The 72,089-nt window shown below is 32.5% G+C and overlaps 2 protein-coding genes and 2 non-coding genes across 4 annotated transcripts; 1 reads left to right on the forward strand and 3 right to left on the reverse strand.

Moving 5' to 3' along the window:
• Positions 1-18,300: 18,300 nt before the first annotated feature.
• Positions 18,301-18,407, forward strand: LOC139845800 (small nucleolar RNA R71). Its single transcript, XR_011758556.1, has one exon. It is a non-coding gene; the product is annotated as a small nucleolar RNA R71 (small nucleolar RNA).
• A 6,129-nt stretch (positions 18,408-24,536) lies between these two features.
• On the reverse strand, positions 24,537-27,409 carry LOC139844202 (myosin-binding protein 7-like). Its single transcript, XM_071834422.1, has 4 exons — positions 27,215-27,409; positions 25,298-26,744; positions 25,076-25,122; positions 24,537-24,805 (listed from the first exon to the last, which is right to left on the reverse strand). Exons 2-4 carry the CDS (start codon positions 26,612-26,614, stop codon positions 24,703-24,705), a joined length of 1,467 nt encoding a protein of 488 aa, XP_071690523.1. The 5' UTR covers positions 26,615-26,744; positions 27,215-27,409; the 3' UTR covers positions 24,537-24,702.
• A 90-nt stretch (positions 27,410-27,499) lies between these two features.
• Positions 27,500-27,572, reverse strand: TRNAR-CCU (transfer RNA arginine (anticodon CCU)). The gene has a single exon. It is a non-coding gene; the product is annotated as a tRNA-Arg (tRNA).
• A 20,023-nt stretch (positions 27,573-47,595) lies between these two features.
• Positions 47,596-59,828, reverse strand: LOC139844203 (ubiquitin C-terminal hydrolase 12-like). The gene is made up of 32 exons (XM_071834423.1): positions 59,658-59,828; positions 59,158-59,257; positions 58,827-58,977; positions 58,560-58,717; positions 57,766-58,031; positions 57,481-57,699; positions 57,300-57,408; positions 57,099-57,214; positions 56,762-56,860; positions 56,411-56,520; positions 55,429-55,503; positions 54,878-54,956; positions 54,639-54,785; positions 54,456-54,536; positions 54,243-54,362; positions 53,955-54,077; positions 52,823-52,900; positions 52,628-52,716; positions 52,102-52,210; positions 51,951-52,019; positions 51,746-51,856; positions 51,567-51,622; positions 51,293-51,470; positions 50,769-50,870; positions 50,554-50,625; positions 49,664-49,729; positions 49,500-49,565; positions 49,314-49,400; positions 49,102-49,218; positions 48,570-48,644; positions 48,388-48,474; positions 47,596-47,959 (listed from the first exon to the last, which is right to left on the reverse strand). The coding sequence occupies exons 1-32, from the start codon at positions 59,685-59,687 to the stop codon at positions 47,918-47,920; spliced, it is 3,387 nt and encodes a 1,128-aa protein (XP_071690524.1). The 5' UTR covers positions 59,688-59,828; the 3' UTR covers positions 47,596-47,917.
• Positions 59,829-72,089: the final 12,261 nt, after the last annotated feature.

Here is a 72,089-nt window from a genome sequence, read left to right on the forward strand (position 1 = left end):
ATATAAATGTTTTATATATGTAAGTATTATATATATTTATTAAAATAGTACATTATTTCATCATAGATATATTATAAATTTCTACATATACATAATATAATAATTATGTATAAAATCATATATATATAGTTATATTTATGTATATATGTATACTACCATATATATAAAATCATGTTTTAAATGTTGAGTAGACGATTAATTATGTATATTAAACAATTAACTACAAAGTATAACATTGTACATTTAATATTTTGATAACGTTGGTAAAATATGTTTGAATCATTTATATACAATATACTATATATATTTAAAATGAAAATCTTTAGTTATTAAATGTTATCTTTTATAATAACAAAATTACTTAATAGTTCATTAATACTAATATAATTAGTTTTATATATAATTATTTATATTTACATTCTTAGTTACAATTAAAGGTTTGTGAATCGTCGGAAATAGTTAAAGGTCAAATGTTATCATGAAATAGTTCAAACATAATGAGACTCGGTTTAATAGACTTTGCTTATCGAGTCGAATCATATAAGATTATGTTTAAATTTGGTCGGAAATTCCCGGGTCATCACAGTACCTACCCGTTAAAGAAATTTCGTCCCGAAATTTGAGTGAGGTCGTCATAGCTAACAATAAATATGTTTTCCTGACGAATATGAGTTGATAACTTGAGTTTTATCATCATTGAGTAATATGGATAAAAATAATTCGATTATTCGAAGAGTGCGAATGAAGCTATTCACAAAAGGATGAAATGAGAAACAAAGATTTGTTTTTAACTTTTGACGTAGTCAGGTTTGAATTTAGAAAATAAGGCGCGTCTTAACTTTTGACATTGCCTTGGTTGAATTCCGGAATTTAAGGGATTTAAAGAAATTCTTGAAGATCTATAAAATCTGATTCTTCGGGATTTATGGAAATTAAGATCTCTTTAATTAAATACGGTGATCTGCCCCGATTACTACGTCTGATATTTCCAGTATAAATTAAGCTCTTCCTTTCCATTATTCTCACCATTCTTATACTTTCTTTCTTAGTTCATACATCCAAAAGATTCTGAAAATGATTAATCCAGTTCTGATCCTTGTCCTCATCCTTACTATCGCAACAATCATTCTCCTTTTCCAACTTCCACCAGAGGAATCTGCTTTCTTCTACTTCGCCCTCGGGATTATAATGTTTTTAATTCTCCCGTGTCTTTATGTTGCGATAAACATTGATATACACGGTTTGTAATTTATGTGTTGTTATCGGACTTTATATTCTCCCTTATATTTCAAAGCTCTATGCTTTTGTTTTCTCTTCCTGACTTCAAGTCAAGCGAATAATGGTCCAGAATTTATAGATATAGAGTTTCGAATGATTATAATGTTCTAAGCATGAAGGAACGTGATAGCACGATTTGATTTTCAAATTTATCAACATCACGGAAGATAGAACCATCAAGAATACATTTTCTTGATTTGTTACGGAGTTAAGTAGGATGAAAGAGTTATGTAACATGGCACATGATGACGTTATGATCTGTGAATCATCACGTTTCATTTAGAAACTCAGCATGACTTACTGTAATATAATCACGTTGATCAAGTGTCATTATATTATACTAATTCATGCATCAGTTCCCATCATTACTTCAATAACATTCATATTTTAAGCTTGAAAATTTACAGAATATAGAAACTAACAGTTTCTATATGATGTAATACTGATAGCACGAAAAGATTAATGATTTCAGATAAGAATAGTTATAAAAATATCTCCAGAAATATGGAGGATATTTATAATGAAATGTACGATAATATCTCAGAATATCTAAGATCAGAGGATGATAGAAACTATTGTCTGCAAGGGTTTAGAGTAAGGAGCAAGTTATTCACTATAGACTTTAGCAGACATTGAATTATTTGGATTCTTTGAAGTCAAACTTATTCTTTGTGATTTATCCACGGCTTTCTTCATAGTTTCGCATAATCTGCTTTTCGGTACTATATTTTCTATTGAATGTTTCCAATATATTGATACACAGGAAGCACGAAGAGGTATATAATTTCGGACGAGAATATTTATGAAAATATCCTCAGAAATATCAAAGATATTGATGATGATATTTTGGAATTTCTAAGTTCGACGGTTGATGGAGAAAGATTTTCCGCAAGATTTTAACATGACTTCGGAGCAAGATATTCTCTAAAGATTTCAACGGATCCAGAATTACCTGAATCCTTTGAATATAGGATTTGGTCCTTGTATTTGTCCTTGGTCTCCTTCATGGGTAACTCAATCTGTTTTTCAATACCCAATTTTCTATCGAGCGTTCCTAACACTCCTTTCTTTATCATCAAACTTTGGTCTGTTTAGACCATCTACCATTTTTCTGTTTCCTCTGCATTTAATGCTATGGTATCTGAATCGTCGGTTATTAATCCGAGGTGGTTTCAGGAGAATTGTGTTTTTAGATGATTAAACGCTGATGGTAATATGATGGAATATGAAAGGTTACCTGGTAACAATAAAAGAGCACGCGTATATATAAACGTTATAATAAGGTTGTTTCGTACGAAAAGTCGAAGTTGACTTGTTGGAGCTGTGACAAAATTGGCTAATTTTGAAAAGGGATTGCAAAGTTGTTTTTGTTAATAAATGCCAAAGGATCTGACGTGGCTACGTGTTGAACTTTTACTCAATTGCCGAGAGTTTCTCAGGTGCATAACTATATGCATAAATCTTTCCTTCCGTAGATGAAGTGCGGTTGATTCATCCTATCGATTGAGGTGTTTTCAAGAATCATGAAAGGTTTGAACGCAGAATGTAATCGTGAAGATACAAATGAGGTTTAAGACGAAATCAAGTGGCAAACTTGAAGAATTGTTTAGTTTCATATGTTATATTCAATATTTTAATTCATTTTAATTGTCCAATGTTATTAGTCCACAGTCGATAGTCCACAGTTTACAGTGCAATCATTCATATATAGTTTAATATATATAATTTGAATTAATTAATACGTATCGTGACCCGTGTACATGTCTCAGACTCGATCACAACTCAAAGTATATATATTATTATAGAATCAACCTCAACCCTGTATAGAGAACTCGATCATTACTGCATATAGAGTGTCTATGGTGATTCCAAATAATATATATAGATGTGTCGATATGATATGTCAAAACCTTGTATATGTGTCCCGATATTTAAAGTGCGTAAAATAAATAACATAAATTAAATGACGATAAATAAAGTGCGTAAAGTAAATAACAGAAATTAAATGACAATAAATAAAATTGCAAGAATATAAATTGCGATAAAATAAATTGCGATAAATAAAATGTAATACGGAATTAACAGTTAGCTAGGAACAGTTAGCTAGGATTTTGTTAGCGTGGTTTCTTGATAAAATTTAATATTGTTAATTAGTCTGTTTCTAATCAATTTTTATTGTGTCCATTATTTCTTCATTATGTCACTTGTTGGATTCTGATAGGTCAAAATCTAAATATGAAATTGAATTTGAATGAAAATATTATTCTTTGGTGAACGGATAAGTATCCCGGTGGTTGTAAATAGGATAGTGAATAACTGTTGAATCAGATTCGAAAAATATACAATGTAACTTATTAATGTGAAATTTAAATATTCCTCGGGTATTACCTACCCGTTAAAATATTTTTATTATTAACAGTTTGTACAAAAGAATTTTTAATTACAATCTTTATGAAAACATATATACATATATATTTTCTTCAGATGTAATCATGAATTTAATGAGTTAACATGATATTAAACTCATTTAGTTTTCAGTTGGAACTAGAATAAATAATCTCTAAAACATTAGAGATTACATAATCACCATGTCGAACGAAGATAACTGATGTAGAATGTCATGTAGAATGATGATTATACTCGAGGTATAGATTGAGATGTTGAGGCATGTGATATTGAAATTTGGGTTGTTGGTGGTACTGTTGGTGCCGGTGATTTGGATGAAGCTGGTACGTTTTGCACCATATTTTCCAAGACTACAACTTATGCGCAAAGTTCGTTAACTTCTTCTATTACACCGGGATGATTGTCGGTTCGGACGAGCGGATGAATGAGGTTTAGAATCTGAGATAGTATATGATCGTGATGAGATACTTTGGAAATGAGAGAGAAAATGGTGTCTCGAACAGGTTCGCCAGTAAACGTTTTAGGTTCATTGTCAAGAGGTGAATTTGGTTAGTGGAAATGATCGCCTTCTTCGCGTTTCCATTGATTAAGTCAACTACGAACCCATCTCCAATTCATTCAGAATAGATGATGGCTAATTGATCGATTCATTCTGGTTACTCTGCTTTCGGAGCTCGAGTGGAAATCCATATCGAAATAGCTGTCGGAATAACTATCGAAATAGCTATCGAAATCTGATGGACTCGAACTGGTTGAGGGATTCATCTCGTACGATCAGATGAAGGATTTTCGATAAGAAATAGATTATAGGATGTAGATTAGTACCCTGCAATACATAATTTACATATGCATATATAATACTAAAATCCCATAAGCTACGGAGGAATCTACGGAAGCTGTCAGGCAAAGGTAACAATAACAGATACGCTAAGATATGAATTTAACTATACACTGTCTATGCAATAAAGGCGGTAAGACGTGTCTTAGACTTTAAGGATGATAAGCAAATAATTTTTCGACACTAAATGATAAGCAAAACTTTTGACATGCAGACACGGTCGAAGTCCAGACTTATTAATGCATTCTAACGACTATCAGTTAGACTCACTAATGCAAGACCTGGTTCGCTAAGACCACCGCTCTGATACCAACTGTGAAGACCCGTCCTAATCCATCCGGACGAAGTCCATATCGATTATAAACGATTCACAATAGTTGATTACAACGCGAGGTACTTGACCTCTATATGATACATTTTACAAACATTGCATTCGTTTTTGAAAAGACAAACTTTCATTACATCGAAAGTTGACAGGCATGCATACCATTTCATAATATATCCAACTATAATTGACTTGATAATAATCTTGATGAACTCAACGACTCGAATGCAACGTCTTTTGAAATATGCCATGAATGACTCCAAGTAATATCTATAAAATGAGCAAATACACAGCGGAAGATTTCTTTCGTACCTGAGAATAAACATGCTTTAAAGTGTCAACCAAAAGGTTGGTGAGTTCATTAGTTTAACTTAAACAATCGTTTCCATCATTTTAATAGACCACAAGATTTCAGATTTCCATTTCTCATAAACATACGTCCCATGCATAGAGACAAAAATATCATTCATATGGATTGAACACCTGGTAACCGACATTAACAATATGCATATATAAGAATATCCCCATCATTCCGGGATCCTCCTTCGGACATGATATAAATTTCGAAGTACTAAAACATCCGGTACTTTGGATGGGGCTTGTTGGGCCCGATAGATCTATCTTTAGGATTCGCGTCAATTAGGGTGTCTGTTCCCTAATTCTTAGATTACCAGACTTAATAAAAAGGGGCATATTCGACTTCGATAATCCAACCATAGAATGTAGTTTCACGTACTTGTGTCAATTTCGTAAAACAGTTATAAAAGTTGCGCATGTATTCTCAGCCCAAAAATATAAAGGGTAAAAAGGCAAATGAAACTCACGATACTGTATTTTGTAGTAAAAATACATATGACGTCATTGAACAATGAAGGGTTGGCCTCGGATTTACGAACCTATATCAATTGTGTATATATTAATACGTATAATGTAAGTTACAAAATTTCATTTATTAATATGTATTATTTATATATTATAGTTTTGTAGAATTTATTCTAACCTTTATTTTAAAACGTATACTTATATTATATTTTAAGTTATATTTTATATATATATCGATTTTATGTATATATATCTATAATGATTTACGTTTATATAAATAGTGGCATTAATATATTTATATACATATATTTGTGGTTAGTATTGTATTTATGAAATTTTATTAGTTTGTTATGTGAATTATTAATACAATCCTAGTATATACCATAAGTATATATATAGTGTACAAAAGATTTATTTGTTAAAATAATAATTTAGATAATAATGATTTACTAATAATAATAATAATTTTATTAATAATGATAATACTAATAGCAAAAAAAAATGAAAATGATAACTGTTAATGATACTAATAATAATAACTCTAAAATAATATTAATACTAATACCATACTTATGTTAATAATAAGGGTTCTAATATTTATAAAATGATAAATGATAATCATAATAATACTAGTAAATATTAATGATGATACTGATAAATATGATATTATTAATTGTAAATGTACTGATGATACTATTATTTATAAACCGGTACAAATTCTAATATTGATGATAATAATATATTTTTATTTCCTTCATAATAATAATAATAATGATAATCATAATCATAATCCTAATGATGATAAAATACTAAAATGATAAGTTTATTACTAATAATAATATTATTAATACCTATCATAATAATAATAGTAATGTCTATAATACTTTCAAATATGATAACAAGTATGATACTAATAATAACAATAACAATAACAATCAAAACAATCACAATAATAATAATAATACTAATAATAATTAATATATAATAACAATAATAAAATTAGAAAAGAAAACTACCTCACATGAAAAGAGTTTCAAAAAAAAAAAAAAAAACTACCGTCCTCTGGACTCGATCTCGTGACCACATGCTCACACGCAAACACTCTCTACCATCCCACCAATTCTGATTCTCTGTACTAATATCGAATTTAAATTTTATATATAAACTGTTTTTCTTCTATTCCTCTTCTTCTCCACAAGTCTCATGGATTCAACAAAACATCAATAACCAAAAAAAAAAAACAAAATCGGGGTTCCCTTTAAAGCTTCAAAACATTACAGAAAAAAAAATAATTTGGGTTCTAAAATAAAAAAAAAAATATACTAAAGGCCTACTGCAGCGTCGGTTCTTGGAACAAAAAAAAAATTGATTTCGTAATAGATAACATTATAGATAATGTTTATAACACGAAATAGTTTTCTAAACATGTATAAAAACTACTGGAATCGTCAATTTGATCAGAAACATATACACGAACGCGAATTTGTCTCAAGAACAATTGTTGACTTTTTTTAAACTAAATTTGACTTCAAAATTCAAGATCGATATAAAGATTTGAGAGTTGAGATTTTGCAGATAGATTCAAAGAAAGATTTCTAACCTTTCTGCATTTTTAGATTTTGAAACTTTATTCGAAATTGAATTAAGAGAAAAAAAAAATTGGAGCATGCAGAGAAGAAGAAAAAAAAAATATCGATGTGCTTTTTAATCCCATTGGATTTCCTTTTTATTTGATTTGCAATTATACATAATCATGTTGTAATAATAGAGATCGGTTGATAAAAATGGAGAAAATGTCAACACAGGTTCACGAGTTGGGAGCAGGAAAGAAACAAAAAAAATAATAATAATAGAGATAAAGGATACAGAGGTCACGCGTATAATATAGATCCCTACTGTTTTTTTTTTAATTAATAATAATAATATATAATAACAATACTATTAATATCTAATAATATTAATAAAATTAATAATAATGATAAATATAATATTAATGATAATAATAATTGTAAAAATGATAATAATAATAATAATACCATACTAATTATGATAATATTAATATTTTATCGATAATAATAATATTAGTAATAATAATCTAATATATACATCCAATTTCATCTTTATATGATATAAAGTGATATTATGAATACAAATAGTGATATTTGACGATACAAATAACATTACTACAACAACTATATTTGTATTTAAATTTAATTTATTAATATCATCTATTATTATGTAATATTTAATAATTATGTAATATGTATTGTAACATATACTGAATATTATATATTTATGCATTTTAATATAAATATATTATAATATTTATTTACATACTAATTATATTATACTTATGTATGTAATTATGAAAAATATAAATGTTTTATATATGTAAGTATTATATATATTTATTAAAATAGTACATTATTTCATCATAGATATATTATAAATTTCTACATATACATAATATAATAATTATGTATAAAATCATATATATATAGTTATATTTATGTATATATGTATACTACCATATATATAAAATCATGTTTTAAATGTTGAGTAGACGATTAATTATGTATATTAAACAATTAACTACAAAGTATAACATTGTACATTTAATATTTTGATAACGTTGGTAAAATATGTTTGAATCATTTATATACAATATACTATATATATTCAAAATGAAAATCTTTAGTTATTAAATGTTATCTTTTATAATAACAAAATTACTTAATAGTTCATTAATACTAATATAATTAGTTTTATATATAATTATTTATATTTACATTCTTAGTTACAATTAAAGGTTCGTGAATCGTCGGAAATAGTTAAAGGTCAAATGTTATCATGAAATAGTTCAAACATAATGAGACTCGGTTTAATAGACTTTGCTTATCGAGTCGAATCATATAAGATTATGTTTAAATTTGGTCGGAAATTCCCGGGTCATCACAACTTAGGTCCCTCCCCACCATTACATAGTTTAGGTGGTCCCTCTCACTAACTAACCATCACATTACATACTTTGCAAGACTAGTCCTTTTTAACAAAATAACTAACTTGAAATTTTGGGGTGTTACAACTCTCCCCCCGTTGAAATGTTCGTGTCCTCACGAACTATCCTTTTTATTCCTTGGTGAATACAAAACCCTTAAAAACTATATTTGAACCTTCAACGGTCCTTGCACATAACTCAATGCTCGTTGAGATCAATTTCATTTAATCGAATAAAGTTTCTAATAATCATAAGTCATCCTGAATATATTAAGGCTTATCATCTAAGTTGTTACCATTTATACATATGTCCTCACAATTTCGAGCTTTGTTCACTAATCTCTTTCCAATTTGCTAACCAAAGTACTTAACTCTTACCTAATCTCCTCTTAATGTTGGTATTTTCTTGTAGACTTTTGTGTATGTTGTCCCATCAATCACACACTAGGTGTTCTTTAGGCATACATTCGTTATTTTCTGTCACCCTAACTCTTAAATTTCCTACATTAAGTACTCTTTCTTCACGTATCTTTCATTAGATATTTCAATTTATCCGCTTTTTATCTCCTTTCCTGTATTATCTGGCCTCTATATCACAATCTTTACCAATAAAAATCCTCATAACCGAAAACTAGTCCTTAATACCAAACAAATTATTATTTCTTTTCCAGAAAATTTCTCGTTATACCATATTCTCGCATCTTAATTCTCTTCTTTCAAGGTATTAAAACATGTTATCCCTCTAAATTCTTCACTAGCTTCTCTTAATTTTCGCTAATTTACATAGATTTTACTTCCTTACGTGCTTTTCGTGTCGACATCTCATGCCATCAACATTGATTATTCGCATCATCATCTCGAATCGTGTTTAGTATTAAACAAATAAAAAGACTTTATCCCTTTTTATGCTCACCATTATTTCCATGTCGTAAGCTTTCCGTATAATTGCACTATACATTCCATAAGTACCTTTTTCTTCTTAATTAAATTACATCTTTCACCAATTTTACACTTGTAAAAATTCATCTTTCAATTCTCTTCATAAAAATCACACATTATAAGACTCATTTGCTTAAATATAAAAATCTTCTAGAATATCTTAATCTCTATTCGCGAACCTCTACTAGAGTCCGCATTTGCTCCCGATATATCACTTTTATATAAACTTACATTCCTTCGAATCTTCCATAGGTTCTTTCTTTGTAAAATATTTCTACTAAAGTCTAAAGAGTTACCATTATTTCATCCTTCATCTAACTCCATAAAGTTAACGATCATATTATCACCATGATCAATCTTCCTTTCTTATGATCCCTTCAATCATGTATCTTCACTTAACCCTTTTTCCTCTTAACCACATTAACTAGAATCGGGGAATCTGACATGCCTCATGTAAAACCCAATAAATTCTTTTGCATATAAAATTTACCTAATTACTTGAACAAGCCTTTAATATCATTTAGTATGATTATAGATCAATCATACACTATCTTCATTTTCATCATCAGTCTCTACTTCATATTCTCTGGCTAATGAATAGTCAAATCTACTTCTTTTTCAATACATAACCATAACGTGTCACAAGACTCATTGCTACAACGCAAATGTAGCCCTAAATACATATCTCATCATCTTTACGGGTAAGGAACCTTACTCTTTAAATTATTTTCATGCAACTTTTCATAAACGCCTCCTTCCATTCTCAAAATTCATTGCCATAATATAAAAATCTTCTTATTTCTCACATCTCTTTCGTGTCTTTACTCATTTCCATCATTAGGTACAGATAATACAAATTTGTATATACAATTAATCTTCATTTTAAACATCGTATATCATGCACATCTTACTACTTAATCATAACCAAGTCTTAAGTACCATGATAGCTGGATTGCTCATTCTCATGCAAAATTTTACTCTCCATGCTTAATTTGTTTTCTTAACTGTCTATTAAGTCTTTCGTCATACTACAATCATTTGGTGTACCAAATCTCTTCCTTTTTAAAATAAGAAGAACTATTCGTTTTCAGGCTTCTTACATTCTATCTTGTTCTTCTTGCATTTGTGTAGTCTTAAAGCTATGAAGATCCAAGGATTTACAAGACCTTACAACCGGTTCAATCTTATCTATCACATCTTCCTCTCTTCTAGGACCACAGAGATCTCTTGCTCAAGACATTTCAGCCTCAAAAGTAAGTAGTTTGGTCCTCTTAACATTCTTGCATTTGCCTAAGGGAAACTCTTTCTTTTCCTTTAGTCCCTTCACTTGAAGGTTCATTGCTACACATTTCCGTTGCAACACACTAACCCCACTCCAAGGGAACAAAATAATCATTTACTCACTATAGTCACAACTATATAGTTTAGTTGCCTCTCCAATTAGTGGTTAAGGCCTATACGCGTTCATGTAGGAAGTTACACAAAACATGTGCAGGTGTAAAGGAAGGTACCTACCACACATCTCGTGACTCCTTTACTCTTCTTCTATTCTAGATCGGGTTCGGGTCTCAGTTTATCCAGGACTGAGTTCACATTCCCTTCATACTTCCTTCTCTTTTCATGACTTCTTAATATTCTAAACGATCAGGGATGCTAAGCTCCGCCCCTAAATCTATTCTTTTCACGCTTCAGTATTATTTGAACTGCTTTCATGCTTTTCTCGTTTCCGTTACATCGTTTTTATTCATCATAACTTAAGGGTACATTCATTATACTTTTGACAACTACTTTACATGATCGTTTCTATTCATGTGTTTGTTCATCTTAAACTTGCAACTTACATCATCCAATATAGAACTCGTGGTTTCGAAAACCCAAGAGCACTCTTAGCATTAGCATAATCATAACCAAAACATAACCTGTCAACCCACAAGTGTCTTTCTTGTATCGAATCCGGTCATACCACACCATAGACACAACTTACTAGGGTTGACCTAAGATTGTGCCTAAGCTAAACACAAATCCATAGACATAAGGTCTAAACTCATCAAGATTAACATGGACGTAAGTTCAGGCTCACTAACATTATCATGGACGCAAGTCCAAGCTCATTAACTCTACCATGGACGCAAGTCCAAGCTCATTAACTCTACCATGGACGCAAGTCCAAGCTCATTAACTTTACCATGGATCCAAGCTTACCATTATCAACATGGATACAAGTCCAAGCTTATCATCATCAACATGGATGCAAGTCCAAGCTAATCCTCATTGACATGGACACAAGTCCAAGCTAATCATCATTGACATGGACACAAGTCCAAGCTAATCATCATTGACATGGATCCAAGCTTCATTACTTAGTGGGTTTGATCATCACCCTCTTGCACGGATGCAATCCGGGTGTACCAAACCACTCTCGTACATCACATCATAAGTGCATAGTTTTCTCGAAAATACTAACAAACTCATGCATAACACACATTCATTCTTCCCATTCCTTTCTTCTAGTTTCTAGCATCATATACAATCCTAAGGAACATGACATAATACTTTAAACATTATCTATCATGCAAGTCATAAACCGCTTATTAAAACTTAGAGTTGGTTTAAGCCTAGATAACCCTACGGTGGATTATCCAAGTCCCTTAAACCATAGCTCTGATACCAACTTTTAACGCCCTTAAACGATGAACTTTTTTTTTTTTAGATCTCGCTATGGGATCCCATCATCCCACTATGGGAACAGGTTCTGATCAAATTTCTTGAAAATCACCTTTGATCCCATTCGGGGATCTTTTAATCCCATTCCGGGATCAGGCCCTGACATGGTAGTTTTTAACCAAATTAACACTTGTGACCCGTTTGACTATCAACGCATAACAACTCCGTTCTAACCTGTTTTAATCGTCATAACACATAAACAAACTTAAACATCTTTTATCTTAATACACTTTTGACCCTTGGCGTTAATAAGCGGTTATCATAAAGCTAGATTCAAATAAAAGACTTGCATACCACTTGCTAAGTGCCGAATGCTCCTCTAAAACCTTGTCGTCCCATACCTTCTCGATGCATAAGAACCTAACAAACATTAACAACATAACGGGATAAGCAATACGCTTAGTGAGTTAATGGTAAGTAAATATCTTAAACTTAAAGCATAAACACAATCATAACGTAACCATAACCTTCCAACCCGAATTTTGATTTCGTGTTTCGAACTTGATCATCTCGCATCCTAGGCATACATCTAATCTTAGCACATGACATGTACATAGTTCAAGCTTAAAACATTATCATAGATGTGTGTTCAAGATTACACATAACATGGACATCGTCCAAGCTTACACTTAACATGGATATAAATCCAAGCTTACTCTTAACATGGACCCCGTCCAAGCTTACACTTAACATGGATATAAATCCAAGCTTACTCTTAACATGGACCCCGTCCAAGCTTACACTTAACATGGATATAAATCCAAGCTTACTCTTAACATGGACCCCGTCCAAGCTTACACTTAACATGGATATAAATCTAAGCTTACTCTTAACATGGACCCCGTCCAAGCTTACACTTAACATGGATATAAATCCAAGCTTATCACGTGATATGGACATAGACATAAAGTCTAAGCTTTACACCTTGACATAGACACAAAGTCTAAGCTTTTTGCCTTATAAGAGACATGAAGTCTAAGCTTTGCACTTTAACATAGACGAAAAGTCTAAGCTTTACCTAGTGAACTTAATCGTCACCCTCTTGCACGGATGCAATCCGGGAGCATTAAGTCACCCATATCATCCTATCTCGTATTCAAAACTACCACAAGTACACTTCTATAATTAAACTCAAAAACATAGAATTATCATTAACATCTCTTTTACATAACTTATGATCATGGATTCCATGATCACCCTTGACCCGCCCATATTACCCCCATATAACTCACCTTGATTAGAGCACTCCCTTGATTGGTTGAAGTTCTTTTGCTTTGACTAGCACCTATATAAGAGCTAGTCTCATTATTTACACAATCAAACTAACATAAAGCATTTAAACAAATTAACCTCATAAGCATAAACTTTCACTTCCATTCATTTAACACTTGAGGCTTAATCTTGCTTAACCCTCTTTTATCACTTCACATGAACATTTATAATATTCAAAATTCTTAAATTTCATTAAACTTAGTTTTACATTTTCCATTTCAACAAGTACTGCCAAACTTACAACTTTTTCAATATACAATTTCTCAAGTTCAATTAAGACATGTTCTCAAATCATCAACCTCCTTCTAAATTTGGAGGTGAACCTTAAACATTGACATTTCTTGAAAACACCTTTTTGACTTTCACTTCTTAGCAACAAACACAAACTAACAATTTTTATCATCTCAAAATAAATCTTTTCACACAATTTCATCAAAATTACATATTTATTTTCATTGAGGCATTTCATCAAACACTTAGTGTGCATAAAGCCATATTCAACCATTTCATAATCTAAGAAATCACCTTTTCCACCATTCATCATCTATTAGCTAGTTTATGCATAAACATATGCCATAACATCATAAAAACTAGTATTCATACATAACCATAACATAAATCCATCATAATTTACTTCTATACTTCCATTTTCTTCACAAAAACTCATTTTACACATTCATTAATCCCCAAATCCATTTTTCAACTCATGCATACATTAATCCCACTCTAATTCGTAAAATACATAACTACTTAACATAAACATAAATAAGATTCAAGTATTCAATCATACCTCAACTTCACTCCAACTCAAATCTTTAAACTAGCAAAATAGATAGAGAAGATGCTAGTTTCTTGCTTCCTTTTAGCTTTATTCACCTTTAATTACTTGCTTCCAAGTTTAATCAATTTTACTCTTTGGATCTGAAAATCCTAATTTCCTTGCTTTCAAAACCGTTCTTTCTCTTCTCCTTTTTTTTTAAAAAAAAACTTTTCTTGAATCTTTCAAAATGAGCTAGAAGCTCTCCTCCACTCATTTAATATAACAACTTTGGATAATTGACAACTTAGGTCCCTCCCTACCATTACAAAGTTTAGGTGGTCCCTCTCACTAACTAACCATCACATTACATACTTTGCAAGACTAGTCCTTTTTAACAAAATAACTAACTTGAAATTTTGGGGTGTTACACACTAGATCTAGACTTTCTAGTCTAGGATCTTTAAGATCTAGCTAAGATCTAAGTTTTAAAACTTAAGATCTTGATCATTTAGTTTACTTTCAAGTTTATAGCTTGATATTACTTTTATAACTCATGTATGTGTCGGATCTAAGATCTTGATGTAACTTTGGTTCATCAAACTACATACAACTCTTAAGTGAGTTGTGCAACTTATCTTAGACCTACACAAGTGTTATAATGGTTAAACCTTGGTTAAGATGATGCAAACCCAACAACGAGTTGTACACTTGAAGCTATACGCATCAAGGATGAGAACCGTGATGAGCATCAAGCACCAAGAACCCACCGGAACACCTTTAGCTACTGTTTCTGGAACTGATCAGACTACCTGGGCTACTGTAAAGTTTATTTTCAGTTATTTTGGTTCTAGTATATGATTTTCCGTTTAGACCTCGTCTTAATCCGAGTTACGGCTTAGGATCTATGGCCTCCCGAAAGTCACTACACCCTATTAACGTTGTGCTGAAATTTCTGACCTACTCGTACTTAAACTGACATCACGGTCAAACGAAGACGATTTTGGTTTTGGAAATTGGTCAGTACCTAGGGGACTCATATAAGGAGCCATGGCCACTGGTCTCACCCCATTTCATTTTGTATAGAGGTCGTGGCGACTGAACGAAGTCAGCCTTTATTTCAAACCCTAGTCTTTACTTGAAACTTACTTTACACTTTTTGTTAAATGATGAATGATGATGATACTTAAGACCTAATTTACATACTTTTAAACCTTTGGGAACGATTTAATGACTTAGTAACTTTTGACTTAGGTTGAGGACTTTCCGGACCTACATACTTGCTTACTTTCCTGAACCAACTTTACTACTACTTTACACTGTGAGTTATAGCATCCCCTTTTTACTTTAACTATTTTGGGAACCGAGAATACATGCGCATTTTACGTTTTACATACTAGGCACGAGTACTTAAACTTTATATATGTGTGGGTTATACAACGGCATAAACTTTCCCCTTAGCTCGGTAACGTTTAGTCATTGGTCTTTGAACCGGTGAACGCGAATCTTAGATATGGATCCATAGGGTTTGACATCCCCACTCGGGCTAGTAATGCTATCATTTAACGGGTGTTTAATAATTCGTAAACATACGCACTCGCCAAGTGTACTTTTAGGGGGTGATATACGTTAAGTTAGTTACCAAGTGCCCACGGTTATACATATACTTTTCATACTGTTTTGAAACGCTACTGAACCACTGAAATCTCGTAGCCTACCTTACATTACTGTTATACTTAAACTATAGCTCACCAACCTTTGTGTTGATGTTTTTAAGCATGTTTTTCTCGGGTGCTTAAGGTTTGCTTGCTTCCGCTGTTGTACTAGTCATGCCTTGTGGACACCCGTTGCGCTTGTTAGAGTTGTCATCGCATGAAACGTTTTATTTGCATTCAAACTATGTTACCTTTTTAAACAATGATTTGTAACGACCATTGGGTCACGTACTATTACTAATTACTTCTGTTCATTGAAGCATACTTTTGTTATAAGACATTTGATGTTGGTTAAGACATTACCTTTATTCATGAATGCAAACTTCTTTTAAAACCGCATATAGTATTTGACCTTGTAATGATCCTGTTGTTGATGATTCGTACACGATGGTTTTGTACGGGGCATCACATCTTCTATTGTTGGTTCATATCCATTAGCCATAAGTGTGGCTAACAATTCAGCTTCATCAATTGGTTCATTTCCTTCTCCTAAAGAACATTCTCACGTTCCTTGTAATTCTGGAAATTCTTCTAACAATTCTGCATGTAAATCTATAGTTTGAATATAATAACATGTATCATCTGCAGATTGCGGTTGCGGCATGGCTCTATCCATAGAAAAGGTAACACTCTTGTCCTCTATACTTAGGGTTAGTTTCTTACCGAACACGTCTATTATTGCTTTAGCCGTGTTTAAGAATGGTCTTCCTAATATGAGAGGAACTCGAGAATCTTCTTCCATGTCCAGAATAACAAAATCTACTGGAAATACTAAAGTACCAACTTTAACTAGCATGTTCTCCATTATCCCTCTAGGATATTTTACTGATCGATCTGCTAGTTGTATACTTATTCGTGTTGGTTTCAATTCTCCAAGGTCTAGTTTAGCGTATAGTGAATACGGCATTAAATTTATACTAGCACCTAAGTCTGCCAATGCTTCTATTGAACTAAGACTACCCAGAAAATATGGAATTGTGAAACTTCCTGGATCAGATAATTTTCTGGTATCTTATTCAACAGTACTGCAGAGCAATTAGCATTCATAGTAACAGCCGAGAGTTCTTCCATTTTCTTTCTATTTGTGATTAGATCTTTCAAGAATTTAGCATACCTAGGCATTCCTGAAATCACATCAATGAAAGGAAGATTTACATTTATTTATTTAAACATATCCAAGAATTTGGATTGCTCGGCTTCAAGTCTTTCTTTTCTCATTTTACTCGGATAAGGAAGTGGTGGTTGGTATGGTTTAACATAAGGCTTTTCCTTAACTGTGTTATCTTCATTAACCTTTTCAACTACCGGTTCTGTTTCCTTTTCTTGCTCAGATTGTGGTTCTTGTGGAGTAGGAATAGAGTCATCAAAAATTTCAGGTACTTCAGGTGGTTTAAGTGTAATACCACTTCTCGTGGTAATGGCTTTAGCTGTTTCATTCCGAGGGTTAGCATTTGTATCGCTAGGTAAACTTCCCAGTTTTCTTTCACCTATCAACCTTGCTAGGTTACTTACTTCTTGTTCCAAATTTTGGATAGAAGCTTGTTGATTTCTAAATGCTTGAGCATTTTGTTCATTAGTTTGTTTCTGAGATGTGAAAAATTGAGTTTGAGATTCAACTAGCTTCGACATCATGTCTTCTAAATTTGGATTTTTATCATCGGTTTGTGGTGGTTTATTTTGAAAAATAGGTCTTTGCTGATTGTAAGTATTATTGGATACTTGTTGATTGTTAGGACCTTGTTGGTTGTTGTATGGAACATTTAGATTATAATTCTGATTTTGATTGTAGATTGGTCTTGACGGTTGATAATTATTCTGATAATTATTTTCAGGCCTTTGGTTCATGTATAAAACATTCTCTCTTTGTTCCATTGTTTGTTCAATACTGAGACAATCTTTTGTCAAATGTGGTCCTCCACACTGCTCACAACTAATTCGTATTGAGTGAATATCTTTAGTCATCTTTTCCATTCATCTCTCGAAAGCATCTATCTTTGCGGACATGGAATCAAAGTCATGGCTAGAATCGGATCTAGCCACTTTAGATGATCTAACGATATCTTTTTCTTGGTGCCACTCATGTGAGTGGGAAGCAGTGTTATAAATAATTTTGTAAGCTTCAGTTGCGGTTTTCTTCATAATGGAACCACCAGCAGCTATAACGATGTCTTTTCGTGTAGTGATGTCGCATCCTTGGTAGAATATTTGTACTATTTGATAAGTGTCTAAACCATGTTGCGGACATCCTCTTAATAACTTTCCAAATCTTTTCCATGCCTCATATAGAGTTTCATTAGGCTTCTGCGTAAACGTAACAATTTCTCCTTGTAGTCTCACGGCTTTAGATGCCGGAAAGAATTGTTTAAGAAAATTTTCAACTAAGACATCCCATGTATCAATCGCCCCTTCAGGTAACGATTCTAACCAATCTTTGGCTTCTCCCTTTAAAGTCCAGGGAAATAACATGAGATATATCTGTTCATCCTCAACTTTTCGGATTTTAAATAGAGTACAGGTCCTATTAAAGGTACGAAGATGTTCGTTTGGATCTTCCTTCGGCGCACCACTAAATTGGCATTGATTAGTTACCATGTGTAGGATTTGTCCTTTGATTTCATAATCTGGTGCATTAATGTCTGGTTGAGTAATTGCATGACCTTGGCTAGTGCATTTAGCTCTCATTCGGTCTTCCATACTTAGAGGTTCCAGATTTTCCATGATTGAATTTGTTGAATCTGAATCACTAGAGGATTCTGACTTAATGGTTCTTCCTCGACAATTTCTGGATAAGTGATTTGTGGTTCAGGAGGAATGATTAGTGGTTCAGGATCTCTGAATTGTCCTTGAATATCCTCCGGATTCTCAATTGTGAGGCCGGGTTCAAAAAATGGATTATCGGAAATTTGAATTGGAGTACTTGGTCAACTAGATGACGATTCTAAAGAAAAATCAACGGCGACAATATTGGCTAGATGTCTTGATCGAGTTACAGGTGGTGAACGTATGAAAGGTGGTGAACGTTTTGCTCGGTGCATTCACTGAATATCCTATTAGTTATAAAGATAAAAATTATTTAAGTTATCAAATTAATAGACTTTTCTGATTTTGTTCACGTTTCGAATAGCCAATAGATGCAGCAGGTAGCCAGGACCCTTTAAATTGGAAGCCCACAACTCGCCACTAACAAATTCAACTATTACTACGAACCAGAAAATTTTGGATGTCTATCAATTTAACCGCTTAAAATAATTTTTCGTTTTGAAATTTTAGAGAAGAAATAGAAAATTCTATGTTCTAAAAACTAGAGCGTCGAGAAATAAGAAGGAAAAAGAGTGCGTCGAAAAATGTCGAAAAATAAAAGGTCAAAAAATTAAACGAAAATAACGCGCCGAAACTTAAAAAGTACTAAATACTAAAAATTAAAACTTACGTCTAAAGGTATTAAAGCTTAAAAGGAATTCTATATTCAAAATGGCAATAACTTAAAAGGCACTAAAATCTATTTAATACTAAAGCGATAAGCGACGTCGTAAAATTCTAAAGCACCTAAATCTTAGTCTAAAGAAAAAGCACTTAAGGGATTTTACGGCAAAACTTAAAGATCTAGAAATACTACGGCAAAATACTAAGTTTAAAACTAATTACGAACGATAAACATACAAATTATGAATTAAACGATTAAAATATACAATTTTTAAAATAAAAAAATGATAAAATTACTTATTTTTATAAAAATATTATTTTTATATTTTTATTTTATAAAAGTATTAAGTTTAAAACTAATTAAAACTTAAAATACAAATTAATTAATAAAACTAAAACTAATTAATAAAAACTAATTAATTAATTAATTAAACCCTAATTAGGGTTAATTAATAATAATAATTAATAATACTCCGTAATTAATGCTGTGCAGTACCAGGTTCAGACGCGTCAGAAGGCTCCGCGAGTGCGGATTTTTTATGCCCAGGAGATCCGCAAGTGCGGAGTTTGCAGGTTCAGAAAAGATGCAGGCCAGAAATCGCAGGTTTAGTTTTAATTTTATTTTTTTACTTTTTTTTTTTTTTTTTAGTTTTTATAAAATATAACTTAAATAAAACTTATATTTTAAGCAATTAATTATTAGATTTTTATAATTCTAAAAAAAAATAAACTTTTTAATTAAAACACCTAAATAGATATATATATATTTTTTTATGTTTTTATGTTTTTGTTTTTAATATTTAAAAACTTATATTTTTACAAAAATAGATTAAAACTTAATAGAAATCTTTTTTTTTATAGCGTTTCGCTTCGGCGTTGAATTTTCCCCGGCAGCGGCGCCAAAAATACTTGATGTTAAAGCAGAGGGGTACGAAATAGTTATATTTTTGCTACGAAATACTATTAAATACAATACAATTTTACACAAGTTATTTATTTATTTATAGAATGGAAATACCTAAACCTTGCTATAACACTTATAGGCAGTGTACCTAATCGTACAGTAGTGTAGTTTTTAGTAAGACCGGTTCGTCCACAGGGAACTAGCCAAGTTTAACGCTATATTTTTAAAACTAAATTTGTATATAAATATATATACAAGTAGTATTATTATTATAAAAAGGGGGTTTTACCGTTTAATGACCGGTTTGTCGATTTTAAAAACTTAAGTCGCAATTAAAACCTAATGTAAAATATTAAAAATAAATATAACTTAATTTAAAGCGTAAAGTAAATGACGATAAATAAAATTGCGATAAATAAAACGACAGTAAATAAAATTGCGATAATTAAAAAGTACGATAATTAAAAATGCGATAAGATATAAAATAAAGGAATTATGCTTATTTAAACTTCCGTAATCATTATGTTTGACGTGTTGATTTTAATTTATTACCATGGGTTATTGTCCTTTGTCCTGGATTATTCGATATGTTCATCTGGTTTTTGTCCATAACAGTCCATCAGTCATAAATATAAAGTGCGAGTGTCCTCGTCAAATTATCCTTATATCCGAAGTCAAATATTCCAACTAATTGGGGACTTAAATTGTAACACGGTCTTAATATTTTGTTTAATAATTACACCAGGATATCGACTGCGTGTAACCCAAGGTTTTAATACTTTGTTAACAATTACGCCAAGTGTCCTTGTACATAATTCACCTCTGTTTTAATGAGTCCATTGACTATTAATCCATTCCCGTGTCCAGTTAAATGAACGATTATTAGTACTTATAAATATCCCGCCCATCGTGTCCGATCGAGTGTATATGGTTATTTATAGGTACGTCCAATTGTAAATCTTTATATTAAATTAACGAACTATCATTCAATTAAACAAATATAAAGCCCATTAATAGCCCATAGTCCAATTTCCACAAGTGTCGGTCTTTTGTCCAAACCCCAATTATGGTACAAAGCCCAATAACCCCGTCTTTAATATTTAGCCCAACATCACGATTACTTCGATTTAAATAAGCAAAAAACTTAGCTACGAGACATTAATTTAAAAAGGTTGAACATAACTTACAATGAGTATTAATAGCGTAGCGTTACACGGACATAATTTCGACTTACACACTTACAACATTCGCTAACATAACCTTATTATTATTAATCTTAAATTAAAATTAAAATTATAATATATATATATATATATATACATATATATATATATATATATATATATATATATATATATATATATATATATATATCGTGAGAGAGAGATTGAAAAAGGAGTGAATAAAATCGATCAGAATGCGCGACCTTTTATAGGCCCACGTTTCACTGTAGAGCTCCGCGAGTGCGGTTGTTTTCTTCATAAAAGCTCCGTGAGTGCGGAGGTCTGGAATCCAGCTCATAGATTAAATCCAAAACGTGGGCTGCGTATAATTATAATATATAATAATATATATAATTAATTATATATTATATTATATTCTTGTGTATAGTTGACTTGTAATTTTTGGTCCGTTGCGTCGCGCGCTGAAAGTTGGTTCATGTCTCGGTTCCGGATTTTAGAAAGCCTTTTCGTACGATTTAATATCTTGTACTTTGTGTTTTACGGCTTGTACTCTTGTAATTTTTAGACGTTTCTCATCAATAATTTGAACCACTTGGATTGTACTTTGTACCATTTAGCTTTTTTGGTCATTTGCGTCTTCAATTCGTCGAATCTGTCTTTTGTCTTCACCCATTAATATTTAAACGAATATAACTTGTAAATAAAACAATTGCAACTAAAAGCTTGCCTTTCTTGAGGGATAATGCTATGAAATATATGTTCGTTTTTAGCATTATCATATACATACATGACACAATATATTGTTTTTATCAAGTGATCATGTGGGTAATATGCGGATTAGAAAATTAAAAGCTATGGACATAAAAGATATAGCTCATCATTCGAAGAACTATAGTTATGAAATTGAACATTATTTTAAGACTTCTTTACAAGTGATTCACATCTAAACAAATGTAATTCAATCCTGCGAATTCGCGGGTTTTAAACTAATTTATATTTATATCATTATTGTTATCATTATTTTTTAGGTAGTAAATTTATTACTGTCATGTGTACGTCATTAAATATTTAAAAATAGAGTTATATGTAAGTTAATAGAATATGAAATTTTCATTAAATCTATGCTAAGTGTCTACATTATTTATATAAAACTTGTATAAAAACTTTTCTTAATATTACATTGTTTAAAAATATTATGATATTGCAGCATTTGTAAATCCTTTCGTAAAGTTTTTTTCCTTCCCATTAATGCTTTATTATTAATTCGAGAATCCCAGATAACACGGACATGCTAATGATGAGTGAATTGTATTCTGGGTTAGATATTAATATGATACGAGTGAAATATATGAATATGATGTTGAATGGAATATCCACTGTATGTATGCTTATGCTTATGACGCCTACGTCGATAAACGGGGGGATGATGTCGCTATTGAGAATCCTTTCGGACTTAACGACGATAACCCTGTTGTTCGGAATCTAAAACACTCAACAGAGAAAACCAGTAAGGTTTATTATCAAATACAACATGAGAAATATATTCCAACCTGAGCCTCCTTATATAAATGAGTCTATACACCATTTATAGATAATCTAAGATCCACGCCGATTGTTTACATTATCTATCGTTTACATTATTTCTATTGACCGCACACTTATTCTACTTTAAATATAAACCGTACACGTTTATATATATTATTGATTGATTCTCATGACTCACATGGTCCACACGTTTATGATACGTATCTCACTTTAATAATCTATACGACCCAAACTACGTTAATATGTGGCCACATGGGCTAATTTCAATTGTTTGACGTATTTCCTTTTTTCGAAGTAATACGGAGTAAATTGTTACTCGTTAAATACAACTCAAAACGACCCATTATTAAATACGGAGTAAGTAAGAACCACCTCTTAATGGGTCTCGATATGTCATTTGGAATCCATATGGTTGCTCACAAAATTCTTTAATCCTAAGTATATTTAGTTAGATTTCCAACAATTTAACTGCCCATTGCTTTTTGCCAAAGTTTAAAACCCTTAAGAAACTATTGCATGTATGTTCAAGCTTCTGAGTAGATGCATTGATGCTAAAGGCTTTTCTTGTACCAAGCGATACTTGGTTTTGTATATTTTAGTACAACGGTTGGGTGATGATAGTGTGTATAGCACTTCTGCTAAGTTACTATATTTCAGACATAACCAAAATCTTGTAGGGTCCTAGACTCCTAGGACCCCTAGCAAGGTCCAAGGGGCAGCACATTGAGTATTTATAAACATTGTTGTAAAATCGGCCTAGTCGGCCTACTAGTCCTCGACTAGTCGGACTTGGGGAGTAAGCCGACTCAACAGAAGCAGAAAGCCAAATTACATTTAAGCTTTTTACAAATTTCCATCAAATTTTGTAAAGACGTTCATCTTTATACGCTAGGGATGAGACGGAAATCAGTACCAGACTGTACGTACCAAAATCGAAAATCTCAAAACTGAAGATGCACAATTTCAAGAACCGACTACTGCACCGATGTAAAAAAGCAGTTCCGATTTTGATTTGAAATTGGTTTATTATGAAACCGAAAATTGGCTTTCGTTAACTGATGTGTTAAGCTTTCATCTATTTTCGTTAGCAAACTATACAAATGGATATGAAAACAGTTTGCGTTCTTAACTATTATGAACAAACATCAACAGGGATTATAAAATCCCGTAAAAATGCATTTTCATATGTGAACCGGATCAAAAAGTGATACACCTTCATTAACTCGATACCCATGTCCGGTTTACCGATACCGAACCGAATGGTACGGAAACCGAGTTTGTCCCAAATCAAGAACCGAAACCGGAACCAAATCCCCATCAATTCATTTTTCGGTACCGATTCGGTTTTAGTTTTCGGGGATATATGCTCATGTCTAGTATCCACGCTAACAACAAAATAACATGCAACACTTGACAAGCTTACAGGGCATATAATGGTGCAACAAAAACAGATTGATCTCATAAGTATATGCAAACATGAATTTGAAAAGAGTACATATACATATTATAAACGAATGAGACTACTATTTGTTGAAGAGTTGAAATAAATATGCATAGTTTTGACATCGATTTTTCAAACTTGCGTACTTGAAACGCACCTCCATTGCCCCATCTGAGGTCCCTTGTTTAGAAGCATTAGCAACCCTGCATTGCTCGCCAACGCAGCAAAAATGTGCCTGAAAATGGCTCAAAAAAGAATATAAACATAAAAGTGTTCAGGACAATGTGTCGCCTTTCACAAGCACAATGACAAGTAAACAACATCCAAAAATGGAGTTGGATCTCTAGAATTGGATGTTTCAGATGTTGAATGTATATATATGTTTCTACACTCTGGAACCATTAACCGAATTTATAGTTTTCCTTTTTGAGTTGTCCCAAATTAATAGTTCACTTCCATAAATACATAAGAATAATGAAGTTAATAAGTAAAAAAACCTCCTTACTTGTTTCTTTGTGTTTTCCTTCCCCAGTAACCAAAAGATACAATCCACTGAAAAAGCAAGATAACAGATAAACAGCGCATATTCACGGAAAAAAGTTAACAACAAAACATACATCGCAAAAACTAACCACTACCAATATCGAATCTTTAAATACATAAGCAATCAAATTAAACCTATATCAGATATCAATCTGCACATAATCTAGAAGTAAAGTTGGTTTACCTTGACCACCGAGAAAAAAGACGAACCCACTCCAGCATACGGTTGCTTAACAGACATCCTGTTTTGAGGTGACATGTCTTTGCACAAATGTTGAGCTATTTCTTTCAGCAACACCAATTGGGCATTATCGGTTCTCATAGATATAAGTGCTTGCCTCATCGACTCCCTATCCGCCTCAAGTGCATGAAGCCTTAAATATAACTTTTTAACTTCCGGATCTTCAAAATCGTTATTCGAAGACGACTCTTTTGGACTATTCATGAAACCATCATAAGCACCAATATTAGCCTTCGGATCAATATTTGCATTATGTATTGAATCAACAGTATATATTCTGTCACTCATTTCATCTCCAAATTCTGATACCGTCTCCACCTTCTTAAAACTAACAAAATCATTTCCAGCATTATAAGAATCGGGCACCAAATCGTCTTTAACAGTGGCAAAAAGTGACCCATAAGTATCAGTAGAAGATCTCCTCGAGTGTTTCGTTATCGGAGAATACCCAACTATAACCTTTTCCAGAACCGGTTGACTCGGTTGACTATCAACAGGACTTTTTTCCAATTCGTTAATCCTTTCTTCTATATCCTTTAACGAACGTGGAGTTTCACCAAACGCATACTTTTCAATATCAACCGTTACATCATCTTCATAATCCGGGTAGGTTTGATTTTCATTTACAGTGTTGCATTTTAAAGGAGGGTAATTAAACGATGCAAAGTCAAATTGACTTTCTAAATTTGTCACAACACTATTCTCATGCGTCAAGAAACTTTTCTCCCCATCTGCTTCGGATTCAGTAAGCCCTAAACTTATCATTCTATGTTTATAAGCTTGCACTTCACAAGTCAAACTTTGAATTGACTGTTCCCGTCTATACAACAACTCCTCTAACGACATAAGTTCTTGTTGATCGTGAGCCATTTTCTCTTCAGAAAACCGCTTAAATTGTCTAGCTTCCATCTGAACTTCTGCTTTTTCACGCTGCAATTTCAAGATCATAGACATAGCTTCATTAGCAGCTGAAGAAGATGCATATCTTTCTTCTTCCAAATCAGCAATGAGATCTTGAATCGTCTGTTGTTGGTTAGTAACCATTTCACGCAACGCATCACATTCATTTTCAATCTCGACACGAGCAACAGCAGGAATCACAAAACCTGGTATGAAAAATTTATCTCCATCTTCTTCAAACTCATCTAACTTCCTTTTAACCGATCGTAACCATGTCCCAGAATAAGAGGTATTTCTTGAATCGCAATAACTACATCCACAGTCACAACATTTGACGACGCTCGTGCTTTCGAACTCCATGTTATAATCAAAAAACTTATGCAAAAGTCAGTCAAAACACCAACAAAAGTGTTTGAGACCTAATTTTTCTCGTATCAAATCCCCAATCATTCATCAACCCTCTTTTACTAAACAAAACACCAATAGGACCCTGCAATAACTAGCAATAATTACTATTACAAATGCACATATTATTCGCAAAGGTATAATCGAAGTCAACGAATTATAAATTTGTAAATAAATCTATAATTATGCATAAAGATATAATTTATGTTACTTTAGTTACAAAAATATAAACAATTCAAATCAATATTAGGTATACTTCTGTAACATATTAACAGATTACGTATCAGCAAGTTCAAAGCTTGTGAATTTCTGTAACATATTTGACAGATTACAATTCATATAAACTACAGTAATTATCACAATACGAGTTAGGTTCAATTACAATTACAAACATACTAACAAATAGTTTAACAAATCAAACAGAAAAATCATTAGGTGAATAATTAGCAATTTTTCAATTACAATCAAAGATATAATTTAGGTTTAAAATTACAAACGTACAAACAAGCAGTTTAACGATATCAATAAACAGAAAAATTAGGTGAATGATTTTACCGTAGAAAACAAGGCTACGTCAGCTCATGAAAATGATGTTTGTATATTGTATATTTAATATTAATATATATGGTGAAGATTGATGTGAAAAATTTCCCAGAAAAACATGATAATAATAAAGAGGGGAAACTGGGGGAAACTTTGCAAATGGAGGGAGGGAAAAAAGGTAATTTTGGGTGTTCAGAGATAAACAACCATTTCAAACCCTAGATTTAAAAAAAAAAAAAATAGAAATAAAAGAAAAAACGGAGTAAACTGTAGATTTTTGAGGAAATAATAAAAAAGCGCGCCAGGTAGGGGTCGAACCTACGACTTTCTGCTTAGGAAACAGACGCTCTATCCACTGAGCTACAGGCGCTTTTTATTTGCTATATATATTAATTTCATATTTATTAACATCACTTAAAAATCTGTTAAATTTATTGTTTAAACCGCCCAATAATTACCAGTGTAACAAGGTAAAGAATATAATATAAATCAGTTGATGGATACGATGGTCGAAGAAACTAGCATGATTCTTTATGGTAGCTTGCATCGTGGTGAAGTGGATGGAGAAGCCAAAGCTCCTCTTTCTAACCCGAGTTCTAGTGAGTGTTATCTTGAGACAATATTTATTCAGGAGTAGCTTGAAACTGTTTTGGAGCTAATGGAGTCGCCATTAAAAAGAAGTTGAAAAGAACAAGTATAAGGTTGTGGTCGATGAGTACGCGCTTCGGGATGAAGATGAGGAGCTTGACTTGGACAAAATGAGCCAGGTTTTTGAAAGTCTTGTGAAACGGGGTTCGTCGCCGTCTTCGATGGCTATAAATTGATTGGAAATGGGTTGTCTAATGTTTTATCTTATAAGTTTGTAGTTCGAAAAAGGAGGTTTGTCCCGACAAGGTTAATGAGAAGGTGGTCAAACTGGGTAATAAGGGTAGTTAGGTCCATTTCTTGAGTCGTTTTTATTTCTTTGTTTTAGTTCTCTTGCGGTAGCGTTTGTCTTCTTTAGGTTATCTTATCTATTTTCGGTTTGTTTAGAGTTAGGTGTTGTGTGAGCTCATGGCTTCTGTTTTGTTTCATGTTTGTGTTTGTGGTGTTGGTGCTTGTTTAGGCCCGGCTCAACTCGGATGTAGATAGTGGTTAGGTGTTGTGTTTTCTAGTTTTGAGTCTAGCCGTTATTTTGGTTGTATTCTTGTTCAGCATCTTTCATCTTTCGATGAACTTGCCTTTGTTATACAGTATTCTTTTTTGGCAAAGAAAAAATACAAATCATTTTATAGCTCTAAACCAACAGTTTAAGGGGAATTCCATTCACAAGATTCAATAGAATTAAGTGGGTTTGAAATCTCAAATTTCCTTCTTCACAACGTATGGTTGAAAAGAAAGCATAAGTATTTTTAATTTGCTCTGTTCCTCAACCTAAAGGAATTCAAGATTCCATCATAAAATGATAAGAAAGTTTAAACATTGCAATGGAGCGTACACATCTTCACCAAAATGCTCATCTCTCTCGTCAATTTATTGCAATTCAAAGTGCATGTGGTGCAAGTCAAATAACGCTGGTGCAAACCATGTTGGATGACGGTTCAATTTTATCGTTTTCGGCTAATATGGTTGTGATCAAGGGTAGGTAGTAGTTACATCTTCATTATACGGAGTAGTTTTCTACGAGTACTAGACTACTACTAACTTACTAAGTATCAATTAATGAATAATTATATAAAAATATAACTACTCCGTAATGTGTTTTACACCTTCTATTTTTTTTTTTTTTTATTAAGGAGTATTAATTTTTTTAAGACTTTTTTGTGCCGTTGGTCCCTCGATTATACACCAAAAAGCTAACAATGTCTCTTTGATTTTTTTTTGGCTAATGGCATCCTTCCATTATACCATTTTAACTTGCCGAGTCCCACCGTCACCCAGCCGTTTAAAATGGACGTTAAATCCCATCACGTGCCTGAAAAGTGATGGGTATTTTCGTCATTTTCATTTATTTGTTGAAACAAGATAGTAAGCGGGCATATATATAATCACCTTTCCCTCTCAAGTCATCGATGAAAACCCTAGAAACCTAAAAAAAACCCCAATTCGATTTAATCTCAATTGGAATCACAACTAATTCGAAATGGATTGCTGGTGTGGTCAACCTGTTGTACTTCGTATATCACGTACTGATGCAAACCCACTTTATTCTTATATATGCTATACCTCTAAACCCAATAGATCTCTACCTATTTCCTTAAACCCTTTCTTCGGTGCTCCAAGACATATGTAATTCTTTTGAAAACCCTAGTTTTAGATTTAGGGTTCGAGGCTCAACATCAAGTTTGACAGTTGTATCAGGATTAGACCTCTAAAGTTCCAAGATATAATCCCTAAATTACCTTGTATTATCCTTTTTTAAAGCACGATATGCTTTATATTCTGAGATTTGAAGTTCAAGAATCGTTTTCAAATTAGCCTTCACAGCTTTGATTGGTATTTTGGGATTGGTAGCTAATTGAGGTAAAACTTTGGTTGATAAAAATTTGTAAGTGCAGAATGGTAGCTTTCTGGTTTGTTTACATGTGTGAATGGATTTGTAGGTTTTCATGTCACAACCCAGAAATTTTCGACCAAATTTAAACTTGATTTTTATATGTTTTCGACACGATAAGCAAAGTCTGTAATATTGAAATCTCAAAAACTTTGAACTGTGTTCATGTAATCAATTACCCTTTAACTGTGCTCGATGATTCACGAACATTTATGTGTATATAGATATGTATATATAATATAGTTATATTAATTGAAAATGTTAACAAAGTATTAGATGTATAATACTTTACATAAACGTATTTGTTTCAATATATGTTTAATATATTTATCGACGAAATTAAAAGATAATATTAAATGATTGAATTATCAGATACATTGTGATATGATTACGGGTCTATGTTATGAGGTCCACCGTGATTTAAGGAATCTATTCTTTTTGACAACATTCGGAAAATGGTAAAGTGATTTATAAGTAAGAACAAATGTGTCAATTAATGGGAACTAGACAAGGGTTAAGTGGAAATTCCTGTTTAATTTCCAATTCATGTTTATAATATTCTCCTCATGACCTTGATAAGATAACTATGTTAACTTTCATTTTATTTAATGTGAAAGTAAGAACGTGGAGTGTAAATAACTTAGATGTTGGATATCGACAAGTTAAGTAACTCGACATTTTTCATTAAGATGATTTCATATGTTTATTTAACCTTTGGACTTTATCTCATGCTTCACCAACAGACTATAATTTAAAAACTTGAAACCTATACTGAATATATATAATTCTACTTTTCTAAAACGTTTTATGATATAACGATTTCCATTATTTTAACCTTTTAACAAAATGATTCTTAAATATATTTAGTTTTGGAAAATAAAATTATCATATTTATTTGATTTAGTTTCAAACGTACAAAAACGTTTTCAGTTTAAAAATAACTTTATTATTAAAACGTATATAACTTTTATAAATATCTAGAACCACTTTTGACAACTCATTTCTTAACCAGTATGATAAAGATAACGATATTTATATATTATTTTATTAAATATATATATATAACGATTTAAATTAATATTATATATATTTATATGCGTATTATACGTACATAGTTTTATACTTTTACTATACTTTACCTTTACTTTACTTTTACTTTACTTTAACTTTAATAATTCACTTTAATAATTCATACTTTAATAATTCACTTTAATAATTCATACTTTAATAATTCACTTTAATAATTCATACTTTAATAATTCACTTTAATAATTCAAAAATCTATTATAAATAGAATTCAATAGGTTTCATTATTTCATAGAAACTTGAAAATATATTTCTCTAAACTCTCTCAATCGATTTACATATATATATATTACTCAGTATTATTTCAAGATATTATTAGTATACATAAAATACTACGACGGAGTTATGTTCAGGCGATTTCAAAATAAGTTTTCAAACGGGATAGAGCTAAGGAGGTTATGGGTTATAGCTATGGAGGTTATGGGTATTGTTCGAGGGTATTGCTCGTGAGGTCAACCTAACGTTTATCATTTTCGTTGCGTCTACGTACTTTCCTGCAATATTGAATCACAATATTGATACGTGAGCATTCATATCTTATCTTTTATATATTAATAGTGTATCCCTGACTAGTGCTCGAGTATATAGGATTATGCATGCTTGTATGCTTAATTTCGTCGTTAGATAGTTTATGATAAATCATGAATTTAATACATATGCTACTGGGATAATGTATATGATATGCATGTCGTTGGAAAGCTGGTGAAAAATTAATAACTTTTTATTTAGAAAGCGTATGGTTTCGATGAACGGATTAAAAGATATAGTCAACTGAATTATCTATAATTTTATGTATTATTATAAAATGATTATTATTATTATTATCGATAATATTAAAAAGTATCGTTATTATTAAGATTATCATAATTGTTAGAAAATGTATTCATTAAAATTATCATTTTATGAATATTATTAGTATTATTAATAACAACAATATTAGTATCACTGTTATTATTAACATGATTATAATAATATTATTTATTGTTAAAATTATTATTATCTTTAATAAACATAAATAATGTTATTATTATTATTATTATTATTATTATTATTATTATTATTATTATTATTATTATTAAAATAATTAATAGTATTATTATTACAAAATAATACAACTTTTATTCATTATTATTATTATCAATATTATTTTATCAGATAAATATGTGATACAAAAATATTTTTACCACACGTAATATAATTACATTAATAATACATACCACTATATTTTATGATATCAAGTGAACTTTATAAATTTTATTACTTGAGATATAGAAAAGTATATTTTTATCATATGTAAATTTAATATAAATTTTTATTTATTAATAAATGACTTGTATTATTTACTCTAATACAATCTGATAAATATATTTAAATATATAAAACGACTATATTTAAGTTATATAATAAACATGTATAGATTTTGAAAGTCATTTTGGGATAAGTTGACTTTTGTTGACTCTTGCATGATAATCTCGAGCATTAGGATTGTGATGCACTATGACCTGACCTAGCTTGTTAGACATTTATTTGACCAACATATACTAATATAGGTTCGTGAATCCGAGGCCAACCATACACTTGTTCAATGCCGTCATATGTATTTTTACTACAAAATACAGTATTGTGAGTTTCATTATTCCCTTTTTATATATATTTTTGGGCTGAGAATACATGCGCTGCTTTTATAAATGTTTTACGAAATAGACACAAGTACTTGAAACTACATTCTATGGTTAAATTACTATACCGGATATCACATCTATTAGCTTGGTAACATAAGAATTAGTGTTTATTATAATTGCCACTAATTGACGCGAATCCTAAAAATAGATCAATTCTCTAATAGACGAGTGGTTTTGTTCTCTACAGACGAGTGGTTCTCTCAATCTATTCTCTACAGACGAGTGGTTCTGTCTCTACAGACGAGTGGTTCTGTTTATCCTTGGAGATATTTTGATGCATTTTGTTAATATGGGTTATCAGGTGTTCAATTCATATGAATGAATTTTTTTTACACAGGTTATGTGTATTGATTAAATGAAAATCTTGTGGTCTATTAAAATTATGAAAACGATTGATTACGATAAACTAATGAACTCACCAACCTTTTGGTTGACACTTTTAAGCATGTTTATTCTCAGGTATTAAAGAAGTCTTCCGCTGTGCATTTGCTCATTTTAAAGATATTACTTGGAGTCATTCAAGACAGATTTCAAAAGACGTTGCATTCGATTCGTTGAGTTCAACAAGATTATTATTAAGTCAATTATAGATTGGATATATTATGAAATGGTATGTATACCTGTCAACTTTCGATGAAATGAAAGTTTGTCTTTTGAAAACGAATGCAATGTTTGTAAAATGTATCATATAGAGGTCAAATACTTCGCAATGAAATCAATTATTATGTAACGTTTATAATCGATATGAACGGGGCATTTCAGTTGGTATCAGAGCGGTGGTCTTAGCGAACCAGGTCTTGCATTAGTGTGTCTAACGGATAGTTATTAAGATGCATTAGTGAGTCTGGACTTCGACCATGTCTGCATGTCAAAAGTTTTGCTTATCATTTCTAGTCGGAAATCATTTGCTTATCATCCTTAGGAAGTTATCTGCTTATCATTCTTAAGTCTAGACACGTTTTTCTACATTTATTGCATACATAGTGTACAGACGATTTCGTATCTTAGCATATCTGTTACTGTAAACTTTTCTTGATATCTTCCGAAAATTCCTCCGTGATTTATGGAATTTTGGTATTATATATACATATGTAAATTATGTATTGAAGAATACCAATCTAAATTCTATAATCTATTTCATATCATAAATCATCTCCCTAATTATACAAGATGGATCCCGTATCTAGTTCAAATTCCTTAAACTCCGACAGCTATTCCGATATGGATATTCACCTGAACTCCGAAGACAGTGTAACCGGAATGGATCAGCCAATCAGCCATCACCTATTCTGGATGAATTGGGGATGGGTTCGTAGCCTACTTAATCATTGGAGACAAGAAGAAGGTGATCCCTTTCATCCACCACATTCCCCTCTTGACGAAGAACCTGAAGCACTTACCGGAGAACCTGTTCGTAATACCATTTTTTCTCTCATTTCCAGGGTATCTCGTCATGACTATATATTATCTCAAATTCTAGATCTTATTCATCCGCTCGTCCGAACCGACAATCATCCCGGTGTAATAGAAGAAGTCAACGAGCTTCGCGCTCGGGTAGTGGTTTTGGAGAATATGGTGCAAATGCTACAAGCACCAGCAGCAGCACCGGCAGCAACAGTACCACCATCAGCAACACCAACAGTACCATCACCATCACCAACAACAACATCCGCATCCCACACCTCAACATTACAATCTGTACCTCGAGCATCAACATCATACGCACCATATATACCAAGTAGTACCAACAACAATAACCGATGAAGTATTAATCTATAACTTCATTGGAGAAACATTCGGTAGCGATTATGTAATCTCCAAAATCTTAGAGATTATCTATTCTAGCCTTAACCATAAATCAGATGTGTGGACCGAGATGATAAAAGGAAGAGTAAAAACCCTGACAAGGATAGTACACGAATTACAAGCTAGACTTGTTTTACCAGCAGCATCAACTGTACCGTCAGCATCACCAACACAATCAGTGCCGTCAGCATCGTCAGAATCAGTAGCATCTACAACATCACAAGCTCCGCCATATCCATAATCACCGCAAACATCATCACTAATCAACAACGCGTATATTGTATCAACGAGTTATGAAGTATTAACTCATTTCCTCTGAAGAATTTATATGTATATTTTATATATATGTGAGCAAGGTTGCAAAATTCGCTATTCGGGGATTAATCGGTCGGGACTTTGGAAGGATTAATGGGCAATTCGGGGATTAATCGGAGATTAATCGGATTGTACTGTATATATTTAAATATTAAATTTTAAAAATTATATGTGTAACTATAAAAAAGAACTAAAAATATAAAGATATTTTTAGCATAATTGTCTAAAATTGTTCATTTTGCTTCAAAACTATAAAATTATAGTTTAAATTCATGTTAAAATGTTAAAGATTTTTGATTTTGACTGACTTTGATTACCAAATTCGATTTTGATCCATCAATTGACGTTGACCGTTTAATTAAGCGGAATTTTGAAAATCGGGACGGATTGCTCCTAAATATGATTAATCGGGGATTAATAGGCGAGTAATCGGGTTTTTTACAACACTGTATATGAGTATTGAAACCATAATAGATCTTTTCGTATTAAGCTATTACGTGTGAATCTTAACTGGTAGGTACTACTCGGTTAATTCATATTACTAATATGCTATGATGTACATCCTTTCTTAACAACTTAACCATCGTTAACTACAATCTCTGTTTCAACTCAATGAATTCTGTTTCATAATAAACTAAGTGTATTATTCAATTACATGTTTGATTTTACACTTTCGATATACTCGAAACTTTTTAAAGAACATCATTCGTACCTTGCGAAGCTAGCAAGAGTTCTAAGAGCATCAACATGATTCACTGAGGAAATATCAACAAGAATAAATAATGAAATATTGATCACAGTAGTGAAATATTCTATGAAGATTATGTAATCTCTAATGTTAGAGATTATTCATTTCTAGCTCCAGTCAAAAATCAAATGAGTTTAATTTAATAATCAACTCATTAAATCTGTATTACATTCGAAGAAAATATACATATATTTTCATAAAGACTGTGATAAAATTCTCTTGTACAAAATATTATTTGTGAATTTTTTTTAACGGGTAGGTAATACCCGGAAAATATATATATATAAATTCACAATTAATATGTTACCTTCTTCGGATCTGATTCAGCAATCATCAACTATACTCACTACTTATACAACAATATACTTTCTTTCATAGAAATCAAAACAACCATTCTCATCCAAATTTGATTACATATTCTGATTTTGACAAATCAAAATCCAAGTTAAGATTTAATAGAAGACATCACTCTTAGATCCCTACAGCTCTCAAAACTATACTTTAACTTCAAAACTGTGATAGAACATCACTTCTATTCATAAAACTCAAAAAAATATTCATGTCGTTCAAAATTCCAGAACATCACATGTATATTGACAATTACAATCTGCGTTCAAACCCTTCATGAGTCTTGAAAACACCTCAATTAAGAAACAATCGAGAAGATGATCTAACCACATGTTATCTATGAAAAGAAGAACTTATACATACAGTCATGCACCTGGAAAACTCCCGGAACCCAAGTAGAAGTTTAACACGTATCCGTGTCAGATCCTTTGGCATTTATTACTAAAAATAACTTTTCAATCCCTTTTCAAAGTAGATAGTTTTGTCACATCTCCAGTAAATCAACATCGACCTTTCATTCGAATAAGCCTTATTATAACTTTGAAATATAAGTTTGCCCTTCATCATCGTTACCGGGGAACCGTTTATATCCCACCAGATTAACAGTAAACTTATCAACAACTTCATTGATCTTTGACTTTCCGAAAAATCATTACATTCATTAAAACCCTATCAAATACTCATCTACATCTTGTAACAATAATTGCCATACCAACTACCGAGAATTAGCAATCAGTATTTTGAATCTCGCAGCATTTCTACACCAACAATTATATATATACATATAACGTCTATCTTGAAATGTCCCGTTCTTATTGATTAAAAACGTTCCATATTAATTGATTTCGTTGCGAGGTTTTGACCTCTATATGAGACGTTTTTCAAAGACTGCATTCATTTTTAAAACAAACCATAACCTTTATTTCATAAATAAAGGTTTAAAAAGCTTTACGTAGATTAAATGATAATCTAAAATATCCTGTTTACACACGACCATTACATAATGGTTTACAATACAAATATGTTACATCGAAATTAGTTTCTTGAATGCATTTTTTACACAATATCATACAAACATGGACTCCAAATCTTGTCCTTATTTTAGTATGCAACAGCGGAAGCTCTTAGTATTCACCTGAGAATAAACATGCTTTAAACGTCAACAAAAATGTTGGTGAGTTATAGGTTTAACCTATATATATCAAATCGTAACAATAGACCACAAGATTTCATATTTCAATACACATCCCATACATAGAGATAAAAATCATTCATATGGTGAACACCTGGTAACCGACATTAACAAGATGCATATATAAGAATATCCCCATCATTCCGGGACACCCTTCGGATATGATATAAATTTCGAAGTACTAAAGCATCCGGTACTTTGGATGGGGTTTGTTAGGCCCAATAGATCTATCTTTAGGATTTGCGTCAATTAGGGTGTCTGTTCCCTAATTCTTAGATTACCAGACTTAATAAAAAAGGGCATATTCGATTTCGATAATTCAACCATAGAATGTAGTTTCACGTACTTGTGTCTATTTTGTAAATCATTTATAAAACCTGCATGTATTCTCATCCCAAAAATATTAGATTTTAAAAGTGGGACTATAACTCACTTTCACAGATTTTTACTTCGTCGGGAAGTAAGACTTGGCCACTGGTTGATTCACGAACCTATAACAATATATACATATATATCAAAGTATGTTCAAAATATATTTACAACACTTTTAATATATTTTGATGTTTTAAGTTTATTAAGTCAGATGTCCTCGTTAGTAACCTACAACTAGTTGTCCACAGTTAGATGTACAGAAATAAATCGATAAATATTATCTTGAATCAATCCACGACCCAGTGTATACGTATCTCAGTATTGATCACAACTCAAACTATATATATTTTGGAATCAACCTCAACCCTGTATAGCTAACTCCAACATTCACATATAGAGTGTCTATGGTTGTTCCGAAATATATATAGATGTGTCAACATGATAGGTCGAAACATTGTATACGTGTCTATGGTATCTCAAGATTACATAATATACAATACAAGTTGATTAAGTTATGGTTGGAATAGATTTGTTACCAATTTTCACGTAGCTAAAATGAGAAAAATTATCCAATCTTGTTTTACCCATAACTTCTTCATTTTAAATCCGTTTTGAGTGAATCAAATTGCTATGGTTTCATATTGAACTCTATTTTATGAATCTAAACAGAAAAATTATAGGTTTATAGTCGGAAAAATAAGTTACAAGTCATTTTTGTAAAGGTAGTCATTTCAGTCGAAAGAACGACGTCTAGATGACCATTTTAGAAAACATACTTCCACTTTGAGTTTAACCATAATTTTTGGATATAATTTCATGTTCATAATAAAACTCATTTTCTCAGAATAACAACTTTTAAATCAAAGTTTATCATAGTTTTTAATTAACTAACCCAAAACAGCCCGCGGTGTTACTACGACGGCGTAAATCCGGTTTTACGGTATTTTTCGTGTTTCCAGGTTTTAAATCATTAAGTTAGCATATCATATAGATATAGAACATGTGTTTAGTTGATTTTAAAATTCAAGTTAGAAGGATTAACTTTTGTTTGCGAACAAGTTTAGAATTAACTAAACTATGTTCTAGTGATTAGAAGTTTAAACCTTCGAATAAGATAGCTTTATATGTATGAATCGAATGATGTTATGAACATCATTACTACCTTAAGTTCCTTGGATAAACCTACTGGAAAAGAGAAAAATGGATCTAGCTTCAACGAATCCTTGGATGGCTCGAAGTTCTTGAAGCAGAATCATGACACGAAAACAAGTTCAAGTAAGATCATCACTTGAAATAAGATTGTTATAGTTATAGAAATTGAACCAAAGTTTGAATATGATTATTACCTTGTATTAGAATGATAACCTACTGTAAAAAACAAAGATTTCTTGAGGTTGGATGATCACCTTACAAGATTGGAAGTGAGCTAGCAAACTTGAAAGTATTCTTGATTTTATGTAACTAGAACTTGTAGAATATATGAAGAACACTTAGAACTTGAAGATAGAACTTGAGAGAGATCAATTAGATGAAGAAAATTGAAGAATGAAAGTGTTTTTAGGTGTTTTTGGTTGTTGGTGTATGCATTAGATATAAAGGATATGTAATTTTGTTTTCATGTAAATAAGTCATGAATGATTACTCATATTTTTGTAATTTTATGAGATATTTCATGCTAGTTGCCAAATGATGGTTCCCACATGTGTTAGGTGACTCATATGGGCTGCTAAGAGCTGATCATTGGAGTGTATATACCAATAGTACCTACATCTAAAAGCTGTGTATTGTACGAGTACAAATACGGGTGCATACGAGTAGAATTGTTGATGAAACTGAACGAGGATGTAATTGTAAGCATTTTTGTTAAGTAGAAGTATTTTGATAAGTGTCTTGAAGTCTTTCAAAAGTGTATGAATACATATTAAAACACTACATGTATATACATTTTAACTGAGTCGTTAAGTCATCGTTAGTCGTTACATGTAAATGTTGTTTTGAAACCTTTAGGCTAACGATCTTGTTGAATGTTGTTAACCCATTGTTTATTATAACAAATGAGATGTTAAATTGTTATATTATCATGATATTATGATATATAATATATCTTAGTATGATGTATATACAGTTAAATGTCGTTACAACGATAATCGTTACATATATGTCTCGTTTCGAAATCATTAAGTTAGTAGTCTTATTTTTACATATGTATTTCATTGTTAATACACTTAATAATATATTTACTTATCATTTAACATAATTAACCAAGTGTATCAATATCTTAATATGATTCATATGTACCTAGTAAGACGTTGTTATAACGATAATCGTTATATATATCGTTTTCGAGCTTCTTAAATTAATAGTCTCATTTTTATGTATATAACTCATTGTTAAAATACCTAATGAGATACATACTTATAATAAAATTATGTTAACTATATATATAACCATATATATGTCATCGTATAGTTTTTACAAGTTTTAACGTTCGTGAATCACCGGTCAACTTGGGTGGTCAATTGTCTATATGAAACCTATTTCAATTAATCAAGTCTTAACAAGTTTGATTGCTTAACATGTTGGAAAAATTTAATCATGTAAATATCAATCTCAATTAATATATATAAACATGAAAAAGTTCGGGTCACTACAGTACCTACCCGTTAAATAAATTTCGTCCCGAAATTTTAAGCTGTTGAAGGTGTTGACGAATCTTCTGGAAATAGATGCGGGTATTTCTTCTTCATCTGATCTTCACGCTCCCAGGTGAACTCGGGTCCTCTACGAGCATTCCATCGAACCTTAACAATTGGTATCTTGTTTTGCTTAAGTCTTTTAACCTCACGATCCATTATTTCGACGGGTTCTTCGATGAATTGAAGTTTTTCGTTGATTTGGATTTCATCTAACGGAATAGTGAGATCTTCTTTAGCAAAACATTTCTTCAAATTCGAGACGTGGAAAGTGTTATGTACAGCTGCGAGTTGTTGAGGTAACTCAAGTCGGTAAGCTACTGGTCCGACACGATCAATAATCTTGAATGGTCCAATATACCTTGGATTTAATTTCCCTCGTTTACCAGATCGAACAACGCCTTTCCAAGGTGCAACTTTAAGCATGACCATCTCTCCAATTTCAAATTCTATATCTTTTCTTTTAATGTCAGCGTAGCTCTTTTGTCGACTTTGGGCGGTTTTCAACCGTTGTTGAATTTGGATGATCTTCTCGGTAGTTTCTTGTATAATCTCCGGACCCGTAATCTGTCTATCCCCCACTTCACTCCAACAAATCGGAGACCTGCACTTTCTACCATAAAGTGCTTCAAACGGCGCCATCTCAATGCTTGAATGGTAGCTGTTGTTGTAGGAAAATTCTGCTAACGGTAGATGTCGATCCCAACTGTTTCCGAAATCAATAACACATGCTCGTAGCATGTCTTCAAGCGTTCGTATCGTCCTTTCGCTCTGCCCATTAGTTTGTGGATGATAGGCAGTACTCATGTCTAGACGAGTTCCTAATGCTTGCTGTAATGTCTGCCAGAATCTTGAAATAAATCTGCCATCCCTATCAGAGATAATAGAGATTGGTATTCCATGTCTGGAGATGACTTCCTTCAAATACAGTCGTGCTAACTTCTCCATCTTGTCATCTTCTCTTATTGGTAGGAAGTGTGCTGATTTGGTGAGACGATCAACTATTACCCAAATAGTATCAAAACCACTTGCAGTCCTTGGCAATTTAGTGATGAAATCCATGGTAATGTTTTCCCATTTCCATTCCGGGATTTCGGGTTGTTGAAGTAGACCTGATGGTTTCTGATGCTCAGCTTTGACCTTAGAACACGTTAAACATTCTCCTACGTATTTAGCAACATCGGCTTTCATACCCGGCCACCAAAAATGTTTCTTGAGATCCTTGTACATCTTTCCCGTTCCAAGATGTATTGAGTATCTGGTTCTATGAGCTTCTCTAAGTACCATTTCTCTCATATCTCCAAATTTTAGTACCCAAATCCTTTCAGCCCTATACCGGGTTCCGTCTTCCCGAATATTAAGATGCTTCTCCGATCCTTTGGGTATTTCATCCTTTAAATTTCCTCTTTTAAAACTCCTTGTTGCGCCTCCTTTATTTGAGTAGTAAGGTTATTGTGAATCATTATATTCATAGATTTTACTCGAATGGGTTCTCTGTCTTTCCTGCTCAAGGCGTTGGCTACCACATTTGCCTTCCCCGGGTGGTAACGAATCTCAAAGTCGTAATCATTCAACAATTCAATCCACCTACGCTGCCTCATATTCAGTTGTTTCTGATTAAATATGTGTTGAAGACTTTTGTGGTCGGTATATATAATACTTTTGACCCCATATAAGTAGTGCCTCCAAGTCTTTAATGCAAAAACAACCGCGCCTAATTCCAAATCATGCGTCGTATAATTTTGCTCGTGAATCTTCAATTGTCTAGACACATAAGCAATCACCTTCGTGCGTTGCATTAATACACAACCGAGACCTTGCTTTGATGCGTCACAATAAATCACAAAATCATCATTCCCTTCAGGCAATGACAATATAGGTGCCGTAGTTAGCTTTTTCTTCAATAACTGAAACGCTTTCTCTTGTTCATCCTTCCATTCAAATTTCTTCCCTTTATGCGTTAATGTAGTCAAGGGTTTTGCTATTCTGGAAAAGTCTTGGATGAACCTTCTGTAGTAACCAGCTAGTCCTAAAAACTGGCGTATGTGTTTCGGAGTTTTCGGGGTTTCCCACTTTTCAACAGTTTCTATCTTTGCCGGATCCACCTTAATACCTTTTTTGTTCACTATGTGACCGAGGAATTGAACTTCTTCCAACCAAAATGCACACTTTGAAAACTTAGCCTACAATTCTTCCTTCCTCAATACTTCTAACACCTTTCTCAAATGTTCACCGTGTTCTTGATCATTCTTTGAGTAAATAAGTATGTCATCAATGAAAACAATGACAAACTTGTCAAGGTATGGTCCACACACTGGTTCATAAGGTCCATGAACACAGCTGGTGCATTAGTTAAACCAAACGGCATGACCATAAACTCGTAATGACCGTAACGTGTTCTGAAAGCAGTCTTTGGAATATCATCTTCTTTCACCCGCATTTGATGATACCCGGAACGTAAGTCAATCTTTGAATAAACAGACGAGCCTTGTAGTTGATCAAATAAGTCGTCGATTCTCGGTAGTGGGTAGCGGTTATTGATGGTAAGTTTGTTCAACTCTCGGTAGTCGATACACAACCTGAATGTACCATCTTTCTTCTTGACAAACAAAGCAGGAGCTCCCCACGGTGATGTGCTTGGTCAAATGAAACCACGCTCTAAAAGTTCTTGTAATTGGCTTTGCGGTTCTTTCATCTCGCTGGGTGCGAGTCTGTAAGGAGCACGAGCTATTGGTGCAGCTCCTGGTACAAGATCTATTTGAAATTCAACGGATCGATGTGGGGGTAATCCCGGTAATTCTTTCGGAAATACATCGGGAAATTCTTTTGCAATGGGAACATCATTGATGCTCTTTTCTTCAGTTTGTACTTTCTCGACGTGTGCTAGAACAGCATAGCAACCTTTTCTTATTAGTTTTTGTGCCTTCAAATTACTAATAAGATGTAGCTTCGTGTTGCCCTTTTCTCCGTACACCATTAAGGGTTTTCCTTTTTCTCGTATAATGCGAATTGCATTTTTGTAACAAACGATCTCTGCTTTCACTTCTTTCAACCAGTCCATACCGATTATCACATCAAAACTCCCTAACTCTACTGGTATCAAATCAATCTTAAATGTTTCGCTAACCAGTTTAATTTCTCGATTCCGACATATATTATCTGCTGAAATTAATTTACCATTTGCTAATTCGAGTAAAAATTTACTATCCAAAGGCATCAATGGACAACTTAATTTAGCACAAAAATCTCTACTCATATAGCTTCTATCCGCACCCGAATCAAATAAAACGTAAGCAGATTTATTGTCAATAAGAAACGTACCCGTAACAAGCTCCGGGTCTTCCTGTGCCTCTGCCGCATTAATATTGAAAACTCTTACGCGGCCTTGTCCATTCGTATTCATAATTTACTTTAATAATTCATACTTTAATAATTCACTTTAATAATTCATACTTTAATAATTCACTTTAATAATTCAAAAATCTATTATAAATAGAATTCAATAGGTTTCATTATTTCATAGAAACTTGAAAATATATTTCTCTAAACTCTCTCAATCGATTTACATATATATATTACTCAGTATTATTTCAAGATATTATTAGTATACATAAAATACTACGACGAAGTTATGTTCAGGCGATTTCAAAATAAGTTTTCAAACGGGATAGAGCTAAAGAAATTATGGGTTATAGCTATGGAGGTTATGTGTATTGTTCGAGGGTATTGCTCGTGAGGTCAACCTAACGTTTATCATTTTCGTTGCGTCTACGTACTTTCCTGCAATATTGAATCACAATATTGATACGTGAGCATTCATATCTTATCTTTTATATATTAATAGTGTATCCCTGACTAGTGCTCGAGTATATAGGATTATGCATGCTTGTATGCTTAATTTCGTCGTTAGATAGTTTATGATAAATCGTGAATTTAATACATATGCTACTGGGATAATGTATATGATATGCATGTCGTTGGAAAGCTGGCGAAAAATTAATAACTTTTCATTTAGAAAGCGTATGGTTTCGATGAACGGATTAAAAGATACAGTCAATTGAATTATCTATAATTTTATGTATTATTAATAAAATGATTATTATTATTATTATCGATAATATTAAAAAGTATCGTTATTATTAAGATTATCACAATTGTTAGAAAATGTATTCATTAAAATTATCATTTTATGAATATTATTAGTATTATTAATAACAACAATATTAGTATCACTGTTGTTATTAACATGATTATAATAATATTATTTATTATTAAAATTATGATTATCTTTAATAAACATAAGTAATGTTATTATTATTATTATTATTATCATTAATATTATTATTATTATTAAAATAATTAATAGTATTATTATTACAAAATAATACAACTTTTATTCATTATTATTATTATCAATATTATTTTATCAGATAAATATGTGATACAAAGATATTTTTACCACACGTAATATAATTACATTAATAATACATACCACTATATTTTATGATATCAAGTGAACTTTATAAATTTTATTACTTGAGATATAGAAAAGTATATTTTTATCATATATAAATTTAATATAAATTTTTATTTATTAATAAATGACTTGTATTATTTACTCTAATAAAATCTGATAAATATATTTAAATATATAAAACGACTATATTTAAGTTATATAATAAACATGTATAGATTTTGAAAGTCATTTTGGGATAAGTTGACTTTTGTTGACTCTTGCATGATAATCTCGAGTATTAGAATCGTGATGCACTATGACCTAACCTAGCTTGTTAGACATTTATTTGACCAACATATACTAATATAGGTTCGTGAATCCGAGGCCAACCATACACTTGTTCAATGTCGTCATATGTATTTTTACTACAAAATACAGTATTGTGAGTTTCATTATTCCCTTTTTATATATATATTTGGGCTGAGAATACATGCGCTGCTTTTATAAATGTTTTACGAAATAGACACAAGTACTTGAAACTACTTTCTATGGTTGAATTACTATACCGGATATCACCTCTATTAGCTTGGTAACATAAGAATTAGGGTTTATTATAATTGCCACTAATTGACGCGAATCCTAAAGATAGATCAATTCTCTAATAGGCGAGTGGTTCTGTTCTCTACAGACGAGTGGTTCTATCGATCTATTCTCTACAGACGAGTGGTTCTGTCTCTACAGACGAGTGGTTATGTTTATCCTTGGGGATATTTTGATGCATTTTGTTAATATGGGTTATCAGGTGTTCAATTCATATGAATGAATTTTTTTTACACAGGTTATGTGTATTGATTAAATAAAAATCTTGTGGCCTATTAAAATTATGGAAACGATTGATTACAATAAACTAATGAACTCACCAACCTTTTGGTTGACACTTTTAAGCATGTTTATTCTCAGGTATTAAAGAAGTCTTCCGCTGTGCATTTGCTCATTTTAAAGATATTACTTGGAGTCATTCATGACAGATTTCAAAAGACGTTGCATTCGAGTCGTTGAGTTCAACAAGATTATTATTAAGTCAATTATAGATTGGATATATTTTGAAATGGTATGTATACCTGTCAACTTTCGATGAAATGAAAGTTTGTCTTTTGAAAACGAATGCAATGTTTGTAAAGTGTATCATATAGCGGTCAAATACTTCGCAATGAAATCAATTATTATGTAACGTTTATAATCGATATGAACGGGGCATTTCATTTCACTTCCCATTCATTAGCATTTTTAGCTTTGGATACTAACAGCACTCAGTCACATTTAATATTCAATTTCCTTTTAACCCACTTCCTTTTTACTGGACCACAAGATTCCCCCTTATCACATTTTTTTGGATTTATCCTTCACTTGTCTTTACCCTTCCCACCTAAACTGCCTTGTTTGACACATCTCTTTACTCTATTGGGTCCCACATCACACTTTTGACTACCACCATTAATGTTTAACTTTTGACTATCACCATCACCAACAACTTGATTAGTAACAAGCCATTCACATCGAATCATAATCCTTCTTTTATCATTCTTAACAAACACAAGTTTCCTCCTTGTTTCAATAGCATGTAAAATAACTTCATCCTTAACCTCTTGTTTTGATTCAAACTGTTGCCCTAGATTAAAAAAAAAAAAAAGTTTTTTTGAAATCTCTGCATTTGATTCCTCATGTTGTCTTATCCCACGAATTTTCTTTTTCCTTATACCTTCATCACTAGAAGAATCATAACTCTCATTCAAATCATCATTCAATTCCTCTAACTCATAATCATCTTCATTTTTCACATCATCATTCTTGAACACCTTAGAACCATTGCCCATAAATTCACTGTCTTTATCAATGTGAAAGTTGAAATCTCTCATGTCTACATCATCATCTTCAATGTCATTATCCTCATCAACTAAATATTCACTATCTTCACCATCAATGCCTTCACTATCACCTTTTAATAGCCCATTATCATCAATTTCTTCAATAAGTAACCTCTTCTCAGTTGTATTCTCATACTCAACATACACATTAAACTCCCTAATATTATCCCCCATTTCCATAAAACAAAGCATGTTTATACTATCTTCTTCATTGTCTGACAGTTGTAACCCAACATCCAATTGTGTATTCGGTTTAAGATACCTGAATAACACAGGTTTCTTAGGATCATAACCTAAAGCTCTCATTACGTCATTCAATTGCATTATCCTAAAATTGTCTGCATCAAAACCATCAATGTATATTGTTTAACCACGAGTGTAAACTAATTCAGTCACTTTTTTTCATTAGATAACCACCATGATGCAAGATAATTGTGAACACATCAGGGTAACAATCTGCAAATAATTTTGCCAAAATTAGTTGGGGTTTAATCGATTCTAGGGTTCTGAACATGCAAAATTGTGTAATTTAAAGTAAAAAAATACATACCGTATAGGTCTTCGATTGCCTTTGGATCCATATCTGGTGTGCGAATGTGCCAAGACATGACTGAGGGTGATCGATTTAGGGTTTTCAAGTAGGTGTAATAAGAGGATGCAAGTGACGAGTATAAATTGAAATGAGGAACCTACCTTTTTAAAACCCTTTTAATTGGTTCATATAAGATTTAACGTCCATTTTAAACGGCTGGGTAGCGGAAGGACTCAACGAGTTGAAATGGTATAATAGAAGGATGATGTTAGCAAAAAAAAAAAAAAAAAAAAGGACACTATTCATAACCAAACGGCACAAAAAAGTCTTTTTTAAATCTAGCTCATTAGTAATTCTATTCAACAATTTCTTTGAACCACTAGCGTGCCAATTGGTAAGTTTTTTTATTTATTATTAACTTGAGTATCCAATTTTTTTTAAACTTAACTAATCCCAGCCTCCCAGGGCGACTACCCACACTTTGCGAGCAGCCCAGAGTTATTGCAGGCGAACCTCCCTGGCCATGATAGAGAATAAATTTGTGAATAGCAGGAATCGAACCCTTGAACCCCCTCCCACATTGGAGGGCCAGTGTCAATTGGTAACTTGATTCCACACCGATACCAGTAGTAATTGAAATTTCAGTTAAACTAATTTTGCACACCTCATGCAAAAGAGCGATTAAAATCATCAAAGGCAATCAAATAAATCAAAAACTGCACCAGCAGTAAAATCCATGCTCCTTTTTACACTGCAGAATTCCATCAAGTTCAAGTCAAAGTTGAATGGTTTTCTACACTAGTTTAAATTCTCACCCATACGCCAAAATCCTGCTATGTACTCTACTTGTTTAAAGTTAGCCCAAGAGAACCCACACTAAAAAACAAGTAAGATCAAATACAAATAAAAACCAAAAGAGAAAGAATCCTGTTCGCCACTCGAGAAAAAGACGAATAGCAACGACAACTCAAAGATAAACAAAACCTTGGACTGCCTTCAAATACTTTACATTTTTGAGTTGTTATTTCTAGTTGTATATTTTAACCGGCTTCTCATATGCATGACGGTTCTGCACGTTTTAAACAACACAAGGCATTAGAAACTCTTCAAATAAAACGCCAGGCTACCGAGCCAAAAAAATACCAAGAACAGAATAAGGCGATACGTACAACCAAATGTTTTATTTGGATTGCTTTACAAAATTAACAGGCCAAATGAATTACGTTACAAAGATTTAACTAGACAGATGAGATTAAATTATTTAAAATGTAGTTAGTTGCATAAAACCTTCCATTAGCTAGGTAACAATAAAGTTTAGCCATCATATTAGCTTGATTTAACTATTTATGACTTCTTTTATATCTATTTTGGCAAATGACAAAGGTGCCTGAGAGTTGACCAGTGGTCAAAGTTGCCCAGTTTGAGCCAAGCCCAACACCGACCCCACCCATTTTGCCACCTCTATATGTTGTACATGAACAAGACTAGAAAGGTTACCTGATTAGCCGTGAAAGGCCTCTTAGGGGAGGTGTCCGGGTGTTCCAATCCAAGGTAATGCTCCCAAGCACCATAAACATCCCTTCTCTAAACAATTCAAATTCAAGAGACAAATAAGATCCCCAATAATAAAATGGGATGAAGTAATAATAACATAGATAAACCAAGTATCAATCACAAACCTGAAAACGACTAGACACGATGTCAGTGTCTTGAAGATACTCGGGCCTCCCAAGAGATAGAAACGCAAACTTCCACTGATATAACCGTATACAAAATTTAAGTCAATAATACAAAGTACATAAAAAGCAACTTAAGATCAAGATTAATGTGAACAAAATCCCAATGAAGAAACTATGAAGAAAAGTTGGTTGCATAAAAGGTAACCAACTTTCAACTTTGGTCAAAATTCAATATGAGGTAATTAACAAAGTTTTATAACCAGCACTTTATTCACTATAAGCACCCTCAAACTATAGAGAATTTTTTTTATTAAGGTAGCCTTTAAGTTTGATATCCAGGAATCAAAATCTAAGTGCCTTGCCAACACCAACATTGTATTCTGCGTTTACATTTTCTTTTTTTTCAAAATTTTATAAAAGAACGTGCTTACAAGCAATACCTTTTCATGTCATTAACACACGAAAACTCAAAAAAAAAAAAAACAATCTTGACTTATGCTCATGCACCATGAAAATCTGACAAGACATGTACCTTGGATATATCGTCATCAGAAACCTGCAATTTCTTCTGAATGCGAACTTTCACGTCAGCCAAGGTTTCATCTTGATGAATTACCAGAAAAAAGGGGTCTCCAAAGTTTTGCACTTGCTACATAACCATTACAAGACTGTCAATACATGATGATGATTCACTCACATTGGTTACAGTGAACAGCTGTTCAAAGTTCATCCATATTTACATACCATTTGGTTTTGTGCAGTATCTTTAATGAAATGGTAAACATGAATTAACCGATCTTGGGGCCCAAGGTTTTTCTCTTCTTCTGGAATCTGATGTACAACACACAAAAAAAGAGATTAAATTTATCAATTAAATATTAAAAATGCAATTAAAATAGAAACAAAAGAAAGTCTAGTTGTATAACATACTTCCTCTGCACGTAATGTCCAATATTGATCATTTATGTTTTCAATTTTCTCAGTCAAAGGAAAGATCTGCAAGGAGTAACCGGAGGAAAAATATTCAAAGAATAGTAATCATCATTATAGAGTAGAATTTACAAAACATAATGGCACTAAAGCCGATGCAATACCTTGTATATTTTATGATAGAATACTTCAATTAGTCTCAATTCTGCATCTGGATGTGATAATTCCACCTGTTGAAAATGTGGAATTTAGAAGATCTTAAATAAGAAAAAATACAAATTGTCTACAAAACAATATTATATAAAAGGGAATGTGCCAGATTTACAAAAAGAGTTTTCTTCAATGAACTGCTACCTATAATCAACCCACAATTAATGCTTTATATTCAGACACGAAGTGCAACTTCTGTACACTAAATAATGTTTATGATTTTAGGAAGATAGAAAAAGGTAGTGTGTTTATGATTTTAGGAAGTTGGTAAAGTTTGGTATTATTACTGTATTAGCTGTTTCATGTGATTCATTATTTTGGGCTTCAAGTAGAAGTAACAATTTTCGATCATATACTTAGAAATGGGTTGATTTTGGTTATATATCTCAAACGGGTCAAATCGAGATACTAAAAAATGGGAACATGTCAAATGGACTGAGCTGGGTAAAAATCATCCAAAGTCTACATTATTGCATACAGCCTCCTTTTAATTGTTGTATTTATGTTTATTCAGGATTCCGATTATTATTATTATTACAGTAACAATATTGTTTTAGTATACATAATAAAAAATAACTACTTATGAGATCAATGGGCTACAAAGTGTGTGGTCAATCCCAAAAACCCCGTTTTAACCTGCACTCGTTTTGATCTACTTCAAGACTCTAACACATTACCTCTAATTTGGAGCAAATCTTACATCGCAAATTAATATTAATATTACTATTACTATGTAAATGAAACTACCCATTGAAAAGTAAATCTAGGACGTTTTACACTACATGAGCTTCAAGATAACTCACACACAATTTTAAGATTCAAACGCATGTAATTCAAGTTATACCTTTGTCTTTAATACATTGAGAACATCTCCAACAGTGCTCTGCTTCAGCAACCTGATATTGTGAATTGCGGGCTGTAATAAAATGTACAACGGGTTATAAAAGCCATATAATCCCACAACATATTCATGATACGTGAACATGACATTTTTTGTTCCCCTTAAAATTAAAAAAAAAATTATATATATAAATATATATAGCAGTTTTAATGACACACCTCTCCTTTAGTAGCTTGATGAAAAACAACCTTCAGAGTTTTCAGACATTGCAACTCTGGCAGAGGGATGTCCAATACTTCGTAGTACAGAATATCAGAAATCTGTGCCCAGAAAAGATTGAATTAGTTTCTACGCTGAAACCAAATTGCTTAACCTTCTCAAACATTGATCAATAATCCAATATCAAACTAGCTTTGTGAAGGATAATTATTTTCACCAATACTGAACTATCTTAATCACAAACAGGTCAAAATATAGCAAAGATGAAACAGGCCAAATGAGGTTGAAAGTTGTCTGAAGTCTTCTATGATAAATATAACCACTTAAAATGGTCATTTGAAAAAAAGAAGTATGTATTGTAAGAATAATATTGTTTTAATAGTCATGAAGTGTTTGCAGGTCAACTCAACATGACCCGGCCTGTTTCAACCTGTACTAATATGATAGGTTTTCATGTGTTTACCAACCCAACCAACCCTCTCTTGAAATGAAGGATCAATTTTAGAATCCAAAAGTTCAGAACCTGATTGTAGTGAACCAGCATTTCTAGAAGATGATCTGGAGCTCGATATTTAATGTGGTGGGGCTTGGGTTGTTGAGAATAGCAATTATGAGGAGTAAGTCTGATTTTGGATGGATCGTCCAGGCCAATTTTGTGAGCCACTCTCTCCACCACATCGTCATATGTATGAAACTTTGACCTATCAAATCATCATACAAGATTGGTCAACAGTCAACGACTCAACGGTAACAGCATTATTCTCAATTTACAGCAATATAGTATTATAAAAACTCACAATTCCAGAGAGAAATCATCCTCTTTAGGTCTATCGAGCAATCGAAAATGAACTACCTGCAAAAAACAGAACCATTAAATTCAAGATCACTCCCTTGTAAGTTCAAAAGTACTAACACTACTAATCTCAAACACATGGATATATTGATTTAATATCACTCTGAAACGAGCATAACGAACCTGACGGTTTTTCACATATTCGAAAAACGAAGGAACATCAGGGAATCGGTACTTCTCTGCACCACCATTTTTATGAAGTTTCTGAAAGCAGATGATGTCGCCATCTTCAATCTGTAAGGATATAAAGTTTATTCCTTTTACTTATAAATGGCTTCGGTATATATAGTGCAACAATCCGAGTTGTTAAAAAAGTTAAGATTTAAACCTGAGTAGATCTAAATGAAGCACGTCTTTCGAGCCGCTCACACATAACAGTTGGCTCAAATTTTATTTCCTGGAGCACAAAATATGTAAGCTCTAAATAATCTATAAAGTACAGATTCGACAGACGAATTGTAATGTACTAGAATAAAAACCTCGTAAACTTCAATTTCTTCATCAGGACTAAAACCAGCCATTGCATTTAGCTTTGGTAGAATCTCAATTGGCTTACCCAAACTATTCACAAAAGACCTGCCAACAAAACTGAAAAAAAAAAAAAAAAAAACTATCATTATTTGCAAAAACATCATCACATGTTTGCTTGAAAACATGTTTCTCTTAGCATCAGTCACATAGAAATTATAGTTCTACGATAACAATCCTTGAATTGCAGGGAAGACCTGCAAACAAATTATATGCCAAATTTTTGCATGTTTCAAGATGTAGAGCCAATTAGGAGGGGTTTTAGCATTTAAAACCACTATAGATGACTTTAAATTGTTTGACATGTTCCACTTATTCCCTTTTTAGCTAATTCATTCAGCTTCACCCATTTGAGACATTAAAGATAAAACCATAAACAACTTTATTCCATTTGTAAATGAATGGGTCAATTGACACCTCTAAATTCACACATCCTATAGAAAGATGCAAAAAAAGAGAGATTATAACTCGACATACCGTAATTCTTCCTTCTCGGGGTCATAAAGCTTGAAGAAAAGAAGTATATCATCTTTGGTTTTTTCAGGTGGGGGAAGAGGTTTCAAATCCTACAAACCAAATACAGTTATCATGAAACTACTGGGCTAAAAAGTATGTGCAACTTCTCCAATCTAATCTGACCGGATATTTATAAAGTTGTAAATATAATATTACCGGTCCAATCTCTATCTCCAAGAACAATTTCAGTTCAGCATTGTTATTTTTATTGAAAGCCTCCCTTAACTGCCCAACCTGCAAATCCAAATGATTACTGTTACCGAAACTACATCAAATGATAAAAACCTCCCAGAATATGTAGAGCCACATATATCATGATTACTATCACTTATGTATAAATAAACAATACAGAAAAAAGGAATGCCTAGCAGTCACCTGAGCCATGCAATTTAACAATACTTGTATCAAATTGTGTGTAAAGTTGATATAAATTCAATGAACGTAGAACTTTGTAAAAAAGATAGACTAGAAACGGACAGATGTTATAATACTGTGAACATTTTGAAACAATATCCTATTTGGTGAAATCAATCATTAAAGCTAAGTAACACACCTATGCATAGCTTTAGATAGATACTGTAGTTAATAACACTAAACAGTGATAGGCAATTGTATTCATTAATAAATGATTGCAAAAAGACTACATTACAAACTTGTATAACCTAATGCACTCCGGGCATCCTATTGGTTATATTGCATCTAAGAGCATAGCAGAGAATACTTGTATGCTTAATCAACGTTATTGTAAGTAAAGTAACACACCTATGCATAGCTTTAGATAGATACTGTAGTTAATAACACTAAACAGTGATAGGCAATTGTATTCATTAATAAATGATTGCAAAAAGACTACATTACAAACTTGTATAACCTAATGCACTCCGGGCATCCTATTGGTTATATTGCATCTAAGAGCATAGCAGAGAATACTTGTATGCTTAATCAACGTTATTGTAAGTATACCACTCAGAAACTTAATCACGTGTACAAAAAACAATGTAATTCTCAATTGTTTTGCAATAACATAACAGTGTGTTCCTTAAGAATATACAAAAGTAACTAACACATAACTAACCACTAGGGACATATGACCTCATTATCTAAATCATCAACTTTAACATCGTTTTAACAATGTGATTTTAACCAAATGTAGCAATGTGTATAGCATGACAAGCATCTATTATGTTCATACATGTATATACTCAAATAAATACAGTTTGATACCAAATTGTAACAATATGAGCTATATAAGTTATAAAGAGCATTAGCAAGGAATATGAATACATACGGATTGTGTTTCCTCCAGTGGCGTCAAAGGACGATTGGGACGATATGTATGATTTTGCCTCCTTGCCCATATCCAGAAACGTTGAAACTCCACAGGTACGCCAAACTCTTTGGCCACCTCCTCCTGCAGCCCAACATAGACCATAAATTATCATCAATTATATTCTATATTTCTATTATATAGCAGCTACATACAAATGTAATGCAACTAACCTAAGTTTAAAATCAATAAAGATTGCTATACTCATAATGCATAAGCCACAGAACACAAATAACAGAATATAAGTACCTTGAAAAGATTAAATGGCATCTGTTTCTGGATACGAAAACTGTGAACTTTGTCATGGTCGACAAGATCAAAATGTATATTGTTTCCAATCTGTTCTAATAAGTCAACATCCCGAGCAACCTAAAGATGTAAAATAATTTGGTAAACATCCCGATATTGTACAAAAGTTAGCCCTTCAAACAATTTATTGAACATGTAAATAGTATAGACAACCTTTATGATAGTGTATAGATGAGCTTGTGCTTTGTATCTTCTCTTGTCTTCCTTCTCCTCTTGCTCTTTCTTCAACCTTATCTGAAAATATATTAAATACAAGACCCTAATGTTATTCTGCACATGCCAAACTCAATATGAAACATGCGAGACACATGAACTTAGTATGTGTACCGTACGTACCCTAAGGTGTTCCGCGATATCTTTTTCATCTACGTCACATATTATCTTTTCCTTATCACTCTCACGTATATACACAAGCATGTATGCATTTGAGTATTTTGTAAATTTAAAAGGAGCATTATTGTAGCCCGGATTTGTCTGAGGCAACTGTTACAAAAGAAATATAGATGGTCAGACAATAAGCTTGTTGCGGATAGATACGTATTTGTATTGAGTTATTCATTTGAGTTATTCATTACCTCTTCCTCCCCACCATATTGCTCTTCCAATGCCCTCTGCAAATTTTCTTTCGTGACCCTTTCATCATCAAACTTGAACCTAATGAGAAGCAAAACAACAAGAACATAACATGCACATTTCAATAGGTTGAAAAACTTGGGTGTTTTAGAAAACATAACAATGTATATCAGTATATGTAGTTGGGTGTTTACAGGGAAATTTATTCACGTGTGTTTTATAGTTTTAGAGGATACATACATACATATACATATATTGGTTAATACAGAAAAGATGTTTAGTCCAACAAGCTACAGTTATATTGGTTAAAAAAAGATAATATAACTAGGACTATATGTCTTTGTTTAGTGCACATAAAAGTGAGAAGGTCTTCATTACAAGAGTTATGTACATTAGATGCAAATCAATATACTACCTTTTAAGGCAGTGATACAAATAATCAAAGGCGCACGTTTAATCGTTTATATTACATCCATATAATAGATAAGTAGATCCAAATATGGACAAGAAATTGAATATGAATTCTAAATAATATAAAAAAAATAACCCTTACCATTGATCTGACAAAGTAGGCCTGATATATGCATAATAATGTCCCCCATGCACACCACCACTATGAACCAATACACTGCAAAACAAAAGTTATGTGTAAGGCAATATGTAAACTTGATAACAAGTCAAGGTTCTAATAATCGCTATACAGAGACTAATCGTCCAAGACCATAAAAGGACTAATCGTCCGAGACCTTATAACGACTAATAGACCAAGTTGGGGGCTAATCGGATTGGACATTAATTAACATTTAACTATTATATTTCAAAATACAAGTGAAATAGTAACATAATAGAACCATAAACACTAATGATCTAGAAACATAAACATACATGTCGAGAAAAATAAATACAGTTCTTCATTTGTTCAAATATCAAGTTAAAGCAAGTTTGACTTTGACCAATTAATCCCGAATTTGATCGAATAATCCAAATCTTGAACCATTGACCGACTTCTAAGTTGAACAAAGAGATGTAGCGATAAATCCCAACTAATTAGGATTAATCCCAACTTTTACAACACTGGAATGAGTACCTAACTAACCCCATGAGAAAAATACAAACCGACATGAAATCCCAATAAAATAACATTCATCGATGAGCACAAACTGTATAAATTATAGGTGCTTGATGCCTTTATGAGCAAATAGCAAACTAAACAATTAAACTAAGAAAGTAGGATTCACAGGAGGTCTAGTGTACCAAGTATGGCCATCATAGGAAAAGCCTGTGCAACTCCTTACAATTTATTGTATAACCACACAATTGTCATCATTGAGTTCATATACCAAACCATTTTACTTTCTAATACATCGGCTTTAAAGAATGGACATTTTTTAATGATCAAGCCAGTAATTTACATAGCAGTACACTACTTGGTTCACACTATAATACAATATACAGAAAACAAAATAACAATGTGTCATCCTGACATAAGCAACTTGCCCAGACGAAAAAATAGAACATCACACACAAGCAAATACCTGTGAAGGGTGTAAAGGTTGCGAACACTCTTATCTGCATCAGGAGAAAGGTATTTGCCACCATCTCTATCAAGATCAAGCTCTAGAGGGAATTCATAACGGTCATTTATCTGCATAAAGAATCACAATATGTTTAAGTATAAATGCCACATCACACCACAAAATATTATATTGAATATAAACAGATATTAGCCTCCATGTTTCTATCAAAAGATAAACATTAAAACCATTGGATGTCTCCCCAAAAGATAAAAGTTACAACTGCAGATTGGTGTACATGAACACCAATATTCTAATATATAATACAGAAGATATATGGCAGTAATAAAAGTTGAAACGAATTATACTTACTTTTACCATTGTATCCCTTGCGAAATCATACTCAAAACGCTTTAGCTGAAGTTGAAGAACGGGCGGAAAATCAATAAACAACACACCCTTCCTAGCATCCTAATTAAAGAAACAAAAATAGAAATCAATGTATTGTAGATCAATATAAGCGAAACGACAATAACATACACACACACAATATAATGAATAAAATGTAATTTATCAATTGTGAAAATGTAACATTTACAAGACCGTGCTTAAATCATATTAAAATTCTCAACAATAACTGTAGTATTTATTCATTTTGAATGAAATAAGTCTGCACGTTAAAATTGTTATTCACACAAATACAACTAACCTGCAAGCCATGTTCTTCAGCTTGGTATTTATTGTCACCCTCAAGGCGTTCCACTTCAACGTATTTGTCAAAAGAAGCATAAACATCTTGACAGCCTTTCACATCAAGTTGAAGATCTGAAAGTGACGTTATGATGTCATGAATTAAAATAGACAAGCACAATAAAACTATACATAACTCAAATTACAATATCATTAATACCATAAAATGATTCTTTTCGAGTTGATTTGAAGTCCACGTTGATGCATTCAATGTAGTTCATATGATGTCCTTCAAATAACTTCTGTATTGTACCTTCCACAACTGTTCCCTACAAACAACAATCAAAAGATCAGAGCATACATAAATGGGATAAACTTGAAACAACAATAAAAAATCTTACCTTCATTTTATCTTCAAGTTTTTCGCACAGAACCCTATTAAGTTCTTGGACATCGTGTTGCATGAAAGAATCATATGTATCCCAACCAAAAGATTTTGTCAATTCTTTTGTTGCAACGCTAGTTTCATTGTATTGAAGCTTATAAAATAAGCTCTGAAGAGCAAGAGGAATGCTCCCTGATGGCATGTCATTTTCTGTTGTCGGCATATGATACACAGCCTGTTATCAAATTCCAAATGAGATGCTTTTCTTGAACACAAATCATATTAACACAAAGAGACATACCTTTCGAAAGTAGGGAATATGGTACAAAGTTTGAAGGAGAGAGTTCATGTAACATGTTGCTCCTTGGTTTTTAAGTCCAACATAGCCAGTCTCCTTCTTTGAGTCATATGACCAATAATCAATCACTTTACGTACAGCAACATCAGCTTCAATAATACATGTATCATTCATAAGGTAACCTTTACTGGGGTCATATAGTTCACTTAGAGGCATAAAAGACGTGAACCCCCAATCGCTTTCCCTTGTATGGAACTGGTGTTGCGTGTCTGCAAAATTTGAAGGATTGAGATTAATTCAAGGATTAGTGACTATTATATGAATCTTTGTATGCTAAAAGCAGTGCCCAAAATCAAATAGCTACTTGATCCAGTTCTGTATTTCACACTCAGAATCAAATAGCTACTTGATCCCTAAAGCTAAAAGATATAAACAAAGATCTTTGCAAAACAAGCCCATATGAGTAATATTATTATAGACATGAAATGGATAGCTAATGATATGTAATTAAATAAACCCATACACACACAGCTACGGAAAATGAAAACTACGTATCAAATGTTGTTTTCCTAAAAAAAAAAAAAAACACACACATTTTCAACTTTCCAAACCGATAATGTACCAAATCTACCAACTTCTCTGAGGTCCATAAAGCATACACAGAAATGCAATGAGGTGAACAAATATATAACAGCACATTTACACATACTGGCTAAGAGCTACGAGTAACCCTGCAATAAATGCATATTTTATACAAACATCACGTTACAGAAACTATTATCATACACGTAAAATACCTTTTCTTATTGTGTACTTGCTGTGCATCTGATTAACAACAGCCAAACTGAACTGTGCATATCTGCTCCAACCATATGGCAAGGTCACAGCATCAGCCACATCTAGATACATGGACAAATGTTCCACATTGTTCCCCTTTGGAAATATAAGCACACGCCTGCCAGAATATATAATCAGCTACGAAAGTAAAGAACAACACAGCTCTATCCTTCATTTAAAGCAGAAAATTAAAGTAAAACAAAAAAGAAGAGGACATATTAATTTACCATTTATATCCCCCAACAACAAAAGGATCGGAATAGAGCTTTTTCCCACTCTGGCGGGAAAAATTCTCTATATGCCATGTAAACCTAGAAGCTTGAGTTTCGTCAGCTACTTGATTTTCTGCTGTGCTAACAACTTCTACTTGTCCGTCAACTAATACATCCAAATCAAAAAACTTAGAAAGGCAATAATAAACACAGTTACCTCCCCATTACAAAAACACACGCATATGCTTAAAAATATTTTCAAAAGACAAATTAAAATCCTGTAAAACATGCTGACACAAAAACATTTCTTCTCATATGCCAATACGTTTATCGACAAAGCACAAACCTTCCATAGGCCGAGGGTTTTCAACCGGTGGAGTACCATCCAAATTAAGAGGACCTTCCACTAACTCAGAGTGTGGCACAAGCATCTCTTCTTCTTCTTGCTGTTTATAACATAACAATGTTCAATAAATATAAATAAACTTACAAAAATAAAATGAAAAAAATTAAAAGCATATACAATCACAACATGTATAGCAATAAGCAATCCATATAGAATTCTGATAAACTAAAACCCTAATTTATCCAGAACATATAAAAACCTAAAATTGAACTTCAGAATTACAAATTAAACTATAAAAAGACACTACGCACATTAATAACAAAACCCTAGCACGATCACAACTAACAAAATTAAGCAAAACGTCTTTTATTACGAAAAATTAAAACTACATCCACAAAACGTAACAATAACAATCGAAATAAATTCGAATGTAATCACTACAACTACTAATAATAACTTCACACAAACATATACATGTAGAGATGGAAATATATACGTACATCCAGCGGCTGTGGAGTCATCAACGTCATGATTCCGACGATTACGAACAAAACGCACCGGCGATACCTATAGATAAATAAACAAACGAGCGTTGTTTTGTAGGTTTGTTGAAATTGAAACTGTGCAAAGCGCTCTCGCTTTTGAGAATCGAAGAAGAGGTGTAGGGCTGTGTGTGACTTTGTATGGATGTGTTTTGGATATTGTGTAAAGATGAGGGAGGTTTTTAAAAATGGTAATAACTAGTTTTTGAACCCTTGTTTCGCGTGGAATGTTCGGTTTTCAATGTATTTTATTGCGTTTAGTTTGTAAAATTATTTTCTGGCTAACGATGATGTCGTTGAAGCGCAACTCGAGTCGAACTAAAAGGTATAACCCACGAAAGATTTAAATATTATTTTAAATTAACAATATATGTGCATCTCCGCGTGATGAAATTTTCGACTTTTAAAAATTTAACGCAAAATCAACATGTATGAAAAGTACCTCAAATATTTAGCGTTTTTTAAAAAGCGTCCGTTTTGCGTATAGTTAGTGACATTGTGTTCCTAAAATTATTTTGAGTTTAACGATGGTGTCGGAAAAATTTAACTCGTTGCGAGCGAGAATATATGACCCGTTGAATATTTGGGTGGAGTTTATTTAAGATTTTTTATGAAAATGGTTATTTGACAGTTTACCCCCCTAGTTGGGGGGGGTCGTTTTGAATTTTTGAAAAAAGTATAGGGGGTTTTGTTGGTATAATGAACTTTAGTTAAAATTAAAAAAAAAAATGTGAAATGACGAAAACACCCCTGATTACTATTCATCAACTAGGGGGTCGTTTTGAATTTTTGAAAAAAGTATAGGGGAGTTTTGTTGGTATAATGAAATTTAGTTAAAGTTAAAAAAAAATGTAAAATGACAAAAGCACCCCTGGTTACTATTCGTCATTTTGGCTATTAGGTAATATAGTAATTTTCAAATGAAGATATTGAAAATATTGAAAAAAAATATATATATATTGAAAATACCTTATTAATGGTATACGATGTCGGTATTGGTTTTTAGATTACACAAAAGACGGTTTTGTAAGCAATCTCTGTATCCTTAGAACGTTGAGAGGGATAACTTTCTCAAATATTTCTTGTGGTGTTTCACTCTGGGTGAAAAAATGGCTTCTCTTTGTTTTCAGAATAGGGAAAAGATTGTCTACATCTTACCTCCCTCATACTCCACTTTTGTGGGACTGAGTTTTGTTGTTGTTGTAAAAGACGGTTTCAGTACTATGCGGTTTGAAACTAGTACTCCGATATCAAAACCAAAATAGAAAATGAATATAAAAAGTCATATGGTATTTTGTTTTCAAGTTTTTGTATTTTCTTTTTCTTGTAACTTTTTTTTTTGGGTAAAGGGTTTTACCCGATAAATATTATTTAAAAAAATAATAAAAGATACAATGAAGAAATACGATCACAAGCGCACCTTATGGCCTCATAAAAAACCAAAAAAAAAAACAAATACGACCACAAGCGCACCTTATGGCCTCACAAAAACCAAAAAAAAATCAAACTGGACCCTACAAAAAGGACTAGCAAAACCAAAACCACCTAAGCCAAACCTACATAAGGAAATCAACCAATACATTCTTCCAACTATAACCAACCCGATTTCATACCAAACAGGGACGCTTTCTTAGAAGTATTTTTTGCTGCCATAAACATAGCAGTTTCATTATCATCAGGCTCTATCGAAAAAATTGCGCCGTTAGTCACTCATGTTTACTTCAAATTTCATATTAGCCACTAATGTTTGTTTTGAACTTGGTTGGTCACTCAAGTATGCAAAAGTTTCATGGATGGTCACTCAAGTATGCATCAGTTTCATGATTGGTCACTCTTTCAAATATTTGTCAAAAAAATTCATCACGTGTAAAACACGTGAGGGTATAATCGTCAACAAAAAAGTTCCATTGTGCTCTCTGCAAATTAGTCAAAGTTCCATTGTTCATGGTTTATGTTATAATTCAGTAGGCTTATAACTACCTTTAGTGGTTCTTGACTGTAGAAGGTATATAGAGATAGAGATACTGTAAAACGGAGAAAACAAAGGTTGAACAAAAGGTATGAGTAATTGGTTTTTTATTTATAGAAAAATGTACAATGAGAGTTTGGTGGCATTTGGAATCTAGAGAGAGAGAGTGTTTTTGTTAACCAAAAAAATACATACAATAAACTCTAACTCAACACACCTATTTATACTCAAAATAAAATATACTATGCAATATCTATAATAATAATAAAATTATCATCCAATTATTACTTTTATAACACTCCCCCTTGGATGATAATTTTATTAGTGAATAACTAGTACTGCCTCGTTAAAAACCTTGCTAAAGAAAACCCTTTGGGATAAAACTTTAGCTAAGGGAAAAAGAGTGCAGCATAGAGTTGACTCCCCCTCAAGTAGGCAACGCCTGAGTTGTTACATCTTCTGAACATGCCTCATGCCAATATTATGAACGTGTGTTCTGAAAATAGCAGTTGGAAGTGCTTTGGTAAAAAGGTCAGCAGAGTTTTTGCTGGACTGAACATATCTCATTTCAATCTGGTTGTCCTTAATGAGATTTTGAGTGTATGAGAAGAATCTAGGGGGTATGTGTTTTGTTCGGTCACTTTTGATATACCCTTCTTTCATCTGTGTTATGCAAGCTACATTATCTTCATAGATAGTTGTTGAACTTTTATTGCGTTCTAGTCCACAAGAATCAGTAATGAGTTGTGTCATTGATCTCAACCAAAAACATTCCCGACTGGCTTCATGTAATGCAATTACTTCGGCATGATTTGATGATGTTGCAACAAGTGTTTGTTTTTGAGAACGCCATGATATTGCGGTACCTCCATTTAGGAATACATATCCATTTTGAGATTTAGCTTTATGTGGATCAGATAAATAACCTGCATCTGCATAACCAATCAAATCTTGTTTTGATTCGTTAGAATAAAATAATCCTAAATCAGTAGTTCCTCGAAGGTATCGAAATATGTGTTTGATCCCATTCCAGTGTCTTTTGGTAGGAGCTGAGCTGAACCTTGCCAACAAATTAACTGCAAAAAAAATGTCAGGTCTTGTACAATTTGTAAGATACATAAGAGCTCCAATTGCACTAAGATATGGTACTTCTGGTCCCAGGATATCTTCATGATCTTCACAGGGACGAAATGGATCAGTGTCAACATTAAGTGATCTAACAACCATAGGAGTACTTAATGGTTTTGCCTTGTCCATATTAAAACATTTTAAAATCTTTTCAGTATATGTTGTTTGATGTACAAGTAAACCATTAGGCATATGTTCAATTTGTAAACCAAGGCAATACTTGGTTTTTCCGAGATCTTTTATTTCAAATTCTTTCTTTAGAAGTTGAATGGCTTCATGGATCTCTTTATTTGTACCTATGATATTAAGATCATCAACATAAACAGCTATGATCACATATCCGGATGTTGTTTTCTTAATGAAAACACATGGGCAAATAAGATTATTGGTATACCCTTTGCTTATCAAGTAATCACTTAATCGTTTATACCACATGCGACCCAATTGTTTCAACCCATATAAAGACCTTTGTAACTTGATTGAGTACATTTCTTTGGGTTTTGCATTGGTTGCTTCTGATACCTTAAATCCTTCAGGTATCTTCATATATATATCACTATCAAGTGATCCATAAAGATAAGCAGTCACAACATCCATGAGATGCATTTCTAAATTTTCAGAAACTGCCAGGCTGATTAAGTATCTAAAAGTAATTGCATCCATAACAGGAGAATAAGTTTCCTCATAATCAATTCCCGGTCTTTGAGAAAAACCTTGAGCTACAAGTCTAGCTTTATACCTTGTAACTTCATTTTTCTCATTTCTTTTTCGCACAAAAACCCATCTATATCCCACACGTTTCACATCTTTAGGTGTGAGAATGATAGATCCGAAAACTTTTCTTTTATTGAGTGATTCAAATTCAGCTCGTATTGCTCCTTTCCAATGATCCCAATCATGTCTATTTTGACATTCCATGACAGATTTTGGTTCTGGATCATCATCATCATTCATGATGTCATATGCAACATTATATGAAAATATCTCATCAAGATTTTTCATTTCATTTCGGTTCCATAATATTTTTGAATGTGCGTAATTGATTGAAAATTCTGTATTGACATCATCAATCTCCTCTGCAGAAGGAGTATTGATTTGTAGTTCTTCTTGAACACTTTCTTTTACCTCATTATCAGCTGATTTTCTTTTCCGAGGATTTTTATCTTTGGAACCAATTGGTCTCCCACGTTTCTGGCGTGGCAAAGACTCAAGAATAACATTATTGCCAGTTTTTGGAATTTCAATTCGAGCTGGAGCATTTGCTGCTGGTATATATGATTTAGTCACTCTTTTTGTATCTGTAAATGCATCAGGCAATTTATTTGCAAGTTCTTGCATATGCATTATTTTTTGAACTTCGATCTCGCATTCTTTTGTGCGAGGATCAAGATACATTAATTGAGGTTCACACCATGAAACATCATTTTCTTTATTTTTTATTTCTCCCCCTAATCTAGGGAATAATGTTTCATTAAAGTGACAATCAGCAAAACGTGCTGTAAAAACATCACCCGTCATGGGTTCAATATATCTTATTATTGAAGATGTTTCATATCCAACATATATTCCCATCCTTCTTTGAGGACCCATTTTAGTGCGTTGTGGTGGTGCGATAGGGACATAAATCGCACAACCAAATGTTCTAAGGTGGGAAATATTTGGCTGATGACCAAAAGCAAGTTGCAAAGGAGAATATGTATGACTTGCGCTTGGTCTAATGCGAATCAATGATGCAGCATGCAAAATTGCATGGCCCCATACAGATACTGGGAGTTTTGTTCGCATTATCAATGGTCTAGCTATTAGCTGCAATCGTTTAATTAATGATTCAGCTAAACCATTTTGTGTATGCACATGGGCAACGGGATGTTCAACAATAATCCCAATAGACATGCAAAAGTTATTAAATGCTTGAGACGTAAACTCACCGGCATTATCTAGTCTCACCCTTTTAATAGTATAATCAGGGAAATGTGCTCTCAATTTAATAATTTGAGCAAGAAATTTTGCAAATGCCATATTTCGACTTGATAATAGACAAACATGAGACCATCTACTAGATGCGTCTATTAGAACCATAAAATATCTAAATGGTCCACATGGTGGATGAATTGGTCCACATATATCACCTTGAATTCTTTCAAGAAACATTGGTGATTCTTTTTCAACCTTAAGAGGTGATGGTCTTATTATCAACTTTCCAAGTGAGCATGATGTACATGGGATAAGTGCATCATGAGGGATCCTTTGATCCGCCAATGGATGTCCATGTGTATTTTGTATTATTCTTTTCATCATTGTTGATCCTGGGTGACCTAATCTCTCATGCCACAAACTGATCATTACAGGATCACATAATTTTTCTTTAACTACCACATTTACTTCAGGTACATTTATATGTGTATAATGTAAACCAGAATGAAGTCTTGGTAGTTTTTCAATTACACGATTCTTATCAGTGATACTTAAATATTTTTCATTTTCTGTTGTCACTGACTGATAATCATATCCATTTTGGTATATGTCAGAGAAACTTAACAAATTTCTCTTTGACATGGGAGAAAATAAGGCATTATTTATCAGAAAATTCGTACCATTTGGTAACATGAATTTTGCCTTTCCCATTCCTTTTATTAAGTCCACAGGACCTGATATAGTATGTATAGTTCCTTCTGTTGCTTTCAAGTCTGTGAAATATTTTTTAGATTTGAGTATGGTGTGAGTGGCACCACTGTCTGCAATACAAATATCTCCACCATTTGACTGATTTTTTTACTCCAGCAGTATACATCATGAACTTCAAAAAAAAATATGAGAAACAAATAATGAGTATATAATTCATCAATATATTACATTCAAAACATGTTACAAACGATAGCACATAATAAGGAAATATGTAGTAAACTAGATATGGTGTAGATTGAAAATCTACAACCATTTATTTAACGAGAACATATAATAGGATATCTATATATATATATATATATATATAGATATTAGAAATTTATTCATTAAAGTAGTCACAAGTTGGCTCAGTGATTTTTGTATCAAGGTCATCCACAAGATTTGCTTCTTTTCCTTTTCCCTTTAGGGATTCTTGATACCGATTAACAGAATGCTGATTTGTTCGGCAGTTTTTAGACCAGTGGCCAATTTTACCACATCGGTAACAAGAATCTTCAACATTCTTTGAAGAGCTTTCTTCAACATTGTGATTTGTGGGATTGTATGGTGTTTGGATTTTATAATTTTGTGGATTATTATTTCTTTGTCCACGACCACGACCACCACGACCACCACGACCACGACCACCACCACGACCATTACCATAAGGGTGATTTCGAACATAGTTATGATTTTTATTATTGTTATGGTAATTTCCATGATGATGGTTTTGGCCAATATGGCTACGACCTCTTCCACGCCCTCGTCCATGTGCATTTCTTCTTTTATTATTATTATTATTATTATTATTGTTAATAGCATTAGCTTCAGGAAATGCTAGCGCACCGGTAGGACGAGATTCTTGATTTTTCATCAGTAATTCTTTATTAACTTCTACAACTAAGAGATAAGTTTGAAGTTTGGAAAAAGTTTTATAATTCTGCAATCTTAAATTTTCTTGCACAGTTATATTTGCAGAATGCATTGTGGAGAAAGTTTTCTCCATCATATCAGCATCACTTATTTCTTGACCACAGAATTGAAGCTTTGAACGGATCTTGAACATGGCCGAGCTGTATTCACTTACCTTTTTGAAATCTTGGAACCTTAGATTTCTCCATTCTTCCCTCGCAGCTGGAAGTAATATTTCCTTTTGATTATCGAATCTACTCTTGATACTTTCCCATAAAACATGTGGATCTTTGATAGTGAGAAACATATGTTTTAAGGTGGTATCAATATGTTTGCGAATAAAAGCAATTGATTTTAATTTATCTTGATCGGAACAAGTATTATTTTCTTTTAAAGTTTCTAGAATACCCAATGATCCAAGATTTATTTCTACGTCCATGACCCATGATGTGTAGTTTGTTCCCGATACGTCTAAGGCATCAAACTCAAGCTTTGATAAGTTTGACATTTTCTATTTACAGAAAGATGAACAACATAAATCATAATCATAATCATAATCATAATATTTTTTTTTTTCGTAGATAAATAACAACATGCAATTAGAATTAGTTTAGATTCATAAGTAGTAAACAAAGGAATAATGGTATGATTACAAATAATAAAATCATAAGGGAATATAGGTTCATATTATATTATATTATTAATGATATTATTATAATATATATTTAGTTATAATATATATTATTATAATATATTTTTCTTATTTTAACCTTTAAGATTTACTTTTAATAAAAATACAAACTACTTTTCTTATTTTAACTTTTAAGATTTACTTTTAATAAAAATACAAACTACTTTTTTTATTTTAACTTTTAAGATTTACTTTTAATAAAAATACAAACTATTTTTTCTATTTTAACTTTTAAGATTTACTTTTAATAAAAATACAAACTACTTTTTTTATTTTAACTTTTAAGATTATAAATTTAAGAATAAACATTAGTATGCATGAAATAAATAATGATTAATTGCATAAGTAATCATAAATGTTAGATAACATATAAAGACCCCATCGTATTCGAATTGATCGGAATTAATCTCGACCCATGGTACCGTGTTGTCAAATGACGTGTTGCGTACATAAAGTACCGTGTTGTCAAATGACGTGTTGCGTACAATCATGAGGTCTTATTAACATAAATATAAATGTTAGTGAAGTTAATAAGAGTTAGATTACAGAAAATATAATTCAGGTGGTATAACCGACCATATATAACTTAAATAACATAAATATAAATGTTAGTGAAGTTAATAATAGTTAGATTACAGAAAATATAATTCAGGTGGTATAACCGACCATATATAACTTAAATAACATAAATATAAATGTTAGTGAACATAACTGTAAATGTTAGTATACATAAATAAATGTTAGATAACATAAATGTAAATGTTAGTATACATAAATAAATGTTAGATAACATAAATGTAAATTAGGCGACAGTGTCGACCATATATCATTTAGGTGGTATAACCGACCATATATTAGTTAGGTGGCAGAGCCAACCATATTTAGTATAAATGTTGAGATAATCGTGCTGATAACGTGTTATAATTCAGTAGGCTTATAACTACCTTTAGTGGTTCTTGACTGTAGAAGGTATATAGAGATAGAGATACTGTAAAACGGAGAAAACAAATGTTGAACAAAAGGTATGAGTAATTGGTTTTTTATTTATAGAAAAATGTACAATGAGAGTTTGGTGACATTTGGAATCTAGAGAGAGAGAGTGATTTTGTTAACCAAAAAAATACATACAATAAACTTTAACTCAACACACCTATTTATACTCAAAATAAAATATACTATGCAATATCTATAATAATAATAAAATTATCATCCAATTATTACTTTTATAACAGTTTAATATATATTGATTTGTTATTTGTTATTGATTTGCTTTAAGAAAAAAGTGAATGTAAAATATCAATTAAATACCAGATTGCTACTTGCTACTACATCTTTCATCAAACCCACTTTTCACGCATCTTTAATATGTATCTTCCATCTTTAACCATGAAATTGAAACTGAATTTTTTAAGATGGAAGATAATATGAAGTACAAAGATAATATGAAGACCATCTTTAACCCACTTTTCACCACCGATACCGTACAAAGACCATCAGTTTCAGGGTTAAAAATGGAAGATAATATGAAGTATTATACGTAAGCTACTGTACGCATCTTTCATCATCAAATCCTAAGCTACTGCTACTTTGAGCTTACCTTAAATTAATTTATGAAGAATAGCTACAACCCTTTTTTTCACAAAACATATTTATGATTTTATCATCATTATTAATTAACTGGTTACAATTTCATATCATATTACAGAAAATCAAAATCAGAATTTATATATATTTTTTATCTGCTACAGTACTCAAGTTCATCTTCATGAACATGTTCTTCAATTTAGCCTTTTTCTATTATATTGATTTTACAACAAATCGAGCCTGGATCCTTGTTCTTCATAATAAACCTAAGCTTCGTTCATCTCGATGATGACGATGAAGCTGTTGATGTACGCCTATTTGTACTCTGATGATGATGTAAGCCGATCTGTACAGGGTTGAAACGCCATCCAATTCTCATCTAATCGTACCTTAAATTCAAGATCTTCAAAGATTCGGCACTGGAAAGGGTTTTTCGTCAGATCTGGTTTAGCAGCGTTACTTCTGTCTGATGGAATGGTGAATAGGTAGGTTGGGTTTTTTTTTTATGCTAGATTCATCAGGCTCGTGTTTTTTTTCAGGCTTGTGTTGTAAATACGGAGTATAGATTTTGATGAACATTAATTTCAGTTTTTAATGAACGTAGATTTTTATTTTTATTTTTATAAATTTATGTGTGTGGACGATTATACCCTCATGTGTACAATTGTTGGAACTTTTTTTTACATAAATTTCCAGGGTGACCAACCATGCAACTTTTGCATACTTGAGTGACCAACCACGTTCAAAACAAACATTAGTGGCTAGCATGAAATTTGGAGTAAACATGAGTGACCAGCGGCGTAATTTTTTCCGGCTCTATATCGCTCAGCTCATCCACAAAATTACCAAACGAATTTTGAACCTTCACTTGTTTATCCTTACTTGTGCCAACTTCCGATCTCTTTTTATTTTCATTGTGGGTCACCTTTGGACGATAAACCATTTTCTGTTTGGGTTGACCCACAACAAACCTCCATTTGTATCCCTGTTTCTGAACCACGGTTGCAACACATTTTCCTTTCTTTTTGATCACCTCTTGGAAACCATCAGCATCCACATGTTTTAGTTTATTATCATCCTCCATCACCTTAGGTTGCACCTTTGGGCATTGCAAATCTGTATGACCATAAACTTTACAACATGAGCCCCGCGGTGGTTTCCATTCATATTCCACACGCACCAAATCTATCGTACGACCTTGATCGTCCATATTAGGAGTAGCAACACACAACTTCTCCTGTAAATCTTCTTCCGCGGACACTTCAACCATTGCCCGAGCAAAGTTTGGCCGCCCCCATGATTCTTGTAACTTTCGGTATAGAAACTGAATATAAAGAGCCCTGAGGTATTATGCAATATAGCTTTGAAGTTTTCATACTTTTTTCCCTTGTAACTTTCTGTATAATTAAATTTGAGACAAAAAAAGCTACGATTAATTAATACTCGCATGCTCCATATAGCGCATCACACGTGTTATGACGTACCTTTCGTGGTTGGATAAACGGTTTAACCAAAGTATGACCCATTATGGCGCCGGCTCAGCAAACACAAACTTAGTTTTATAGCGTCAGATTGCATATTCGTGCACTGACATAAAGTCTGCATGAAATACTGTGACCTGCAGTTTACAGGTAAAGCACAAATAAACAAAAAAAGACAACACGGACGATTGGCACGATCCCAATATGTTCTTTTTGTGTGATGTTACAACTACCAGAAGCAGATACATCCTGCAAAAGAGTAAACGACGGGTCAACCAAAAACATCCAAAGCACCACAAGGGCAACTAAAGGCGCCAGACTTTTCAAAGTCGTCAAACACGGGGCCTTCCAGTGGCCCTAGCTAGATCCCTCCCAGAACAGTACCTCTTTTCTCACTTGACACTCCGACGCAAGACTTTGAAACACCATAAATGACGCGTTCGATACCGTGGGCTGCAAGTACTACTTTCGTGCGAACAACTCCTATATACATTCCTACGGCGTCAGCTAATACTGATACGCATGACGTCCCAATGACTCAACCCAGTACTAATCAGTAGATGCCGATCACACCGGCAAGTGCAATCGAAGCCTTGAAAAATATGGAAGGCAACACGGGAGAGTTCGATACTCAAGGAAAACATCCAAACCTAACATTGTATCAACAAGCGTGTAAGACCTTGATTCTGAAACTAGACATACGTCGCGTCGTATATTTGCGCGTCGCGCAAATGAGCTGGCAGACCTGGGATTGTGTTGCAATTTTTATAAATTGTGGACTTGTGTGCAACTATGCATGGAACGAGTTTTAAGGCTAATGATCAGATCTGAAACTTAGTTTGGTTCATCTCAAAGTTTCAAGAACACTCTCTCAACCTAGTGAGAGAGTAGTGTGAGAAAATGAAGCTCTAGGTTGAAGAAGGTGCAAATTCAACCCAAAATTGGAACCTAGTCTTAATGTTGCACCCATCTAGCTCGAATTTGGCTCTTGAGTTAAACTATAATCCGAATTTTATTGTTTGATTTTAAGTTTGTGTTAGGGTTTGAGTTGGTGGTGGGTTATAAACCCCCATTTCCTTTGAAATTTGGGGGTTTTGGTGTGAGTTTGGGTATGTAAACCCTAATGTGGTGGTTTTAGGGTTTGATGACGAATTTGGAAGAGATCAGTCATGACTTTGGGTGTTAATCACTTATTACAAGTGTATTGTTAATTAAGATGTTCATAAGAACATGTTTTGAGTAAAATTTGGGTGTTGGATTTGAATTTTGTCAAAGCTAGGGTTATGTCAAATTTTTGGTAAATCTAAGCGTGAGTACTTGGAATAATTGTGTAATTGATATTTTGGAGACATAATCACTAGGGTGTTTTTGACTTGTGTCATATGCATTATGTGCTTTTGGGTCAAATTGGACTTGTAGGGTTTAATGTTGGAAAATCATTAGTGTATAATCACTATTTTGGTGCTAATTGTGGAGGAATTACGTATGAAGGTCTATTTGGGTCAGGTACAATAGGTGTTAGATTGTACTTGTTTGTGTAGGTTAGGATTACCACCCGTAGTGGTAAATTGGTTGTGTCCATTTAAGTCTAAATGGGCGGGTTTTGGTGAGAAAGGTAAAAACCCTAGGTTGAGGGTTGATGGTGTCGGTTTCTCCCTTAGAGAATGGATTTTTATGTGCTTTGTATGCCTATGTGTTAATAGGTGATTACTTACTCGGATGTGATGACGGTGATCATGCTTATACGATATTGTGTTGTTAGAGATTCCAAGGTGAGTGGAATAATTATATGTGTCCGTGATATGGCCAAAACGGACGATTTTATTTGTGCGGTGTCGTTATGTCGCAAAATGTCAGAATCAGTTACCAAGAGGGAGTAATGGTTTTATTATTTATATTTATCTGGGTTTCCTAGCTATAATTCACCTACTTGTCTTCCTTTTAACGAGTAAGTGGTAAGT

This window comes from Rutidosis leptorrhynchoides, chromosome 4 (genome assembly GCF_046630445.1).
Source record: "Rutidosis leptorrhynchoides isolate AG116_Rl617_1_P2 chromosome 4, CSIRO_AGI_Rlap_v1, whole genome shotgun sequence".
In the NCBI taxonomy this organism is placed as follows: Eukaryota; Viridiplantae; Streptophyta; class Magnoliopsida; order Asterales; family Asteraceae; genus Rutidosis; species Rutidosis leptorrhynchoides.

What these genes read in the sequence shown, in the direction of transcription:
- LOC139844202 (XM_071834422.1), bottom strand. Translation starts at nt 26,614, where the DNA reads ATGGAGTTCGAAAGCACGAGCGTCGTCAAATGTTGTGACTGTGGATGT. An exon ending in CTTTTTTCTCGGTGGTCAAG is followed by an intron (nt 25,123 to 25,297) that starts GTAAACCAACTT and finishes TTGCTTTTTCAG; the next exon opens with TGGATTGTATCTTTTGGTTA. An exon ending in AGGAAAACACAAAGAAACAA is followed by an intron (nt 24,806 to 25,075) that starts GTAAGGAGGTTT and finishes AGCCATTTTCAG; the next exon opens with GCACATTTTTGCTGCGTTGG.
- LOC139844203 (XM_071834423.1), bottom strand. Translation starts at nt 59,687, where the DNA reads ATGACGTTGATGACTCCACAGCCGCTGGAT. An exon ending in GTTGTTGGGGGATATAAATG is followed by an intron (nt 58,718 to 58,826) that starts GTAAATTAATAT and finishes ATATTCTGGCAG; the next exon opens with GCGTGTGCTTATATTTCCAA. An exon ending in CTGATGACGATATATCCAAG is followed by an intron (nt 48,645 to 49,101) that starts GTACATGTCTTG and finishes CGGTTATATCAG; the next exon opens with TGGAAGTTTGCGTTTCTATC.